This window comes from Rhea pennata, chromosome 7 (genome assembly GCF_028389875.1).
Source record: "Rhea pennata isolate bPtePen1 chromosome 7, bPtePen1.pri, whole genome shotgun sequence".
NCBI classification, from domain to species: Eukaryota; Metazoa; Chordata; class Aves; order Rheiformes; family Rheidae; genus Rhea; species Rhea pennata.
Window position 1 is genome coordinate 5809863 of NC_084669.1, and position 72089 is coordinate 5881951.

Sequence of the window (72089 nt, forward strand, 5' to 3'; positions counted from 1 at the left end):
ATGTTTTCCTTTCCTTCCAAAATTGCCATGTCTAAGTTAGAAAGTCATTTAAGCCCTAAATAAATAATAATAAAAACTCTGCAACAACAAATTAAGCACAAAGAAATTCTAAATATTCTAATTAGGATATACATGTTTTCTATCACAATTGTCAGAGCAAGTGGAATCAGATAAATGAAGTACCAGTTGTAATCCCTCACAAGGTGTACCTATGACCTACACTAATTTATCACATTTTGCCCTTTTCAGTATTTTACATTTTAAGTCTCTGGTCATTTAATTCTCCCAAGTCATTACAACTTAATTTGCTCATATAGATTGAGGAGATAGCAAAATAAAAGAGAACACTAAAAAGGTCAGTGTTTTCCATTACAGAATGTTGGAAGCATTCTGATATTTTATTCTTTAAAACAGACTGTATCTATACATCTCCAGTCTCTCTTAATTGTTTGCTTAGGTTAAAGTTTGCTAAGAAATTAGTGTCTTCTGTTTAAACTGTCAGGATGTACTTTTGTAGGATCTCTTTTATTCTATACATACCAAATATTTGTCAAAAGCATTTTTTTTTTTTTAAGAAAGCAGACTGTGTCTTTTGATCATTCTTTAAGGAAACAAAGACAAATTCAACTTATTCTGGTAAATTTTGCATTGTTCCTCCAACATGCAAAGGAAAACATCACAATAGGGAAGGACAGTATTTTGAAGATGAAGAACAAAATTTAACAGTATGTACTGGCAGTATCTGCCCATATATTAGGGGGTGTGGGTTTCAGATATGCAAAGCTAGCTTAGACATTAACTTCATGGAAAATAACTACATTGAAAAATGTGTGTCCAAATCTTCCAATTGGCTTTGAAAAATCTTAGTTTCAGATCTTATCATTCTGTGTGATAAGTGTGTATCACACTTATCATAGTGAAAAGAATTTTTCACTATAAATAATTAACTGGATATTGCATTTAAAACTATATGCCTTTTTGTCCTGTGTTAAAATGGTAGAGAGTAAACACCAGCAGATACTCTCTCATCATTCTTTTAAATAGTCCTGTTTTTATACATAATGCTCAAAAAGTTATTAAAAGAAAAATATTAAAAGAAAAGGGATTGAAGAGAACACCAACACAACTCAATGTGCTTCTGTTATGACTTTATCCAAAACAGATTTTCAAACAAAATGTTACTGCTTAAAACATATTTCAACCTTTCCTTAATACAAGTTTCTTGTTAGCGAATAGTAAGTCTTTAAAATAGGTCAATATCCCCTGCTCCTGTTTGTGTGACAAGCTAAGTAATCAATGCCTCTCCTTTCCCTTTGAACTGATGGCTGTTGACAAATACTTTGACTGTGGGCAACTATTTCTATGAGATCCCACCTACACAAAGTAATATACCTATCTATACAAGATTACGGTATGTTGTAGGTAGCTGGAAAGCAATCTGAATCACTTTTGTAGCTTCTTTTTGGAAAATGAACACAGAGTTTTGATATTTAAGTCCAATTTTTAGTACCACAATCTTCAGAGGGAAAAAACAAAGTTCTACTAAATCTCCTCATTAATAATCTTATATTAAAAATGTTAAATGAAAAGTGAAGTTGGTGCCTTGAGTATCTGCAAATACATCTTCAGCATCCACTTTTTTTTTTTTTTCCCATTCTCCTATTCCTATGCTTTAACACAAGGCTTTTAAATTTTTTTTCCCCAGACACTAAGAGGACTTTCCAAGACTCTTCCTCTCCAGTTCAATTTAAGAAGTGTTAAATTTTCCTCCTTTCCTGATTTCCTTTAGTATTTCTCACTCGTCTTGGAAATTTATGCTGGGCTTTGATATCTGTCCCTAGCATCTTTACTGAACAAGAAGGCAGAGGCTATTCTTTCCCTAGCATTGTCTCTGTTCAGTTGATTGCCTCTGAAATATCAATAAATCATCTTTGCCACTTTTCATAACCTTATAGTTTCTAACTTTCTTTCCTTACAAGAGTTTTGTCCAATAAAGTACATTGGCACTATTTCTCTCTTTAATGACTGCACAGTTAATTAAACACATTATTCAACTACTATTATTAACTTAAATTATTAAGTCACTTATATAATAAACTGAACAGCAAACAAATCCAGCTATGTATGCAAAAACTTTTGCAGGATAAGGCCTAAAATAGGCCTACTTCTTTTCTCATCTCTTTCTGATTCATCTGTGTCAGCTTTTAAAAATATTATACTTTATAATACAAAGACTACTTTAACTTACCTGATTAGTAAGTTGCTAAAATCATTAGTCAATAAAATCAATGTAGCATACTCAAGAAAAATAAAATAACCTACATAAAAGCTTGATGAACAGCAGGATGCTAAATGGTTTCCCATGTGAAGTTAAATACATCCCTTAGACATTATTATAGGCCACTTTTTTTTCTGTTCTGCTTGTATTAAATATAAAAGCTTTATCTTAGCTGTCATTAAAAAAAATGAATTTTACAGGTAAAATTCTACAGGAATTTTAAGTACCAATTTTTAATAATCCTCATAGGATGGAATCATGGAACCTAATTATAAAAAATGCTGTGTTAAGAAAACTATTAGATGCCAACTCTTTTTAATCTTAGCGCTTTGCTTTTTAATTCTGCTTGAAATTTCTGCTTTCTAGCAATACCAGCTGAGCTTAGAAAACAGCATAGTCATGACTTGTATTTTCATTGTTTAAGTATAAACTGTGAACAACTTACTCTTGAACTCAAGATACCAATGAGTCAGTATCAGCCTGACTAAATAAAATTATGCCATTCCTTAGATGCATAGAAAATTTTTACCCTGAATTCATTAATGAATTCTTTTATAGTGCTCTTGTTAATATCAATGTTGTGTTGAATTCTACCGCCAGAATTTTATTATTACCTATCATCAACTAAAATTTTAGTTGGGCTTTTAGAACACAATTTTGCTGCAGCTAGCAATCGCCCAACTAAATCCATTTGCTGTTCAAGAATCTGTGATTGTCCTTGTTTTTCTGTCTCCCAGGGTCAACTCCTGCAAAACAACATCTCTTAGACTGTTTACCCATATAACGATCACAACATTCTGGATTAAGTTTCCATTATGTATAATATATGCCTCTATCTGGTTACAAAGTCTCTACATTGGCAGACTGACAAAAATGTTTTGAATTTTAATGAAATTGAATTATAAATATTTTATATGCAATATAGTACTAATTATTTTTACACTGCAATAAAATAGTACAGTTCATCATTTTCCTTTGACTACTCCCCATGAATCAAATATAAATAAAGATACATATTTTACTTTTTTTGAGAAGTACTTCAGAAGCTCATCCAAGTTAGGCAATTTTAGACACTGTTAACGGATAAAACTAATTTACATAGACTGCCTGTATCATGTCACATATCACGTTCCAAATAAACTCTGATCAGGTCTTGCTATGCTGAAACACTGCTGCTAGACTATTTTCTAGACTTTTTGTTTTCTATTAGAAAAGAATATATCAATTCTCATGAAAGGAGGAATCAAAGAAAGTAAGTCCAAATTATTTAGGATTTACATCATGAATTAAAAAACAAAAAGATTTAAATTAAGTAATACCACAAAAATCCCATCATAATATCTACATAGACTTCTCTCATATTGGACACTAGTTGAGACATCTAGAAAGAAAAAGAAAATGCCTGCAGGACTGAATGAGCTTCACACAAAAGATGTGAAAATTTCAAAATACTTCACTGCGATAAAGTCAACTTACACATGCCCACAGAATGACGTGCATGTTACTTATTTAAAAAGTAAACAATCTTGGTCATACAAGTTTAAAATCATTCATGTAATATAATAAAAAGGGTAACCACCACGAGTCAGGCCACAAAATCTATTCTACAAGTTCTCCATCTAGATAATGATATTTAGTCAAAAAAAATACATATTTACAAAAATATACTGACCTTTTACAAATAGATCTTAAAATAGGTACCAAATAATCAGCTCAGATCATCAGACAACAAACTTATTTAACGTAAGACCCATGTTCAAAAAGAGATGAATGAAGACTCTCCATATATTGGATTGCAAACCCTCTACTGCTTCTTCATTACCAAGAATGGATAAACACAGATTCCATAATGGTGGCTGCATTACAGACATCAGTTTTGACAGAAGCTTCAAAACACAAAATCTGGAATACACAGATTATAAGCTTTAATTGACACTTGTATTATTCACAGTGCTTAGTGAAAGGAATTCTTACAGGGATTTAAAGGGGTTAAAATCTTATTTACCAGAAACTTTTTTTTTAATTGCTTTAGTTCACTTTCTTTACACATACAAAAACTCTCAGGCTTGTCAAATGCATTTCATATTTTGAAAAGTTGATTATCTACACTGATTTAAGAGATGTAGAAGTACTTGCTTCCTTTATTTAAATCAAGATGCGTAAAGCTCACTTGTATCAGCTGAAAAGGGAGGAAAAGTCTTGTATTAGCAGTCTATAGGGTAGCATGAAAATAAAAAGGATTTTTTTTTCTCATCACTTATATCCATGCTTTTAAAGACTGGAAATGGTGGACAATGCCCTACTCAAATTTAACTACCATTAATTTCATGTTTGTTAATTAAGGTTGGTAATTACAACCTTAACCAGCATTAGACCTTAGACCTTAAGCAACATTAGAATCAATATTTCATTAGTAATAATATGGAAAATCTATCCAATATTAACAAAGGATAACTACTTCCTCTACTAAAACTAGCCATGAGCATAGTTCTAGTCTGGAAGACAAAATGACAACAACAAATAACACAACAAACATTCAAAATGAGTAAAACTGATTGCATTTTTGTATTAAATCAAGACATGCAGGAGATTCTCAAAGTCTGGTTTATTATTGTAGTGTAACAGCACTACAATAATCTAAAGGAATTTTTCAATCACTTTTACACTATATTTTCTTCATATAGGTTTCAACATGGAGTATCACATAATCTTCACACTTAAAAGTATACAGAAACACTCAGTATTAAAAGGTCTTTGCAATGTTTTTTTTTAAAAAAACATAAGATCAGATTTGCAATTCCAATCATATATTAAATTAGATTTTTTCCCAAAGACCTAATAACAAACAACTCTAGCCGACTTGTTGAGGGCAAAATTCAAGTGTGCTTGTATCAACTGTGTAGTAACCATGTCTGAGTACTGCTTCTGATAACCAGAGTAGGAATTGAGAAGTGTTGTAGTAGTAGTCAATGTGAGCCACAAGTTAGCCCATTGCTAATGACAAGCAGTTTGGCATAACTTTGTTGTTTTCCAGTTAGTACTTAAGGCAAATTTCATTGTATACTTATTTTCCTGAACTAGAGTAACTGTATAAGCTTTGTTTGTAATACACTAAACAGAATGTACTTTATAGTGTATGCAATATGTGGCAATAAGAAACAAGACACATTATGGTTAAAACATTTAGTTTTCTGTTTAGAGCAACAAAACTCACATTTTCAATTTGTATAAAAACCACCATTACTGAAAATAATGATATCGAAAAACTTATCCTCTTTTATCAAAAATGCTATTCTAGACCTGAATGCAAGAAAACGTTCATGGAGTTAAAACATGTCCTTAAGCTGGTGCTCCTTAGGGAAGGAGTGCAGAATATGCATCTAGAAACATTCAGACATAAAGAGAATCCAATGCCCTTTAAGTAAACAATGCATGAATTACATTCAAAGCCATGAGAAATATTTTTCATGATATTCTTTCCACTACTGCAAAATAAACTTCAATAGCTCCAACAACTTTATTTAAAGAGGAATAAAGTCTTTTTAGCTAAGAATAATTTTCACATGCTTCAGTCTTTAGTTTGTAAGTATGATTTAACATTAACATCTACTCTTTCGTTGTAAAATCTCTCAGCGAATTCAGTAATAAATAAAAAAGATCCATCCAACATAAGAAACAGTAATGAAAACAAACACTTAAACATTAGGATACTGTGGAAAGCTATTTTGCTTCTGATGAAATACTGAAACGGAAATGAAAAAGAAATCAATGGCATCTTTAAATACCCAAAACATAACAAATGTCATCATTAAAAAGTACCTCATTAAAATGCCAACATTTTGACTTTGCACAATGCTCTTTCTGCGTACTGTTAATAACACAATCAAATAGGAAATAAATCGGTAACAGTGGAGACAGCAATAGCAGCTCAGGAGTATTATGCATGACCATAATGCTTGCTGCTTTTGAGGTAGGATCCTTTCTGGTTCTTTGATCCCAGTAACTAGCACAAAGCAGAATTTAGTCCCTTATGTGTGAAGGGAATGCACATGTAACAATAACAAGGAATATAAGAGTATCTTGACTAAATACAGGATATTTGACGGATTTTCAGAAACTGCAATTTCTATAATTAAATCTAGTAAGGATTCCATTCCAGGCAGTTATGAAAATGCCAATACAATGAACTGATTTGAAATACAATTTTAAACAGGAAAATGGGATTTGAGAAAATATGACTTTCCAAGACTGAACTGTGTGCCTTGTGATCTCTATTTATTCTTTAAATACATTTATACTTTTATAATACAGTCTGAGTCATTTACACATATAAATACAACAGTAGTGAAGATGTCTAAAGATTTGATTTTTAGAAGTAAATGTAGACTTCTATATATGTTTAGAATTCCTTCAGTAAATTTTTAGATTTTCATCTGCTTTAGTTGAAAAAGTTTGCAATATTCTTGTACAATTTTATCATATGCTTCCATCTCTTCTTTTGAAGATGAAGACAATTTATACATAAAAATGAGATAAGTGTATTATTAATCAGTTCTTAACCTTGCCTCCACAAATATTTAACATTTTTTGCTTAAATCACATATACTAGCTATCATAGTGATTCAGGAGAAAATTCATTTTTACACAATCAGACTCTCATCCTGACTGATCTTACTCTGTTTGACAGGAAATCTCCTTTTAACAATAAATTATTACCCTTGTGTCACTTCCTCTTTAGGCTGTTTGAGTTCAATTAATAAATCTTTACCAGTTTCTCCTGCTTTTGAGGCAAAGAAAATAGCTCCCTGCTTAAAGCCTAGGATCTTCAAGCTCCTGGCATAATCTGCAAATACAGCATGGATCAGTTTATGTAAATGAAGGATTAAGGAAAACACAAGTGGAAGGCAAAATTAAAAGCTCAGAACACATTTTTTCCTCACTCTTTAGTTCTCTTAAACTGAAAATGCCAAATATTGCTAATTGTGCTGGAACAAAATATTAAATTCCATCTAAAACTCTTCTCAGTACAAATAAAGATAAAAAAACCATTGCTTTAAATGTTGCTCTTTACTGTACATTAGCATTTACCAGGTGACATGTGAAGTATTAACTAAAATAATACATAAATTGAAATAAAATATAAATAGATAAAATGCAAATGAACATAAGCAGCTCCCCATTATACCACTTCCTAACTTGCAAAGAAATTAAGAAATTATATGAACATAACACAAGACTTGGTCACTGATCAGATGCATATGGAGTTATCTACATGACTTCTTAGTGGCTTTTTTACTTTAAAGGTGATATTGGTGATGACTTCATAGAACACAATCAAATATTACTTACATATGCATTATTGCTTACTACATATATCTTAATAGAAAAGTTAGAATGACGGTTCAGAGTTTCTGTAAAACTGGATTAGAAATGTAGACTGTACTGGGGAATACTTTAGATACCATTTGATATATTTGATACTTATTACACCTTCAGCTTAATCCTGAATTCTGATTTTTAACCTTCCTTATTCTCACTGTCTCAAAACTGACCCCTTCATAAAGAACTTCAGTCAGCAGAACCTTATGCTGGTGTGCACAGGGACTAAATGTATTGAAATTTCTTTTGAGATAGTGTTCAAAACACAACTGAACCACTGATCTCACTGTATGCTTTGAAGTAACAATTCCCAAGTTCTGCAAGAACATTTCATCATTTGTTCTTTATTCTTTTTATTCTTTTTTCTTTCACTTTTAATTTACTTTTCAGTACCACTAGAAAACAGTGGCAGACTATTAGAAGGATGTAGTGGTACGGATTTATGCAAAGTACTCCTTTTCACTCATTTCCTCATTATCCCTTCAAAATACACACCCTGGAAAACAAAAATAGGAATTTTTATTCTTGCGCACTGTAGTACATGTAAAATTGGTTCATATAAAACTCTATGTGAGTACATAAATGAAAAAGATTTCAAAAAAAGGATATTTGTATCATCATTAACTTCAAATGCCCCGTACTTCAGACAAGCTTCAACAAACAAAGCTGCTCTATCGAAGTACCTCATACTGTTGAACACGAAGGAAAAAAAAACAAAAGGAAAAGAATAACTTGTTAAGACAGGAAAATAGAAAAGTGTTCCAGGACACTGCATCAAGTCCTTTTGTACAGGCTTTCTAAAACTTTCTAGATAATTCTGGAGTGGCAAATCTCTTCCTCAAAAAGGGCTGAACAGGGCTTCTGAATACCATTACAGTTAAATAATGTCACTATTGGTGACCAGGCACGTATTCACACTACCATTCACGCATTGCTCTCGCAGTTTCCCCTATTGTTCCAACTTGCTCTTGGCACCTTCATGCTTCATAGGGTGCGCAGGGTTCACTAACATGGTGACACTGCTCACTGTTTCCCACACAGTAATGTGCTGATACCCTGAGGTACTGAGGCAATATGTAGGAACATACCACACTGTCTTCTCGTGCACCTGTTGGTGTGGCACTGCTCTCTCACCAAGCTTCATATATCACCCTGCATCTGACTCCTCCTTGCCACAAGGAAGTGACATTTGATACAAAATTTTTGAAAGATCAAAGATCAACTTACTTAGAACTAATTGTAGCTACTATAAATTGTTACTGCTTGGTCAAATTTTGTTAGCAGTCTTAAAGCCTGCAGTAAATTAGAATGACAGTATTTTTCCTGCAATTGCAACAAAAAGATCAATATAAGTACACAGAAATGATGCACTGTTGAGGTGAATGTCAATTAAAGAAAAAAGTAACACTAAATGCAAACAACTGTCAGAAATTAAACTGTGGAAACCCCTTTGGTTTCTGAATGACATATATTCAAATGAGAATTTTAGACAAGAAAAAAAATATAGCTTTACCTGTGCAACATCTCTACAACTTTTGTAAAGCATCCAAGTGACAAAAGGACAAGAATGGCTTTGGATTTCTGGTTGACTTGTGGAGAGCAAAGGTGATCTACCCAGCGCTTTAACACATCAGTACACTCTTCCGAGTTTAAACGAACCTTTAAAAGATGGAAAATCCAGTTATGAATTCTCAGATGCTAAATTAATAAAATATTTTCCTTCCATTTTTTCAGTCCTTAACGCAGAAATAACATCATCTCAAATTACCAATTTTATTATAAAAAATCCTTTGAATGGATGTAATAAGGAAAAAAAAATGTGAAAACATGGAAAAAAATTTCCATGCATTTATTTAATTTTATTTTTATGGTAAGGCTTAACTGAAACCTCAGATATCAAGAACTTAGAAATCTTTAGCATTTGCTGAAGACTGAAAGACAAAATGTCCTCCTTTTTCTTAAGAGTGGGACTCATCAATTTAGAAAACTCGAATGTTTCTTTCCATCCTCTCTGCAGGAGAAATATAATAGAAGCTTTAGAGACACTGAAAGACCATTCTAATTAACTCTTGTCTATTATGTAGCTTAATATGGAATATTAAAGGTATTTTGAGGTACTATCTATACACCAGAAGTTGGTGTAAATTTGTTTGGTTAGTGTTAACTTTAAATGAGCAAACATACCACATGAAACTTCACACAAGTTCACTGCCTACGTATTCATCCACTTCTAAGGCTCATTTTTTGCAGTTTATGGTAAACTCTGTGCTGCAGTTATATGCCAGTACAGCTTATATATGTTTTCAGGCACCAATGCTGTCATTTGGTTGAAAAGGATATATCGCTTCAGTCAAGAGGCTTAATGGCAGTTTTCTTACGCAAGAATCTGTCAATATTGACTGAACAGATTGGCTTACTATAAATTAATGCATGGAAAAAACTGATCATATTATTTTGAATCGATGTTTCCTTTTTTTAATTTGAGAATTTTAACACTGCCAGCAGCTTTCATATCTAGATACACTAAGCAAGTAGTTTATGCTAATAATCTAAAAATTGAGAAATTACAAACTTTTGCAAGCCATGCTGCACGATTCCATTCACCATAGGTTTGCAAGTAGCGACAGGCATCAGCAGCCTTATCTATCAGACACAACAACTGGACACCCTCTGGAAAATAAAAACAGATTGCATAATAAAAAAAAGAAAAAAAGAATTATGATAAAAAGTGTGAGCAGAACATTCATCCCCAGAAAAAGGATCCCTCTTGTATTCCTTCCCTGCATATGAAGATGTTGAAAAATCCTAGTTTCTACTAATTGACTCTCCATACAACCTGAGTGCTGAGGCTTTTCCCTAGGCTGAAGAGCTTCAAAGTACCTCACAAAGGTCCCACTGATCTTTGTCATAAATTGAAATGACAAGAAGTTCACTGAATTTCTCATCATAAATATATTATGACATCTATAAATCAGAAAAACTGATTTTAGAAAAAATCTTCTATGTTTAATGTTGTCCATACTGTAATTATTAACAGTGAGGCGGTAACATTATCCATACAGTGGAACGTATCTCTTTTAGTCAAGTACTATAAAAGCATTTGAAAAAGTACTTGAAAATTACTTTGAAAAGGGTGTATGTACTTTCTCTGCGTGCTGTTGAATACTTCAGCCAATCCCATATTATGTACACCTCAAGTATTAAAAAAAATTGATCTATACATATAATAATACATGTAAAAATGTATTTCAAAACAATACATATTTACCGAAATACAAATTTACTGTTTTAATTAGGAAAGCAGAAAATATGTAGCTTTATATGCTCAGACTCTTTTCGTGCATGCAAACAATTGCTAAGAGAATCACTCCAGAAATACGGTTTCAAATAAAAAGAAAAAAAAGAGTCAAAATAAGTTGAACTTTTTTTCTGCTTGTTTCTGAGTTAACCGCTATATATAGCACACACTACAAAATATACAACATACAAGATCTATAATAACAGCACATTTTCCTCTTCCAGCTGCATCAGTAGCTTTAATAATAATAATCAGAATTACTAGTTCATAGGTAAACAAAAAATCCAAATTGCATTTTACCTGCAAGCTTTCCATTGGCTATCATGTTCGTTGCTACCAGTTTAATGGTGCTCTGAGATGGACCTGAGGAGGTGACAGTTGTGACCAAGCAAGCTTTGAGTGAATCACAGTAGTAATGTGCATTCTCTGAGCTTGTTTCTAACAGCAGTTGTACTGCTCTGTCAGTCTGGAAAGGAAAAAAAAAAAAAAAAAAAAAAAAGGAAAAAAAAGACATATTCACTTAAACAAAAAAAGTCTTGAAATTGTATTTTAGACATTTTAAGACAGGAAAGAAGTAACACTGAAAGTTATTCTAAAACAGATTAGAGAAATATCCCCCAGTGCACTAATGACTGGGACTGTATTTCAGAAAAGCATCCCTAGGGAGGATAGCATTTAAAGACTCATCGTGAATGTAACATGCTTAATCAGCCTAAGAGTCCTAGAAGAGCCACAAGGACTTCAGAACATTTACTTTCTTGTTTAAATCATATTTTGCAGAGATATAAAAGGATAATAAGTATTTAAAATAAGCAAAGAAGAAATAAAAGACAGAGAACCTGGTCAGGATCTCAAGAACTGATTTTTTGTCTGTTACTCTAAAATAAATGGATGAATTCCACCTTGCAGTTTTGACTAACACTTAAAGAAAAATTGTGCAAGAAAAACTGTGCAAGAAAAACTGAAAACTCCTGATAGTTAGTAAAGACTAAGCACCTCTGCCAACCTTTTAGATTTAATTGCTGACATGCTCAAATGCACAGTAGCATAGAAACACTTAAGTTCAAGCTAGTAGCACTAAAGCTCTTCTTGGAAATGGATGTAATATAACTACATCAGTAGAAAACAGCTAATTAAACATACTGTACAAATGCAACAATACTCTTGTTAGGGTCTCAGTGAGCAGCTCTGTATAGTTTTTCACCGGTCAGTACAGACCTGCTGGATCAGAGGCAATATGAAAAGCTTAAGCATTTCCTTTGATACCTAGAATGGCAGTACTATGTGCAGACTGACCTATCCAAGTGATATTATTATTCAGTTATTTCTTGGCAGCTCAGAATTAATCTTTCTTTTCTAGTCACAAGATACAAGGGAAGATTTTTATAGTAGAACAGTATCATCTGCCATATCATTACACTCAGCCTACAATGTAATAATATACTAGCAAAAATTATGCACTAAGGGAGTACTGCTATGAAGTGACTCAGTTGAAAAAAAAAACATAACCTTAGTTGAATAGGATAAGCACACAGAAAGACAGGGAAGAACAAAAAATCCAAATATTACCCACAAACCTGGCCTAGGAGGAGAAGTTGGTCAGCACATTTCTTAGTGTGATCATATGTGGATCTCTTTACCTCCTGGAGATTTACCCTTTCGAGTTGGAATTTCTGTACAAATAATAATAATAATAAAAAATTAGAAGTATAAGAGTAATAGAACAGATAAAAATAAGCATTTCAAAAACATGGAAACATTTTAGGAGTTACAAAAATTCCCTGTTCTTAAATAATATTGAGTGATTTAATCCATAGCCATATGTTATTAATAAGCGAAATACGTATAGAGAAAAGCTCAAAGTTACTAAAAAAGTTACAATGATGATTTTTCATTGTTCTGACCACATTCTTATTAAATATATTTTTAAACTGCTTGAAATACCTGGAAGTAATAATTTTCACACAGTATGTCATAGCATATATCCAATGGATTGACCAATTTTTCTTGAAGTACATCTGTATCGATTGGTTTTGTGAGTTTATCCTGGAATAAGCTGTGCAAATAGTGGGCAGCAACAGTCCAGAAATGCAGTTCAGATTCATCTCCATACAGTCTGAGAACATAAAATCAAGATAAGAAACACAATGATATTGTTCATATGCCACGAGTGTGTTATAAATTTAGAATATATTTATATAAAGAAGATACAAAGTACTTTTGGTACGCACAACTATGTGGCAAATTACAAAAACAGATTACAGAATGACATCTAGCAAACTAGATAAATAGGAGACTATTACAAGAGAAAACAAATTCAATGATCTGTTCATAAAGCCAGCAGGGAATTTTTCAGTAATTATTCATAATTGCTTTTTTATTATGATTTTACATATAATCATTAATATCCCCTTTCAATAATATGAAAGTTATTAGGAATAATTTGAAAAAAAACGTGTGACTAGACAACTATAAAGAACTAGCCCTCCCAGTGTTTGTATATAGTATATCGTATGATGCGAAGTTTTGAGCTACGCTTTTGGGCACTGAACAAGTAAGTTTAATTTGGTTAGTAGAATTGCGTTTACAAAAGTAACAAGACTGAAGAAAGTACTCTACACTCAGCAAAGGAAACTAAGTGTCTCGGTAAGGTTACTTTTCCATTCCCTGTCCTGAAAACACTCAAACGTATGCATAACTTCAAGTACTTCAGCAAGTGCCCTGAGTTAGATGAGAATTAGCTTATTGCTAAAATTTAAACACATTTAGAAGTATAATAGCATCAAGATTTTATTACGAAACACTTTATACAATTATATGAATCTCTGCTACCTTGCAACAAGAAGACATCTTTGCAAAAGAGTAAACTCTGGATCAAGCAAAAGTTTCTTTATGTCACTGCAAAAGGAGAAAATTGTAAGTAATCTGTAAAAATGCTGTGCACTATTTTTTTCTAAACACAAATATCATTTATTATCTAATAAATGAAAAACCAGAAAATAAAATGCACATCTTTTTTCAGAACTGGAAAAAAATTGTAGCAAATAAACGTTGCAACAGAAAGTATATGTAATTTGAAATATAATTAAATCTCAAGGAGTAAGCCACTCTAACAGTTTAAATAGCAAGTTACTTTATTCCTGTAATAAAGGGAACCACCACATGGGTGTATAAGAAGCTGTAATTTAGTTTGCAGTGATTTTACAGGCTACAAGATTAAAATAACTACAAATAAGTATATAATTACGCAGTGCCATAGTTTAAGAGGTCCAGATGTATGCCTCTAGCCTTTCTACATATTTTCAAATTGGTAAAAAAATGAAAAAATAACCTATTAAGTGAAAGTAGGAAAGGAAAATGGAAAAACTTCTGTTTCCTAGTTTTGAATAATATTTTCAAAATTTAAATGGAATGCTGAAGTCTGTTTCCTATGTAAGCACAGTAATTTAAGTAAGAATCATCTGGAGCAGGATAGAGGTATATCTTCAACAGAAGATTTTCAAAAGCTTCTTTTCTGCCTCAGAGCTTAAATGTCTTAACAAACCTTGGAAAATTTAAGTAGCACTGTACTTCAAGTCCAACACAGTCTGGACCAACATCAGATGACCGTGTATCATGGAGAAGCACTGCCTAACAAATTACAAATGCTCACCAGTAAATTAGAAATTGTATACTGATTTCAATCACTGACTTCCAACCCACTTTACATAGCCAGAATGCCACATTTTGATTTTTGAGTCATTATTTAACAAATACTTCAAGACAGTTTGTTTATTAAAAATATATTTTTATTTACTTTCGTATAAAAATAAACCATAACACATGCTTAAAATATATTTTTTTTTTCCTAAAGAATGAATACAGGGTCATCTTTAGGAATCATGTAAGTTATTAAATGTGTTTAAACTAAAAGCTGCCATTACTCAAAGCTTATCTTTAATGAGGTAAAAAGCATTCTTTTTTCATTAAGCTGTCAATCATCATAAATTTTGGTTTTGTGCCTTATATGAATGCAGTACCTTAGTAATTTTAATAAGAAGATTCTTACTTGGACAATGAATTCAATTGCTCTTGAATCAGGTTTTTAATATTTTCAGTTTCTGGATAATCACTGCATTAAAAAAGAAAAAATTACCAAATTGACAATATTATCTGAAATGGAAGAGAATTATTGGTAGTAGAAAACACAAGAGCTTATGTGGAAACCATTTATCATATTCTTATGGAAGCAACTCCTACAAGATTTTTTTCTCTAGTTACTCATTCCTAGTTTTTCTCTAGTTACTAGTTCAAAAAAAAAAAAAACAATTAAAGACTATCTTTGTTTTCTCTCAATCTCACTGAATCAGTGCCACCAATGTTTCTTTTCCTCCTTTTCTCTTTATTCATTGACCTTGAAGTTTATGTAGAACCCTGAAAGTATCAGCACCTTCTTCACTCTTAAATCACCTTCCTTTTTTACACTCCTTCCAATGCTGAAACCCTAGCAGTTACATTTTTGTCTTAAAATCCTTTTTCTTACACCTTATACTTCTTCTTCCTGCTTTTTAATTCCTTGTTTGCAGTAGCATCATCAACCCTAGCCCTTTGCACAAAATATGTTTCACAAAATATATAAATGCCACTCAGGCACCTGCAACTGGTTAGTTCTAGCACTGATCTCTCCCTCGCTTCCACAGATCTGCAGCCATTATGAATTCCTACATCCATGACAATTCACAACCTCTTCACCTTTTCTGTTTCTTATCTGTGCTCACAGATTCCCATGTATCCCTTTACAAGAGATTATCTGTTCACAAGGATTTTGAAAGAATTTGATTTTCTCCTTTCTTGCTTGTTTCTTTTGTTTCTCTGTCTTATACACACCTATGACCTGTCATCCCCTCACTGTCAACCCCTTGATGAATATATATGCTTTATTTATTTATTTATTTCTCCTTACACATTGTTAATATCTAGACAGTATTTTTCATTCCATGGCTGATGCAGTAAGAATGCTTTTAAAGCTAATGAAGCCCTTGGAACAAGGAGATAAGGACACCATGCAGGTTCTGAAAGAAAAAGAAAAGATTCATTATATACATAATTTAAGAACAGCATTCTCTAGCTCAGAATTTCCTGTGTTTATCATTTATCTGCATAGTCTGCTTGTCCCCAAGACTATAATTGTAGAAGTAACAAATAGCAAAAAGTAGTCTAAGTATTTAAATTCCTTATTTAAGTGTATTGTAAAAAAAAAAAAAAAAAAAAAATCAAACAGCATTAACAATTAACAGTTTAGAGTTTTGTGGGAAAATGTACTTTGTAAAGCAAAGAATTACAAAACAAGAAGTCTACAAGCAGACTTCAGTATCTGGAAATTTCACAAAAAAAACCCTTCCACATATTAACAGACATTGCAAAATTATACAGTGAATTTCAATGATTTATGTAGTGAAATGAAGGTGATGTACTGATAGTTTTGACATTAATTCTCTAGACAGTTGTTAAAAAAAGCTCATATTTAGTTAGTTTATATTTCAATTAAAATGTTAAAAAGTATAGCTTATTTGGGAGATTAAATTTTTACTGTAAAAATATCCATATTTCCTAAGCCTACAAAATTTGTCTGTATCTATGAAAAATTTATAAGGATAGCTAATCCTGCACATATGACCTTCCTCTACTAGAAGTATTGAATATTTTTATAGTCCACTTTCAAAATGAAATATCCAGCAATCAACAGTAAAAAGAAAATCAACATACCTATTAAGTCTTGTTCATCCATTCTAAAACATGATGATTTCATGGACATCTCTAGGACTCTAATGCATCCATCATCTGATGCCAAAATGACTTTGTCTGAAGTACACCAATCTACATCCAGGATCCGGAAATTGACATTTCTTCCGCTTCTTAAACTGCTTACCATTTGTACCTTGAAAAGTTGAAATATTTTTCATTTTTAGTAGGCTCTCTATCATACAGTGTAATACTCTGGCACACTCCCATGTGGCATACCACAAAATTTGCAGTAGAAGTTAGTCATAAATCACCTTAATAATGGTCTTCTCTGGAAAGTAGAAAATTAAGAAACCTTGGAGTAGGGCATGTGATTGTCCTGAGCAAAGACTTTTTCCCAACCAAGACCTGGGAGAGGATCCTTTTTAGCACAGCTTTTGTAGTATCTTTTCTGAAATAAAGTTTCTAGGGCAAAACTGGCAGGAATTTACATAACCTGTAACTGCAGTCCCTTAACCTAGCATATGTGCATCTGAGCAGAAGTGAGGTTCTCATCACTTAATTCTGTCTCTTCATAAACATATGCTTTCTTGTTAAATACTGAACTTCTCTAGAAATATATTTAAGCCTAACTTTAATGAGGCATTATGGAAATAGGATGATTCATTATCCATAAAACAAAGAACTCCCTGAGATAAGCCAAATCTTCAAAACTGTACTTTTAACCATATGTCAGTAGTTATAGATTTTGTTACCCTTCTGTAGTATCACAAACATTAAAAATGTTAATATATGTAAATGTTATCAGAGCTTGTGCTATAACTAATATTCTAAGCATGGAGTTAGAGAGATAATATACAACAGCTTGATCAGTCTTAGCACTGAAGACATTATTTGACTTATTGGTGAACTATTTGAGGGCAAAGGTGAAGTTCTAAGGAGAGAATTACAGGGATTATAGGAGTGAGACTATAAAAATATTTCTACAGATTTTCAGCTGAAGTTCTGAATGCATTTTAAGACTTTCATATGGGAATCACTTATGGGTTTCTACTCTGCCTACATAATTCACAGTTGTTGGTCACATCTGCTCCTACTCTAATTATCAAAGGAGGTTTTCATACTACGCAAATTAAATGTCCATGTTAGGAAGTGGAACTGACTACAAAGTGAACAGAAAAAGAATGAAAATACCAATTTTATACTCTGAACTTACTCCAGGAGGCTAAGTTAAAATAGTATATTTATTCCTCCTTTCTCATAGTAAATATAATTCCCTGAAAAATGTATGAAGTAAACCCCAGGAAATTTGTGAACATTTCTCTTTACTACAGAATTTTCAAGTAAGAGAAGCTAGACAATGCTAATTATCAAGTGTCTAGCTTCCTGGTCTTCCCTAATAACTTAAATCCATGCACGGAAGAATATATACGTTTTAATATGCACAGAAGTTAGGAACTATTTCAAAAAAATATGCTCCTATTCAAAGACCCAAATTCCAAGACTGAGGTTCTCCCTCTTAAATCCTCAGCGTGCACCTCAAAAACTTCACTAGAAAATGACAAAGGGCATATCAGAGACATATTGGCTTTATAAGTGAAAGGTACTTTCAACCTGATGACAGTTAGAAAATGCTTTATAGGAACTAGAAGTCCTTTGAGAAAAATCAGACAACTTTATAATATAGCTATCAACAAGGCATCATGGCTAAGTAAAACTCAAACTCTGAGTACTCTTCCTGAGTTTTAGAAGGTTTGTTTGTATTTTGCAAAGAAATATATATTGAAACGCAACAGATATGTACCTCTTTTGCATCCCAAACTTCAGCTCCATCATTGTACATTGCAATAAGCTTCTGATTTCCTTTCCCTGGGGCAAAACGTATTTTTTTCACCCAGCTTCGGTGTGTAGGGATCCCCCTAAGAAAAGAAGGGTGCAAGGTTAACACTCATCATTCCACAATTAATACTAAGCATCATTAAGTCCTCTCCATAAACATTATAGATCCTGATATTGTATATGTACATACATATATATGCACACGTGTGCGTGTATATAAACATACATATATGTATATACGTACATATGTATAAATGTATGTAAACACGCACACACACAAATGGCCATGCTATCATGAAAAATAAAGAGATTAGATACCTGAAACATATATTGCAACATTTAATATTTTATCAGTAGTCATTACAGATTTACCATAATGAGAACGCTCTTTGGATGATATTGAAATTTTGATAAAATATTTTATTTCACAACAGCTGAAAACACAAACTGGGAAATGTAAAGAATTGTCAGGCAGAAGGTATTTTTGAAATTTTATTTCAAAATACTTGTATTTTTTCATCTAACACCAAAACAGAAGACCATTTACAGCAAAGAACAAAAATGAAAAAAAAATCCCCATACTCTAACACTCATGTGTCATAAGTGTTATGTCATGTTGTTATGACATGTCATGTTTGTCAAACTTAATTTGCATTCATACCTGGATACTCTAGCTTTCAAATCCCAGAAGTTTAAGTTTCCATCAACATCTCCAAGAACCAAGGTATCCCCTTTCCAGGCAATACATGTAATGCTACCCATACTTCCCTAGAAATATTTAGGGAACAGAATAAAATCTTGTCGTTAATAGAGCCAAACATATGAAGAAACATTTCAATATTAGTATGTCATTTTTTCAAATATTATATGAAATGAATAGATCAAATTCTGCTCCATTAAAACAGCAACAATTCAATTGAGTATAAACATCTATCAGCCAGCCAAATTTGTTTTAGTATGTTTCAAAAGATTTTTTTCCTCTTAAGATATTTTGGGTATAAAGGAATGGAAAACAGTTCTCTGTCTCTTACTGCAAAAAAAGAGAAAGGTGATAGATTTATTAAACACAATATTAGTGTATGCTAGAGAAGGACACAAAAATAAAAAGTTTTCAGTTTGGCAAATCAACTTATCAATGCCTCCAAAATTGAATAGAAAAAAAATAGTAAAAAATAAAAAAATAAACTCATAAAAGAGGACTCTGGTCCACTTAAGTTTTCCTTATGACATAAGACAAAATCCATTAACAGTACCTAATCATGTTTTAGTACCACGCTTTGGAAATCTACATAAACAGATATACAGGCACCTTGGGTTTTTCACAATTATACAAAAATAACCATCAAACATTATCATGACTACAGAAAAGCAGCAATATTTACACTACCACAATGTAAAAAGTGTTTGCAAACACTGTACCCTGTCTGACAGGTTCTTATCTGTAAAGCTATCTCTGAAAACAGCTGCCTATAAAAGCTATGCCCTTGTCTAACTCAATTGTTTGGCACTGTGAGGACCCTGATTTAAGATTGTTTTAATCTTTCAAGAAAGCAGGCATAAGCAGGAGACAGTAGCTATGTGTAATATATCACACACACACAATCTCTGCAGAATTGAGAGAGTCAAAGAACCTTCCGAGACTTTACCTTCTTCAGTGGTGATGCATGTGAACAGCTAAGTTTCATCTGCAAGTGACGTAAACATTTGATTTCTCAGGAAAGATAAGCTGTCCCAAAAACTCTCGAAGGACATTATTGGTAACAAATTAAAATAAATTAAGTTTCTCCAACTAATAATTTGATATTACTATTATGTACTATCACTATGTAAAACGAAACCAAGTGCTACTAACTCTAAGAACTTGTTCTTAACTTTTTTGTAATTTTGGAAACATATCCTAACAATGTTTCCTATAGAAAAAAATTATTCAGGACATCTCCATTTCACTGGCAAACAAACAATATTGTTTAAAATTTATATAGAAATCTACAATCACAAAATATTTTAAAATCACAGAAGACTTAAAGCATCTGCAGATGCTTTAAAAAGTTCAAGAAACAAACAAAATCCAGAAAGACAGAAACAAAAATGGAAGACTAGAAATTCTTTAAATAACTGGCAATGAATAAAATGTATTTGAAAATCTTAATCAAAAAACACTGATGTCCAAAATCATGTTTTTGAAATTGTCACATTTCAGATCATAATGATAACCAAACTTAATCGCTTCTGTCTACCTCATAGAAACACTAAACAATTCTTCTTTTATGATTCAAGCTTTTTGTATATGCTTTCCTAAAATTAAGAAAAATATATATTGTGTCATTTATACAAAATTAAGTCAGGGACTAAAAAAATATTCTAGCTAACATAAAAACTATTTATTCCAATGTATTTTTTTTTAAATAGAAAACCATAAGAACATGAAAAACACAGAAAATTGTTACAAATGTCAAAGTTAGAACTTTTATTTCATATTTCAAGCAATGAATTTAGTAACCACTTGCCATTAGAAAGCATTTTCCTTAAAGTTTTTTCTCTGAAAACCAAAAAAATTAAGCACCAAACATATAGAAAACTAGAACTCACATCAGGAGGAATTCTTGCACTGTCTTTTACTGAGTTTCCTTCTACTGTGAGATGATAAACCTGTCCATCAGTATCTGTAAACACAAAGTGCTCTCTGGCAGAAATGTTCTGGCTCAGCTCAGATTTACTTTCAGCTTCCTGTAACAAACTTTAAAGAGAATATAATGAGACGTAGGTGCTTCCCAAAATCAGAATTGCAAGTCAAGATCTCCTTAAATAATGACAGAAGTAGTGTAAAAATGCTCATTTCCCTTAAAGTAATTTACCAGAAAAAAACAGTTAACTCATTATATACTTTTGGCAATGTTCAAAGGGCAAATAAAGAGTTTTACTTCAAGAACTGGATAACTAACGAACTAACAGACAGAAGTCCTGCTTGTTACACTGCTTCTCTCATTCAGCAGCAGATCAAAGTTCACATTTAAAAGCTTTCCTGTGTTGTTTAGATACTAAAAGGAGCACAGAAAGTTGTTTTACCTGATATACATCCAAGAATCAGTTCCAAAATATTCCATTCAATAAAACAACAGTATACAGTGCAAAACAGTAAGTGATGTGTCATAGCATTAAATGAAATAGTAACCAGAAATACCTGATAACAGAAGATTCTACACTGCTGACTTCAGTATCTGAGGCAACCGTCTGTCGGGCCATGGCCTCACGGGCTGCTAGCTGCTTCTTCCTCAAGCTTTTTAAGTTATGAGAAGGTGACCATTCCTGTGAAAAATCATTCAACCAAAATGGAAAACATGAATTTTTACTCCCTAAATTTATTGAGAATTTTTTTTGCTAATTATATAAAAAATTCTTTGAGAATTGCCTTCTTTGATTCCTCACCTCCCGCCTCCCAAGAAGCAGACCAATTTTTCACCAAGTATTTCCTTTTTTCTTGCCTCTATTTGATAACAGATGAAGAAAAGAAAAAGGAAGGGTGAAAGCACTTATCTGTATACTACAAATAAAAATCTTTGAACAATCTTGTGGCAAAATGTTATTATGCTATCTGAATATATTAGATTTAATAAATAGTGAGCAATAGAGATCTTACTCCTTACCAAAGCAGTCACTGTAGGGAAGTTTTTTGACATTTCTCTGAGCAGAGTGCATGTTCTGACATCCCAGATTTCCAGGGGTTTGTCTTTAAATACGACAGCTAGATATTGCCTAAAATAAACAAGACTTTACTACATCAACAGTAATCATTCCATTCCAACACCAGTTTTAGCATTTTACTTCATACATGAAGTTCATAATAGCACTTTGGTAACCCTCAAAAACTGGGAGAAAGAGGAGTGAATTGATTTGGCTCAAATCCCACACACAAGCTTATGATTTCCTTGAGTTACTCAGGTACAAAAGAGTCTGCCTGAAGAGAGTCCTTCTTCAAGGTAAAAAAAAAAAAATAAAAATAAAGAAAACCCCAAACCTAGAAATTTCTGTCAGCTTGGTGGTGCAGGTCAATTACTGCAAAAGGAGATAAGGGAAGGAATTCAGAAAAAGGAGCAGTACCTCCAATATGGCCACAGTCAGCCTGCGCTGATGAATACAGATGGTATCAGAACAGGACAAGACTGTAATCTGGATAGATTTATTTCTCTACTCCATATACGTGGCACTTCCCTAATCCAGTGATAAGTGAGTAGAAGATCCTTTTATACTAAACCACTTGTCAGTCATGTCTTCAGACCTTTCACCTTCAGTCTAGGACTTTTTACACGTAACATGAAAATACAGAAAGGCTCCCTGGTTTTATTTACTCTCCTCAACTGCATTAATTTTTATTCAAATAAGCTATCCTTTCTTGTTCTCACTTAATACCATTGCTGCTCTTAACTTTTAACATATTACCAAGACCATTATATGGTTGAACTCACCTAAATTCCCTGGAACACTTACATAATTCCCAAGACATTTCCTATTCAAGGTAAAAGACATTACTACTGAATTTAGTAGAATATTGTCTTTAAATTTTCAGTCTTTATTGTAGAGAGATATTTTAATCACATTTACAACAATAAAGAAAATTTACAGAACACAATTGTTGTTATTTTTGTTATTATAAAGACTAGGGACTCCCATCAAGGCCAGATATCAAAATAAGCAGGATTTGATGGGAAGCAATTTGGCCATTCATCAGCTGGCTTCTTAAATATCATTACCTCACATCGGATATCCAGGTAGACAGTTATTTACAAAGGTGTGAAATATATATTTAATGAATTTAATAAACTAATGAAAAAAAAACCCCATCCCTAATCCCAATCCTCTAGTTTTAAGTAGGGTTAAGTCATAGAAAAGGAGATTTATAACAAAAAATCAAACATCTGAAATTTAATTGGATTCTTAAAGTTTTTGACAAGGTCAACCAGAGATACGTTAGAATATTAGATCAGAGTACAAAAGGTGTGAATGCTTAAGTATAAATTTCAGAGTAGAGGAGGTATGAATGTGAAAGTATATTTTCTCTTGATGCAGTTTGCATATTTTTCTCTACTCTCTGAAGTGACTGTTCTTGGTAGAGATTATTTCTAGTAAGCAATGAGGATCCTCATGAAATACAGTACAATTTATAAACTTCACAAGGCTAATCTACTTACTTCAGATGAGACACCTTTATCATTTCAATAGCTGGCTCATCATTACCTCGCTCCCCACGAAATGCTATGCTCCTGCCTGGAACATAAAAGTGACATGGGAGAAAACAGAAATAGTTAACCAAACTAAACTAGAATATTTCTAACGGGCCTGCCATATCTTATGTTACTCTGGTCACTGCTAAGGTTTTACTGCATATTTCTAGGGATTAAACCATAATGTAAAGTCCACTGTCTAACACTTCATAAACAACTCACTTCCAGAGCACAACTCCTGAAATTAATGCATAACCAGCATTATGTAAATGTATAGAAATAATTCAAGGAGTTATTAGTTTCCACTCAAAGACAATAAAATATGAAATATATTCTTGATTCCTCATGTTAGAAATCCCTGAGTAGATTTTAAATTTTGTAAGAGAAGTAAATTTTGCCATAATCTAGTACTAAATTGAGAAGAATTCAGAAAGTATTTCTATCGTGAAGTATTAACTCATTCTATTCTTAGCAGAATTATTGTTTTTTTCAATTAAAACAACAAACATTGATGAAAAAACATACAAACTCATGATCTTAACTCCGTATCTTTCTGACCCATCTATACAAAGCATTGCAGAATTAAAGGTGTTAAAATAAAGGAAGCTCTACAAACATTAAATATATCATAGTAACTGTAATACGAGTTTCTTCTCTTTCCTTAACAGGTTTTCAAAATACTTCTCTCGTGATTACTCACAGCTAAATTACTCACGTAAACCAGTAATGTGAATAAAGCTAGCTATCAACAATACTAGTTAATAGCACTCATGTCAGAGGCCAGCCAACAGGAAACCTTAAAGCTCTATTTGCTTCATCAAATGTCTTAGGGTTTTTTCCCTAATTGTTGTTTATAGCTCAGAAACATAAATAAAAATTTGTCAATGCATTTATGAAGAGAATGCAAACAAGTATGCTTAGCCCTAAAAAAGCAAGTTGGGCTAATACTGATAGCAGAATTATTCTCATCATCATGCTCATTCAGTTCAGTACATATGTCTTTCTAGCAGGCTTTAAAAGGGGAAATGTATTTTTTTTTTTTAAATAAACCATACGCTAAAGTATCAGGTATTCATATTTATCTGAAATTTGTTTGCCTGTGGAAATATTGAGTCTTCCATCACTCATGAGTATAAATGTTTCTATACTGATTTGAAAGCTAAGTGAAAAATCCAAATCACGTTTTACATGACATGCATTTTACAAAGTTCATTTCCTTGCTCCCTGCTTTGTTTTGAACAAATGAACAATAGATTATCAGGAAAAAAAACCTGTAGCATTGTCATGTTAAAAGAATAGTCACCTTGTGCAGCACCTTGGAAATACAAAATACAAAAACTGAATCTTTTCCACAAGTGTAAAAAAGGCTACATAAAGCCTACATGAATTTTGTGAATAAAATATGCCTCTAATAGCCACACTCTGTGAATGCTGCTAAGCCTCCTGCTGACACATGGTCATTCTATTATTGAGTCCAAGCCAGATATCTGTACAAACTTATTGAAGGAAATTGGTTTGTAGAGCACCAGTTGGAACACATTATATGCTTTTACAAGGAAGGAAGAGCAAAATCAGTTAAATTCTTCTTCTTTTTTCTTTTTTTTTTTTTTTGCCATGACAATGAGAAAAAAAAAAGTAGTAAAAACTTGTATTTGTCACTCACCAACAAATCTGTCAGCCTCTTAAACAGATTTCTCAGGAAATACTAACCTGTTGGTAAGTCCACCAGCTGCAGCTCATTCCTTACTAACCCCAAATTGTTAGGTGTTGATGTGGCAAAGGAAAGAAAACCTGTCAAGCTTATCCACTCAATTCCCCTGTCATCAGAAGAGAGTACATGGACTGTATTAGCAAAAATATTTGAATAAATGCATAATTTACACTTACATAAAAATAAGAAAAGTTCACTATCACTTGTATTGCAGAACTGGCAGGTATTTTTCATGTATCATTCTCTAAGTGAGAAAGCTTTTTTTTTTTTTTTAAGGGAGGTGATGAATGTTTGCAAAATAGTTTCCCAGAGAGGAGTCAGGCTAAATTTGACTGCTAAAACATAGATGTTGTGTAGTAATTCTCAAGTAAGATGTCTAGTTTTGCCTGCAGACCGCACACATTCTAGTTATAGTCAGTGAAATTTTTAAGTTTTAATTTTTAAACTGCTGCTACTTTGAACTTGCTGGGCATCAGCAAAAAACTAAGTACTGTTTTAGTCACAGTTACCTATATGGGAATGAGCCAAAGTAGCAGTAAAGGCATTCAGAATGAACCACTCTGACTGAGCAAGAAGCTAAATTATAGACATTTTAATTATATGCCTTGAACGTGTTCTCTTCCACACTGAAGATACACTATCATCACCTATCTTGCCACACTGGCTTATGAAAAAATTCAGATTGCTCCAGTTAGAAAACATGAAAAGTAACAGAATTAGTTATTTCATATTTGTTCTAATTCCTCTTAGTAATAAAAAATTAACTACACTTTTAGTAATAAAAATTAACTACATTTCTCTGTATCCTAAGGGAACAACAAAAAAAGACTTATCTTCCACTCACAGCTTCTCTCAGCCAGCACATATTCTAAAATCTCCTTCTAGTTTTTCTCCCCTCACTCATGCTCCTAATAGCAGCCTGCCCTTTTCTTCAGTGTGCTCTGAAGCACTTCTGTTCTTTCTGTGTTTCCCAATCAAAAAACAAACTAAACTCAAAACTAAACAAACCAAACTAAAAAAATTTATCTGTATAGTTTGTACTCACGTACAAACCGTAACCGTAAATTTACATTTTGTCACTGATTGATAATTAGCTGTTCCACTATTTCTTTAGCACTATCTTAAATGCAGGACAGAGAATCACTTCTTCCTTCCTACTCATGGTATAGCTCTACAAAGTTTTTTTTTTGTTTTTAAGTCACAATTAGTAACACCTAGACAACTCAGTGTGTATTATGTTAGCACAGGTAACATGCAAAAGAACTGAAGCTTTTAAAGCTTCAGTATGTAGAAGTATGTAAAACTGCCTGAGTCGTAAAGTTCAAAGACCCGAGTTTTATTCTTTTCTGTTCTTAAACTACAGGATACTGAAAACTCTGCTAGCATTTAGCTATAGTTCCAGGGTATTATTAATTATATATTAAAATAATGGTGTTCCCTGCAGATATACTATAAATTAAAACTGAATCCAACATTCTGGAGGTAAAGTTAAGAATTCCCACTGCAAGAAAAACTGTTGTACTCCATAAATATTAATTAAAAAAATTATTATGCATTATTCCACATTGCTTAAAGCATTCCCTTGAACTTGTCAGAATTATGTAGAAAGTCACTCAGACCATTAAAAGCCAGATTGAGAAACTAAATAAATCTTTAGAAGATTTGCTCAGATGACTGCTTTTGACTACAAGCATTTAACACAATTCATACTCATTTTAATTCTGTTCTGAAAATACCATCTATGCAAGGACAGTTCCTGCAAAGTCCATGTATTGTTAAAAAGTTGTTCAAATATTGCAAAACCTTTGCAAAATTAAAAGCCCACACTAACTATACTTCCAACAATACATAAAATCTAAATCAAATAAAATATAAATAAATATTTTTCAAAGTGCATTTCAGATGTGTTTGAATCCTAAGAAAACATTTTTAACCCTACCTGCAAAATGTTAGTAGTGGTTTTAAAAAATATTTTTAATTATATCTGTGCAGTGTTAGGAGTGGCGTTAATTTTGAATGCTATAGTCACATGAACGAAAAATAAAGCAGGATTCAGTAGCTGCTTGGGCTGTATGTGAGAACATAAGAGAAAACATCTTTTAAGTAGATAATTGTATGAAACAAGGGTATGAAACAAGGGTAAAACTCAAATGCATTAGAACAGAAAGTGAAATTCTGTTCTTACAATATCTATCAATCACACCACAAATGCAACTACACTTACATGATTTAGGTGGTAGATTCAAAGCATATTTAGATAATGAACTCTCTTAGAGCTATTTATGCTGAGATATCCATATTTTTCACATGTTTTTGAGAATGAAGCGGATCTAAACCTCAATTAGGCTTTGTGCCACAACTCTTAATATAAATCTATACTACTACTACTAGAAATATTTTATTTCCTATGCACAAATCAGTCCAGAAATATGTATCCAGCAAGCATCATCTTTGGTATCTTTGCCATATAGTTATGCCATTGTATAAACACTAAAAAACACACAGTATGAGAGTTTTAAAACTTGCTGGGCTCTATATTTAGGACGGCTAAATGTTGAGTCATGTATTGGGTCTTTAAAATCTTTAAAAGAGAAAATTACGTTGAATTCAGCTAGGGCTAGAACTGTCTCAAATTTCAGCCTCATGTGAGGACAGGAATCATACTGGTGTACAAGACAGAATTATGTGAAAGAGTGAAATGTGCAAGTAATGACTGCTATATAAACAAGATTTGGTAATAAAGTTTCTTCTGTTAAAAAAGATTTCTTTGTACTATAATGTTCTACAGAAACTGAAAAACAGTTGATACACATCTTAGATCAGCCTGCATAGAAACAATTCAAATATTTACATTTCAATGTAATTTTCATTCTAGTTTTGATAGTGAGTTACTCCTTATATACGGTCAATATATTACTCATTATGGCAGACTACTGAAAAGGAAATTTTCTTCAGTGTCATTACCCATGAAACAAGACACTCACACTGCTTGTTGCTTGTACATGAAATGTTTAAATTTTCATTTCCCCAAAGGATTATAGTATGAATTAAAATCTTACTTGACTTCACAGGAATGGATGCTTATCTCTTTGTGTAAGAGTCCACTTGTAAGATGAAAAACCAAGACAGAGCCATTACTTGTACCTACAAAAAGCAAATTTTAAAGATATACAGACCAGCTTTATCTTTCTCTTTCATACTTGAGTGAAAATGCAAGATTTATAGATACTTCTCTTTTTTCATCTTTAACTATTATATATTATGTAATTTTAGAAAGGTATTTTGATTTGTAATGTTTAATTATAAATTAAACCTTCGAAGGTTCTCTGCAGCCAGCTAAATTAATTTACATCAAGACATTTTCCTGAAATTATTTGTGAGATGTGTAGAAAATCTATTAATTCTTCTTGCATTTTCACCATATATCCAATCATAGGAGAAAGGACTGGTTTTTATTTTGATTACTCAAGGAAGAGTATTAACCATTTTCATTAGTAATCCTACAACAGAATCAAGAGTAAATTTTACCAGATCATTAAAGCAATTCTGTTTTCTCATCCCTGAGATAATGACCTCTTTCAAATTAAGAATCAATAAACTAGTAGCTGTTAGCTACAAGTAGTCAAAAACTTTTGGGAATGCTGAAATTATAATTTTCTAATAGACACTGGGAAGACTTTCGTCTTTCTTTACACTCATATCAACTTTATTGAATACGACAAAGGAACTGCAAAGAGCCATTCAGGTACCTCAAGTGTAGAATGCTGCAGACTGCTGTAAATGCTCTCTGTACCTACTATTAGCTTCTTAATCTTGTATTTCACCTGTTCTAACAGCAACAGCTAAAACTTCTACAGGATTGAAAGTTATGTTTTAGCAGCATTGTATCAAGTAATGGCAGCTTGCCTACATTTCAGAGCACAATTACTGATGGTAGACTGTGTTGAGTGATAACAGAAGTTTTATGAGAACTGCACATGTACATACATGCATTAGTATGACACAGTCATTACTAGTATGATATGCTCATGAGGAGCTTATGAGCTCCTGTGTAACATTTACCTTTACCTCCTTCCCTCCAAAAACCTATGCCACATTCCAGAAGACTCTGTAGCACAGGCAACCTTAAGACTAACAAACAACCTGTAAGTCTGACTTCTGATAGGCACAGTCTCTGGAGATATGGTTAGAAGTGCAGTAGTGGGAACAGAACTGCAGCAAGCAGTGCTGTAACCTAGAGGACAGCCTAGGATCAACTGATACTTTAGATACGCTCGATCATGTTTGAAAACCAGCATCAGGAGATATAATTCTACAACCTGCTACAAATTTTAATTTACAGTGTCTGTGTGTCTACTGTTCCAGTCTTCTAACTGACTGCACAGATAAACACCAGTCAGCGTGGATAGTGAAATCCCTGATGTTGTTTCAAAGAACTTGCCAGCAAGATAACATTATTCAAATATTTAAACAGGGACAACTTAGCCTTTAAAAAAATCAGGTGTTCACTGATAACTACTGCAGTATCTGGATGAGTTTTACTACATTTGTAATAAGATTCAGTAACTGTGGTTTTATTTAACTTGGAACACATAACGTTTAGAGAAATCAATAAAAGACTCAAGATACTTACCAACAGCAAGGAGTGGCTCATATTGTTTAATGTTTTTTGTTGTAAGAGGTGGGCACATACGGATAGCAAATGGAGGCAAAGGTAGTCCTGAAAGAAGTCCAGTCAGCAGAAATTTGAGGTGCACTTCTTGCAGAAAAGAACTTTTTGACTGATCTTCTCCAGCAGCTGTACCTTGCCCTGCTTTAAAAATTAAAGCTCTTGTTAGTATTACATTTTAATCTCAGAGTTCATAGAAAGTTATCAAAGGAGGTTAAAAGACTTACAAATAACCTAACCTATAAAGTAACAATGTTTAATTAAAGAGGCATTCCTTCCCATTGAACTAGGTATGATGAAACTCTTTGAAACACTGCACTTAAGCAAGCAATTTCTCCAGTATTAACTTTCATTTCTAAAGCTAGAAAGGTAAAAAAGCAAGTACAAAACAATAAACTAGAGTTGTTTCAGTATTCTTCCAGCATCCAAGGGTAGCTTCTATTTGTTTCCTCTCCTCCTTTTTTTTTTAATAAGTTACAAACATTTTGAAATTATTAGAACAATTCAAAGACTTATGTAGCTATAACTCCAACCAGTAAAACTTAGCAGCCCACTGCTAGAAATTAAAGACTGAAATTTGCTCAGCTGACACCCTAAAGATGTGTAAAAATAAAGAAATAATCTCATTGCTGTATGCCTTCTGCAGTCATTTGTACCAATTCAAGTGATATATGGTACAAATTAACAGTATCTATGATGTAAATGACTACAGAAACTGCAGATAAGAGAAAAATCATTTCATCTTTAAACAGTGGAGATAAGTGCAAGATAACATCCCATGATGGTAAGAGATGTCTGCAACAGCAATACAGACACCTTTTACCAACAGTAAATCCAAATCAGTACATTAGCACCTCTGAGGAACTCTAGACACTTTTCCAATAAAAATCAATTTCAGAACATAAAGTTGATTATCTGCATGGAACTTCTTTATGGAACATTTCTCAGTACTGAAGTGTTAGTTGCTATCTGGCTTTCACAAAGGCCCGGGATACATGAGTCAAATTGTCTTCAGCCATTTAAGATTACTTTGAACAAATGAAGGAATGGGATTTTTGGCCAAATTCCAATTTAAATTACATTTTTCTCTTACGGTACGTGAACTCTGAGCAAAAGCCCTCAATAAAAAAAGTCTTAAAGTGTAATCAATAATGTTTTTAGCAAGTGGGAATTTTTTTTCTTTTATTTGGTAATTGCTATTAAAATTACATAGAAAATAAATCTAACATCTGTAGTTCTCAAGTAACTTAAGAGGTGCAATTATTCAGAAATCCTAGAAATTAGTAACCATAATATTAATGCAAGAAATTCTTACCTATCATGTTGTCTAATGAAAGGTCTGGAAGTTTATTTTGGAATGTTCCTATAGGAATCCCGCAGAATGAAACTGGAGAATACAATGGTGATGCACTTGAACTGCTGTAAAAGAAAAAAAACAAGTTTGTAATGCAAATTGACTCACATCCTCAATTTTGGGATTTCTCCAATTTGTTCTTTCAGCATTCTCACTACTTATTACTTGCAAAATCATTTTGAAATGATTACTTCTTACATCAGCTCCCATGAGATGTTTCTACTATGAGAAAATATACACAATTCAGAACCAGTTTCTTCTGACTTGCACAGATTTTTGCCAGTAACTTTTATTATACATGGAAAAACAAATATGTGTCTCTTGTTCAGAAGTGCACCCAAGCACTGAAAGAAGTCTTTTAAATACAGCGTTTATTAATATTTACAACTACATTAATGAATACACCTAGCAAGCAATCAGAAATATTTAGACATTTAAGAACACAGATTCCAAAAGTTCTGCTCAGAAGAGCACTTCCTATATAGGATCCAGATGATGAAGCCCAACACTGAAATAACACCTTTCTCTCAAACAGATGAAATACGATTGCCTTTGCATACACAAAGGTACAACAGAAACTTCTCATATTACCTGTGTTTATACTCTTGTTGGGTATCTATGCATCAGTTTGGGGGGTATTTTTTCCTAGTGACTGTAACTGGGGTTCCAATGCAATCTCCTGTTGAACGGGACTCAAATGGCCCCTGCAAACTTGACTATAAACTTACTAGCCTGAGGACAGGCCTATGTGATCACCAGAGACTGCAGATTGCACCCACACAAAAATTCAGTTTAAGGCACAGCAAATACCCTTCTCCTTAAATTCCCACTTTAACAGTCTTTGTGTTCAAATTTTAAGCAAGATCAGATCCAATCCAGTAAAGCAAGAGCCAAAGGAGGAAGACTCCTAAAAAATTCTTTACAATTCTGTGCCAACTAGAAATATTCTTTACTTTTCAGTACAAACCAATCATATTTGGGAATCTTCTAGGCCCAGTAGTTCTCATATTATACCATTATTCCTAGTTATATAATCATGATGAAAATCAGTGTTTTAGAAATGCACTTAAAGAATCCAAGGAATAAAACCCAGCAACATATGGATCATAAACAACACTCTTCTATCACAAAGAATCCAGCTAATAGTACTTTGGGGAATACCAACAATAAAAATTTTAAATCTCTGATAAGCAACAAAAAGAGCTACATTGAAAATCTGGTATTTTTGGCATTTAAAAGTATATCAAGAATTTTATTTTTCTTTTATGCCAGTAAGTAATCTATTTTATTCCATAGTCAAAGGCTTATTGCAGTCAAATGACCTTAATAGATTGAATGTTCAAAGAACTATACTATTTCACATAGCATTTTTAGAAACTGCTCAATCTAAAACACTAAATGCTTTGGATATAAGATATGTTAACTGTTTACACTACCATATTCCAGCCACCTGCTGTGCAGCCTCATATTGCTCTGTGTCAACTCATAGGAAGCTAGCAGAGTATTTTTTCCCTACTAAAAATCTAGTAATTTCCAGACTAATTTTGCAGACTGCTTTTTGTGCCATTGAAACTGATGGCTCCAATCCCATAGAAAATTATATAGTCTGAAGAAAGACAAATAAGAAGAAAATATTCCCTGTGAATATTCCTTCTATCTTTTGTTTCCTTATGCCATCCACTTGGGTAGAAATTATTTTTAAAGGGGGAAGACTACATACTAATCCCTTTGGATGATATATTTCTTCTTTCTTTCACACATATGCATAGCACATGCCATACTATCATACACACAAGCAAAACAAACATTGTTACTTTCAGAATATAATTTAATATAACTCTGGTAAATGTAGCTGATGAAAGATTTGATGAGAAAAATAAATCCCATTACCTGTTCTGCAAATTTCTGCCAGAAATATTGGATTTTAATTCCCAGATCATTACCCTGCCATCGCTGACTATGAGAGCTGCAGAATTCTCATTCACTGGGCAACACACCATACTGAATGGACGAACCGTTTTTGTTACTCTAATTGCATCACATTGACTTCTTAAATCATAAATCAGCTCCTGAACTGGGTCGGGATCTGCAACATCAATGTGCCAAATGACACAAACAATTAGAATAGAAAGCATACAAGGGGATGGATCCTCAGAAGTAAATGGTTACAGTGACCGAGTTCTTTGGTTGAAATCCACATGCTTCCTTTGAACTATTCAGGGAAGAAAAATGTGTTTTATATACACACACATATTTTTGTGTGTGTGTGTGTGTGTGTGTGTGTACGTATATCAGAGACTAGATATAGCTGATTTTGCTGTATTTAGTGTATGGCTCTGAAGAGTTCTCCAAAGTACAACTGGGTCTTTAAAGTGGCTTATTCCACTTGAATCTAAAAAGTTACTGTTTTACATCTGGAAAGAAACTGAATCTTCTCTCCACAATCCAAATTTCATTTGACTTGCTAGTAAAAACTAGAAACAAGTAATGCTGTAGCTCATGAAAAATTGCCAAATTACCAACCACATTAAAAAAAAGGTAATTAAAAAAAAAGTCATTTATTCTCGCAATGAATTTGACATTTACAGAATTATTTTTAGTCAACTTTTATTGTCCCCCTAGCTATATATTTACAGAACTATTTTTATACGTCTTTTACTATTCCCTAAACTATATATATTCAGTAGTCACTCTTAGTAAGATTCTATAAAGAAGATAAAAACTTAGTCGTTTAGAACTTAATGTAGATTTAAGTCAACGGAAAACAGTTCCAAAATCAATTCTTCAGACGAAATTACTTCCAAAAATCGTTGTGGTTGTCAGTAAAATACCTTCTTCCCCGAAAGATAAAAAGAACAAATTAATCATCTTTTATCTAAACATTTCTTATATATTGAATTGTTAAACCATTTCACAACTAAAATAGTATTTTCATTAATGAAAACATTTTCAGGACATTCATGTCTTATTTGCATTACATATCAAGGACGTCAAAAATAATTTTGGGAAAATACAGTATACATTCAATGGATTTAATAGGAAAAAAAAAACACTAGGAGCGCTGTAATTCACCATAGTGAACAAGGCATGATGGTGATGCCTTCAAATCTGGAAGAACAGGACTGAATACTGGTGCTAAATAATTGAAATGCCTCAAAATCCATTTCTGGCCATTTGCTGACACCAAACTTACCTGGTTCTTCATTTGGAGTTCCAGTTACACAGCAGTTAGATCTGCGAACTCTTAAAGTTATACAGCCATTTTCATGTAGGCAAAATAACCCATCACGCTGAAAGCAAGGAACTACCTGTGTAAACAGATATCACATTATATTTGATTAACAAAATTATATCTTTTGTAAAGTACACCTGTAAATGAACATGCTGCATGCACAACAGTCATTAAGAACTTTACCATTAAGGCACTATTTTGATGAATTTGCTTAGCTGCATTACTGGTGACTAAGGCAAACTCAATAAAAACTGATATACAAAGCATCAGTGCCAGAAAAAGTAAAAAAAACAAAACAACAACAACAACAAAAAAAAAAAAACAGGCAACAGCTCCACATCATCTATTCTTAATAACAAGAAATTCAGTTAGATTTTTTAATCTCATGTTTTTAAATCTTATTTCTTAAATCTTATTCCTAAACTCATCAAGTAGTAAGATGCAGAATGGTATACTGTGGAAAAAAGTACAGCTCTTCATAACTTCGGAGACGTTATTGCTCAAAATATACCCAAACATTCATGAAAAATCCAAGAACTTAGTGAATTTGGCACAACAGCATTTTAAACCTAACCTGAAGACTTCTATAATCAAGTAACCGAAAATAAACTAGCCTATCAGCTCATAAAGTCACTAGCACATATGGGAATTATGAACCTTATTATGTAAACAAGATTTGAGCATCTTTTCTTCAAAAGATAACCAGTATATTTGAAATCTATTTGAAGAATCAACAGATGATGCTAATGATACTAGTACAGATAGATGGTTTTGAGCAATTCAGTGAGGTTTTTTCTAACATCCACTTTCTCATATACTTCAGTTAAGATCTTTTAAACTTTCCTTTTTGATGGGATAATTCATGATTCCAAGACAACCAACATGCTTCAGTAACCCCTCAGACTAGACTTAGCTATTTGATCAATGCTCAGATAACTTGTATACAAAAGACTTAACTGCTGGAAAATAAAATGTCTTTTTTCCACAGCACTGTTTCCAGACTGGTAACTTTTTTAACACTACAAAATGCGACGCATTTGCTGCAGACAACAGAAAACTGCATTAAACAGTGACAATAGAGGCAATTCCATTCCCCCCCCAACCGCCTCGGAGTTTACTACTTTTCTTACTCTAGTAATAATCAAAACACAACTATCAGTGGGACATGAACTTGCAGGTGATTTTGACAGTCTACTACAATGACAGAAACAAGTCAAATTTTTATTACCTGTAGGAAAGGCACACCTGTTCTTTCGATTGCAATCACACCCACTGTCTGATTCACTTCCAAGTCAAGAATCAAAATTTCTCTGGGATAGAGTAACAACATGTAATTTCTTTTGGAAGGTAAGTATGACAATTGAAGACAATCGTTCAGTGTAACAGATTCAGCACTGCAATATATCAAAAATAAATTTTAAGTAACCCCCAAATAAAGAACACCTTTAATAATTTCCTGTACTAACAAATATTTTGAGTTCAAAATAAAATTAACAGGATTAATTTGCCTGTAATATTGCTTATTTTGATTGCTAGTGAACTGCAGAAATCCATTTAATTGCTGCAGTACTGCAAAGTAACACTGATCTTCAAAATACGTTCAACTTCTGTTTAAAAAAAAGATTTTAGAGTAATTTAAAAATAATTTAAAAATTTGAATTTAAAATAATTTTAAAGTAATTCAAATGAAGCAAGTATAATTCTTAAACACCTCAAATACTGAGCAATTCAGTTATGAATTTTCATATTTCTATACATATTACTTTATTCTGAAATGAAATGAACTAGCCTTAAATACTAGACTTCCAAATCAGAGGAAGTAATAAAGAACAAGAATGTTATTGAGGAATATTGACTGAAACACTATTAAGTTAGATGCTATGCAATTTTAACAGGCAAGAGGCTGCAAGGTAAAGAGGTTCATCAAGTACATGTAATCCAATGAACTATATGTAAGTCACACTGAAGGAAATCATCCTTATCCTGTGCTCAGTTTTGAAGCATCCCTTTCGAATGGTTTTGTTTGTTTTTAATCTCCTCCTTCCAGCATACTCTAAACCTTTCCATTATAAGCTTGTTTCATGAGTTCGAGTCAACTTATGTTTGTAATCACTTTCCCAATAATATCTTGCTCCTCTTTCCTCACAGCTTCCTTAAAATAATGTAAAGCCAGACAAATCACCACTGCTACAATTTTTCCTCCCTTTTCCCCATTATAGCTTTTGTGGTGTTCTGGAGGGAAAAGGAGGGAAAAGGAGATTACTGTCATACCCTTAGCAACATTCATATACAATTCAAAATGTAATCAGAAGAATGCAGAAAAATGCATTGTTGATTTGGTTGCACTTGTTGGTTTGCTGTGATTACTGAATATACATAACATTGCAGCAGCATATGTACTATCTCAGTATTTGGAAATCAGATTCTGCTCAATACAGTACAAGTCAGGCATAATAAAATACAACAAGATAAGATCATGCCCTTTAACTTAATATAAAAAATCATAATTTCTTAAACGATTACAGAATGACATGTCAACAAGTCTTCTGCTCTGTTTGCAATTTAAAGAACTTATTAAAATGGAGCATAAATTTCAAATACTTAATAAAGTTTGTTGTTAAGTGCTAACTGACAATACAGTCTGAATAGTTTATTCTCAGTCACTGATTTGAGAAATACATAAATGGAAAGTGAAAAAAGAAATAAAAGAATTACACCACAAAAAAGAGGTCTAGATAATTTCCAGAAACCCCTCAAACTTGTAAAAATATAGTTTTAAAAAGTCATAAAATACACAAAAACAGCAGTACATATGTTTAAATTCTAATTTTATTTATATTATATTAAATTTTAAAAGCTTATTATTGCAGTATCAAACACAACATCAGGGTGACAGAACTCTTCTCAGGTACCGCTACTAATTTTCAGTTCTCTTACTACAGCCCTTCTCATTCCACAATTGAAACAAACTCTTTTAACCTCTTTTCACTCCTCTCCCCACCTGCCCTGGCCAAAAAAGGTGTTTCTGAATTTACACCTGCAAGAAACTGTTAGCTACAGCAGAACATTACACCATCCACTTATACAAAACATTCTGGGACAATACAGTCATTTTTATGAACTGAATTGGAAGAACGACTGTCAATATTATACCCTTATATAAAGGCTTTGTTCATCCTAAAGTTTAACACTTGAGTTTGAAACCAAGCATGCAGAAAGAACATCATCTCCATCTTTTTCTTCTTTTTCTCCTATCACTGGACTAACCTGGACTAGATTGCAACAATGATCTGAAGGCAACATGAACACTATTCAGCATGGTTAGAACCTAAGAGAAGAACAGGCAGTCTTCTACTCCACAAGTTGAAAACATGTTTTATGAACAATACCTTTCTTCTAAATATATTACTTCACTTTAAATGAATCTTACTCCAATTACTATCTGAAACAAGGATGACGCCCAATTTGGTAAGTTTTCTCATCCAAACCAGACAAAGCTTCAGTTTTAAAGGTATACTCCATTTCAAAGCTTTCCAACAATAAAATGAAACTAAAAGCTATTCAAAATAGGGAAAGTAATCATGTACAACAGGTACCTTCTGACCAAGTTTTGTAAGAAACACTGGATAAAAACAAGCATTTGTGTTTCTTTAGTTCAGCTGTAACACAACTGTTCAACAGTAATATAGATCTGTGCAAAGTACTATTTCTAGACAACATTGTTCATTTGCCTATTTTAAAAAATAAATATCAAATAAAATAAAATAAATATCAAACAACTTGAAATACGAAAGACAAACCGGTTTATTCACTGCATTCAATGTCAGTACAAATAGAGATTTTGTTAGCTGTGTTGTACCTCTCCTTTTCAATTTCACTTCTTGAGAATTCAGCTTCTTATTGCACTTACATAGTGCCCTTAAGCACGAAAGGTGTCCATAAACCTTAGATCCACAACCTCCCAAACTCTATCTTTGTAAGAATCTCTAAGTTTTCCATTTCATTCTCACTCATGGAAGATCTTACTATGCTTCACCAGAGTTCCCATCTATGAGCATATATCCAGCTTCTCCCTACACTAAGCTTTCAGAATCCCTACACACACTTGTTTTTATTCCAATTGTTCATATTGTAACTGCCTCTCTTAATTAAGTCAATAGTCACTTAACTTTTAAGATTTGCTATTTATAAACCATTGGTACATGCTTTTGCCGTTTTTCTCACTTCTGATTTTCACTAAAAGACAACAGAAATCTGCCCATGGACACCAACAGCATTCCCAGAAACTCCAAAATTAACTGGATGCAGTTTTTGAAAATTATCAAAATTAAAGACAAACAGCCAACTATCAGCAGCACCATTAGCAATCTGCAGTTTCAACCAAAGAGAATAAAACCTGGCTTTTCAGTCAGAAGGTATGCAGTAACTCAGTGATGTCAAACGAGAATAAAATCCAATTCCTTCATTAAAGGCTATATTGGCTTTACAAGGTCATGAGAGATTTTGCAAAGAAAAGTTTATTTGTCTATATTGTTAACAGATATGATTTAAAAAAAAAATCATATACAGGGCACATCCGTTGAATGCACAAAGAGCATGTTAAAATTCAAGGTGCATTTAAAAATAGATCCTCTCTTGCCTGGCAACTAAAATGAGGAACCATTTTTTGAAATGGAAATCAACTGAACCTTAATTAAGAAACCAAAGTTAATGGAAGACAATGCACCATGAACTTACCAAAAAATAAAAATTGTCATTCTTCACATATCCTCAGACGGTCTTGAGCTTCAATGCCATAAAGATGAAAAATATCCACTATGTGGATCAAACACCTATAATAACACCTTCTTTATTGTCTATCTACTACTGCATTGTAGTATTTTATAAATTATCTCACAATATTTAATCCAATAATCTCTAGAGAATACATAGGTATAAAAAATATCTGAGAAGAAATATTTGTAACCTACCTTGGTTTTTCATTACTAATTAAAATTTTTACTTTATCAAGGGCTTTTTTGGCCCCTGTAGCAGCAGCTAGCTTGTTGTGAGAAGGACTGGAATGGGGACTGGAGATGTAGACCTTCTTCCCTGAGCTGGCAGGAGCTTTGGAAGGAGAGAAGTCGGAGATGAACACTATTCCCTCACTGGTGAGCACTGTACCAAGAAAAACAGTTTTTATTACAGTAAAATGTAATCTGCAATTTTATCATGGTGTTTTATTTTAATGCAACTTTGGTGGGGAGAAATGATAATGGCTTTAATAATCGCCTACTAGATGGAAAACTCGTAATTCTAGCTAACATGCACCTTCTACTGAAAGGGTAGCAGATGGTCTACTGCAATTCATTAAAATCCACAGAATTCCATTTTTCCAAATTAAGTCTATACTAAAAAAAATACTGTGAAATTATTGGCAGAAACCTTTCGTTTGTCCTCTCATATTTGTTCCATACAGTGAATCTCTGTCATCAACTATTCTTCATTAAGCTTCACAGTACAAACACAAAGCAGGGTTACTGACACTGGCTATATCGCCATTTCTGTTCTCACACAGAGCACTGCTCAAAGAATCATTAAAATCATTATTACTTATGTTGCAGCATAAAAATTGAATCAAGCTGTAAAGAGACAGCTAACATTTTTCTACATGTTTATGAACAAAAAGACTTTTCCAGTTTGAATGGTATAGCAGATAAAAAACACAAATATAAAGCCTCGGTTCTGCACCTTATCTCATTACAGACCAGGTGAGATTAAGCTAAATTAAAGAATAAAATGGTCATTTTCACTATTTCTCCTTATTTTTTTTTCTGCTAAAACATAAATAAATATGCAATGCATCTCCCTGGCACCTGAATTGCTTTTGAAACTGAGAATAACACTGCATTCCTTTTTTACATAAAACAAACAAACAAACAAACAAAACCCTTTACATTCAAGATGCTATGCATTCTTGGTCTACTTTTATCAAACTGGATTTTCTTTCTCAGCATCCAATGCTTCTCTAACTTGTTATGGCTGCTTAACAGGACTTTCTCTACTTGGCTTCCTCCAGCTTGCTCTTCACAAGCTTTCCACCTTTATAAAAATCTCAAACATTTCTTTTCAGACCTCTGACTTCTCTTCCCTACCAATGTCCTCTTTTCCCCTCTCACAACAACATCTTTGAATTTAATATGAATGAAAGACTCCTCTGTCTTTGCCATAAGAATTTTTCCCAGCATTATCATCTCTAATCAATTTCTTTAATCTCAATACCTTTCATTTAACTAACACATTTTTCCTGGTCACATATATTCAGGTCACACCAAACTCTTGCAATATCTCTGGCTGTATTTCTTAGTGTGTGTCTACTTTTCCTCCCCTTAATGTTCATCTCCAGCTTGATCTAATGGTAGTAATATAAGTATTCACGATTCTGGATAACATCAAACAGATATTTTTCTAATTTCTGCCAGTGCAAATTAGCCTGCTGTATTAAAACTGTCCTTTATTACTATTTTATAAACTTACAAGCTAAGTGTGATGGATCAAAGGGGTCAAACGAAAAAGACAGAATATTTTCCGCATAACTTTTCTTCCAAAGTTTGGTGCCTGTATCTGCATTCCACAGTACAATATAGTTAGGTGGATGAACTGCAAGCAGTAGATCTCTAGAAGCATCTTGATTCCACAACCACTGCATGTCTGTCAAGACAAAGAATGAAAAACAGTCAGCTTTGACACTGATTTTCTAAAGTTGATCTATTTCAAAAATATTCTTCTTCTGAGAACACCTTGTCTTTAAAGAAATGAACATTGACTTATGAACATCATGTTTCTACTTCTTGCTCCAAAAGATAAATTCATTTTGCTCCCTGAATTTACATTTGTAATAAGTAACAATGCAGTGGATTATCCATGTCCACACACATGCAAATCCACATCTCAGCTGAAGGATTCAAGTCTTTTCAGTCAGGAAATTTCTATATGATACAACACACTGTAGTATGCAGAACTATCACAGAGTCACAATGAACAGAACAATACAACACCCCAAAATAGTATTTAAAAACTGAAATAGTGTCAGCGTTAGATATGGAAGAAAATGCATTTTCTACTTAAAATAATTTTAACAGAGAGTCCTGAGTTCAAAAGTAGAATGAAAGCGACCGTACCACACCTGTACACAAGTACATCGCCTAAGTGATATGGTTAGTCTGAAGAGGTAAGCTTGCCGACTATCACTGCTTGATATCACCAAACAAATACTTAAGATAAACAGCTATATTACGCTACATCAGTCAGAAGAACCAAAGGTAGCTACACTAGTAAAACTGTAATGAAACAAGTAAATTCTTTTTCAATTGGAGATCAGGTATTCTGCCCCATACTACAAAGTATTGCTTCACCTTAGCACCTCTATACCTATATCAGAGGCATTCTGGTTTTAGTCTATACGTATAATGCTTCAATATTTCAAAATATTATTCAGGTATATAGCCTGACAGTACATATAGTTACCAAAAGAAACGTATAATCAAAGAGGGGTGCTCAGATGCCCTCTGAAAATTTCTGCTTCTCTCTTCCCATACCCTTTTGGTAATCTTCATTTAGATTTACTTGCCAGATGAGAATAAATCTCCACTGCTTGAACACCTGGACAATGTGCTCTAATCAGGACAAGTAAAAATAAAGCAGAGAGAAAAGAAGGAAGGCAGGCAGAAATGACTTTCAAACTAAAATAAAAGCTGCAAACAAATCTGAAATTTTGCAGAATATATAATACCACACAAATTGAGAACAAATTTAGTAAGATAAAATTTTCACATGCTATGTATAATAAAATAACATCAGGACGTCATAAAAATGCATATAAATCATTTGCATGAAATATCAATTACTTCTGAGATATTTCTAAGTTGATGAGAAGAAGAAACAGTTATTCAAATCTTCATAGACAATGGTTTTCAATATGCAATTTTCTCTTTAAAAAACGAACACAAAAGACACTCAATGGAATGTATAATGTATTTTCAAAACTGTGTACACAAAAACTGTGTAGCAATGCACACTACATGGGACAATATACCAGATAATGGAAAGGGATGAGCAGGCAATGAACAAAGCCTCACCCTCAGTCCAGCTCCCACCACTGCACAGCCTCACCAAGTCATAATTTAAAGCAACATGCTGTAAAGAAGCTAAGGATGTGGAAAAAAAAACCTTTTCTCCTCAGACATTTTTCTGTTTGTCAACTCAGCTTTCTTTTTTCAGATCTGGTAAGTGTTTCTCATTGGGTTTCAGAAAGGCAGCAAAAAAAACCCTTCAGCCTTTTGTTCATACTGTGTGTACCCACACTGTTAACTCCTTCTCCACCAAATGAAGGCTTTGGATCAAATATAGAATGACTTACAATGAAGCACTACTTTTCTTGTCACTGAAGCAGCAAAGCTCCAGCTTTTATCCTATGAAACCTTTGCAGACAACATACAAAGAGCTGACAGATCACTCCAGTGCTGAATCTCTGCATTTCCACTATTTTCTACAGGCTTGCAGAAAACAGTCAGAGGCTCAGAAGAAGATGGAAAGTAGCTGACAAGCTGCTTTTGTCATAGGCTATTGGTAAATAAAACTAGGGACTGAGGAAAAAATACAATTTTAATTCTGTTGCTTATTGATTTTTTCCCCACCCAATAGAATTACACACTGAAAGGCTTCCACTAGGTCTGCAAAAGTTGGGGGGGCAGGGAAACCTTCATAGGGCATGGGTAAAACCACATTAAACATTCAATGACTCAGTGTCAGGGATAAGAAACAACTTATAACACAAGAAAATGTTAATAACATTAATTGCACTTAAAGAAGAATAAATATTCAGCATCCTACTATATGACTTACAGGTAGTGTTACTATACTGTACCTACTTTCCCAGAGTTTATAAAAATAGAAGCATAATGTATAAAACTGATTTTGTAAGGGGTTTTTCAGATGACAGAATTCAAAATAAAACAGGAAAAATGCAAAGGTCATGGTAAGTTTTTTAAAAATAGTCCACATAAACTATAAATTAATTTTAGAAAAATCACTATCGTAGGGTTTTTTCTAAAGGAAAGGTAATCTAAGTTTTACTTCAGAAATAATTTGCAGATATGTTGCTAATAGACAACAGCAGCAATAAACAAAAAATTCACCATACACCCAGAGCATGTAAATGCTGCTGCACCTGTAGAGTTATCCTTCCCAATTGACTTCAAAATAGCTGGTCTAACGTTGACTGCAGTCTAGTCCCAGCAGCAGCTCAGGTATTGGAAACAGTCCAGCCACAGTAGCATGTCCTTTACAAAGCTAACCGGTACTCTAGCCAGCTCTTGGAGAGATCCGTTGTAAGTGTTTCCAATACGCAGAAAAACGTTTATCACAAGTCTGTCCCTCCCAAATCAAGTGTTGCGATAGTAGAAGAGTAGTACTATCAACTACAAACTGCACCAATTAAAGTGATAATAAAGATGATAATGGATATCTGATGTTACTAGGAAGAAAGTCTAGATCTTTTGACTCCCTGTTCTAACCACTACTACAATTTCTGTACTGATGAAGTACAAGATGCTAACTAATGAAAGCGAGCATTCACCCCACTAACGGAAGAACACAAACAGAAGCCAGGAGAAATATTGCTCTTTTCCCACCTTCTCTTAGTTGTGTTATATCAGGTTAATGGCTAAATTTTCTGTTCTCTCCCCTTTAAGCCCAATTAAAATACCACTACCTTCTATGCCAGGCCAAACTTCTAGAGATTTCTACCCTAGCATAAGTGAGCATAAATTCTCTATAGCTTCCAACATCAAAAATGATTAGGCTGTTTTTCCCCCACTTCTTTCCTACTTCCTCTCAAAATTTGTGAAATGTGTACATTTTTAAAAGCTAGAGATATGTTGAGAATAAGCATATGCTGAAACAGTCTTTTTTTATGCAAACAAGATAAAGCATCTTCAAATACCCAGCTGCCCCAAACTGTTCAGGCAGAATTTCTTGGGTACTTTCCAAACCATCCCAGTTGCACTGGGCAACCATATATAAAGCAGAATCATAAGAAGCAAATGCCACTAGTAAGCTATCTTCCTAAATGAAAGCAGAAAACATTTGTATCCATCCAAAACTTACTTTTTCTCTTGACTGTTCAGTTGCTAATTCTTCACATTTATCTCTATTATTGCTACCTATGCATAGAAAAGCATCACTGCTCCCATTAACTGCCAATTGCACAGATGCTCAGAAAAAAAACAACTTCTCTTTATGGTTACATTGCAAATTTATGTTATAAGGCTATTATTTCTAGCTAGCAGTAGCTATGTAACGAATCATCTAAATAATTATCAAAGTAGTCATTATCAAAGTGCACAATCAAAACTCTAACTTACAGTAATGCAATGCTGTAAAAATACTACACCTCTACAAATGGCACTAATATTCAGATGGAGTGCAGGCTGCTCTAGATCTCCAATTCAAAAACAGGAAGATGTACTTGACAGTTACTTTTATGATTTCAGTCAGTAACATTAACAAAAATAGTTTGCAACTTTTTGTCAAAATAACCTAGAAGATACTACCATAATGAATTAACACAGCTTCACTCTGGGAGACATTATGTCTTACACAGAAGATGAGTAAATAAACGTACAGAAGGTGAATAACCCCAACAGTAAAACTCAATGGCAGAACTAGGCATAATTTATAAATCCTAGCTGACAGACTTTTACCTAAGGCTTCCTAAAGTAACTTCCATACAAACATCACCGATTATCATTACCTTGAATTGGTTTTGCATGTTCTTGTATTTCACAACGAGCTGTTCCTGTTGCCACATCCCAAACAATTATTTTTCCAGTAGCATCAGCAGAAGCTAAACGTAAAGAATATGGAGAGCCAATATTGTGATGGTAGTTTTCTTTAGCCCATTTAACCTGAAGATACAGATGAAAACTGGTCAAAGGCTAAATAACTCATCAGTTAATGATGTCTGTGTAAGCATATATTTAAGAATTATCATTATGCAGCACTACCTTGAAAAATCAATTAGATTTACAACTGAATTCAGAAAACTAGCCACCGTTTTGCTACATCTACCCTGGTATGACGAGGATGCACCTCAAAAAGCATAGCTGAATAAATTAAACAAAACATTACATAGGTATAGTAAGCAATCTTAAAAAAGTTCTAACTACAAAGCTAAAGCATATTTCTACCAGAATCGCTAAAAGAATTCCTGGGAGAGTCTCCTCTACCTGCAAATTTTAATTTTGTAATTCCTGCTCCCTAATGTTCAAAAAACAAACAAACAAAAAAATTTCCTGTGAGAGCATCTACATGTGAAATGTAAATATATAATACTAAGAAAAGCAATACGAGAAATCTACAAAGCTATTTCTTCCTCAGTTAAATAGATATTACTTCCAAGCAAATACCAAGCATGGAAAATATCAATTCCCAAGGGTGGAGCTGTCAGCAGTTATGAACACTAAAAAGCGAGAAGTCTTAAACAGAACACGTGCAGCTCTAACACTCTTAAGCTCTCCTTCCTCATTGCAGTCACACTGTGCTCCACCAGAGTCCCTGGTCCTCTCCTAGAAGGAATTATTGTCTTACTGTGTTGACCATTGCCTCTCCATCCTGACTCAAAAATACAGCAGCATTAGCCAGAAACAGGGGTGACAACTGCTTATTTTTCAACAATCTGTGCCCTGCATCTCACCAAATTCAAAGAGCAAGATTACCCCTGTTTCTTAATATATCAGAATAAATGTACATTTCATTCCTCTCATTTTTGGAGATGAATCAAAAAATTATTCCTATAATCACATTTTTTTGTAAAAGTACTCTCCTAAGAGGAAGTACTTTCCTAGAGTCTACTTCTCTTAATAAAGCACCAGATGGTGGGTTCGTAAAATTCTCTTATAAATTACATAAAGACTGTTTGGACTTTAATGTTTGGTTTTCTACTAAAATGAAGTTACTTCTCAAAACTTGAAAATGTAGCTGAAGCACATCAAATTGATGGAACAAACTGATTTTGATACAACCTACTGTTTAACCTAAGTGAAAATTTTAAAACAAAGTTGTCACTACAGCACCTACCTCCTTACTGCAAATATTTGGTATTTTTTATAAAATTTTAGACACTGGAATTTATTTTTTTATTCACTGTAAAGGCTACCCTGAGGATAATTAAGGCCAAGGATAAGGCTTACCCGAAAAAGGTGCCAAAGGCAAGCAAGTTCCATATAATATCAAACATTCATAGTGATTTAGAATAATAATATACACATCATAATCAAGTAATATACCTTAAAACACATATATCTCACCTTGACAACATTAGCTTTGTGTCTTTCCAAAACTTGTAAAGTCTGAGCAGTACTGGCATCAACTATGAGCACAAGAGAATGACATCCATATGCAATCAAACCTTGCCAACCCCTAGAATAGCATACAATATCATCAAACAGGCAAAAATAACAAAAATCAGTTCACATCCATAACAATGCTTGTTTTGGTAAGATGAATTCGTACTACTAGACACAAGTATCAAACAGTAAAAGCCACTTAGTAACATAACACCCCAAAGCACTATGAACTGCAATTCCAGCACCACCTACTGAACCATTTGCTGATGTAATCCTAAAAAGCCACAAAGTATCTCTTTGTGTTTACCTATAAACATTCCCTTTTGTAAATTCTTAGATTTAATAAATGAACAAGCTGATAAGTTTTTTTTTTTTTTTTTTTTTTTTTTGAAACAGTGCATGAGTGGTTACAGAAATCACGAAAAATCTGTTGAGGCCTATTCGACCTCACAAGTTGACGACAATCATACAGCTGTGGTGAAGACTAAGCAAGGGAGAACATCAAGGAAGAAAATCAAAGAGTAAAAATAGAAGAGAGAATTTCAGGCAATGTTCTTTGAGAGGTGACAAACTTAAAGGTCATAGTTTTTAAAAAGTTTTAATTTCTCTGCCTCAGATTCAGCAGCCTTAGGTTAATGTTTCCCAGAACAGTTGGGTGAACTTGTCGATAAATATGAAAACCAATGTATTTATGGTTTGTATACTACTCAAAATGTAACTGAAAAAAAGACCAATATTGGAAACCAGAAGAAGCCACTCAAATCTCAATGGTTTGTTACATCAGCAAGTCCTTTACAAGTCCAGAAACAAATATTACCAGAATAAAAATAAAATAAACCCTTCTAAAGACCTGGCTTTGTCCTTGCTTGGGAACCGGGCAGCTCAAACTCCACTGCTCCCTGCCTATGCTTTGCTGGCCTCTGCAGGAACAGAGAGGGCAGAAGAGGAGAGGGGGCTCTCGTAAGTTTGCCCAGTGCCTAACAGTACTTGTACGTAAGCCTCAGCTTAAAGCTTTTAACTACGGGGCCCTCTGGCTAGCAGGAAGCTTTGCAGAGACGCCGGGCCGTCCCCGGGCCCAGGCCGACCGCCCCGCCCCGGCCCGGCCCGGCCCGGCCCCTCACCAGTCCGCCGCCCCCCTGTTGGGCGCGCTCAGAGCGCCCGTCAGGGTCCGCGCCGACAGCTTGATGTTCACCGTGAAGGGCTGCATGGCCGGCGGGCGGGGAGCGGCAGTGCCGAGCGCGCTCCGGCTTTGCCCAGCGCCGCCGCCGCCGCCGCGCAGGAAGCGCCGCCGCGGCGGTGCGTCGCCGGTCCGTGCCGCCGGGCTCCGGGTGGGCCCCGCGGCGCCAGAGCGCGAGTTCCGCGCGGCCGCCGGGCGCGCCGCCGCGGTGAGGGCCCGCGCTGGGCCTCCTGCGCTGGCCGGGCCAATTTCTGCCGATGCTGTAGCCCGGCTGGCACCGCCGGGCCTGGGGCACGGAATTCAGATCCTCCCTAAGTTCCGATCCTACAGCCTGGGCACGGAAAGCACCCGCAGGGATCTCCTGGCCTCAGCCTGCCTCTGCTGAACGCCTCTGGGAAACGATGTGCCTCCTCCTAGTCCGCAAACACAACACCAAAAGTTACGTAAACACAAAAATGTCCAGCTGTTCCCTCAAAGGTTCCCATCTAAAGAGTATCTGTCAAAGTATCTGTCACATCAAAACCCCTTCGTGCTGGATCTCTGGGTGCCTCCATGCTGCAGCACCAATTACTGGATCCAGCTAACTTTTTTCATCACACTCATTTCTTCTCCAAAGTTACCTGCTAAATAGAGAAAGGCAAGAGCAACAGCTCTGTTGCAGTAATCACAGTGTTGCTGCTCCTTCGCCCAAAACGGACAAAACCCTTTCACCATGAGGTGCTGAGTCCTACCTTGTGTTACCCACGCTCCAATCTGCTCATTTTCCAAACTGTCCTTCCTGCTTGGCAAAGACATCCAGACAGACATACCCTAATGCAAGAACAATACACAAGCACACGTTGTGTGTTTGCGCAGGAACGCACCAAGCTGCAAAGAACTGAAGCATCTGGAATTTTTCAGGCAAACTGGAACAACAAAATTTGCCATTTCTTTGAAGTTATATTTCGTGATCCCTGCCAAAACCTAGGAACAGTCAGCAGACACCATGTGCTCAGTTTGTTTTATATGGTTGTATTGAACATAAAAAAAGGTTGGAATTCCAGTATTTTTAATGAACTGGAGGAAGCTATATACATTCTCTGTGCCACAATGTTAGTAAGATGGCCAGATTCAGATAGTTTCAGGCAAGCTTTCTTGGTTTTAGTTGACATGTGTTGTTTGCAGGTTTTGCTTCTCTTCAAAATAGGGATGACTATTAACTGTTTGACTGATATTTTTTGTAGTGAAAAAGATGCCACTAGATGGCCAGAGTTGGCAAGATCCTAATGTCGGCTATATGTTTTTGAAATGCAGTGGTGCCAGTTTGTTACAAAAAGTGCAGTAAGGCTTGTTCTTCTTTTTTCTTATCAGTCACAATTGAATTTGTAAAAGGAGGAACTCAAGAAACTACCTGCAGCTGATGTCTTTTCCTACTCTCTTCTAAAGAAATTTGCCCTTGAGACACAGTACATGACTCAATGCAGTTTTAAGGCAACCGTTTAATGCTGGAATGCCTTCCCTCAAAATCTGATCCCAAAACACATCTCAGTGTTCGCAGAAATATAAGATTGGCTTTGTTCCTTCCTCTTTGCCACCAGTTGAAGGCAACACCTCAAGAGATCAATTCTGCAAGACCTTGAGCAACCACTAATCTCATTAATTTTAAGGGTTTTTGTCTATTCTGTATTTTTATTCAGTATTCTTGGGCATCATGTTGCTATTCATGTTTTAGTTTTTTTTTTTTTTTTGGTAGTTTGCTTGGTTTGTTGGCTTGCTTTTTGGCAGTATTTTGAGGGGTGGTTAAGGGGAGGGGTGGTTAAGGGGGGGGGTGGGTTGGGATTTTTTCACACAACAGAAGCTCCTTTTCCTTGTAAGTTTTCCATCCATTTTCTTGACCTTGGAAAACCAAGAGTAAATGAAATGCCTAAGAGTACATTAAGGTATCTGAAGATAAGAAGAAAGGTACCAGGAGAAGGGAGAGACAAAAGGAAGTGATGACAGTGTCAGAAAAATAATGGGTTGAAGAACTAAGAATGTAAGAATGGATTAGTTTTCTGGGCCAGATAGTGGAATGAAAAACATTTCAGAGTGCATCAATTCTCTCTCTGAATACATTATCAAGATTCTTCAAAGAGAGGAAGAGGAGATAAGGAAGAGATTTGTGACAATGATAAGGGTCACTGGAAGAGCTGAAATAAATAGGAATATTGTGAGATGTCTGATACGGAAAAACTGTCAAAGGGCAAGATGTGCATTGGATGGACTCTGTGTGATCTCTTTGTTCCCTGTAGCTCCTCCCTAACACAATGAGACTGAGACACAGTGATGGATGTGAACCAAAACTAGAGACACCAACTATTTCTAAGCTGGTCAACCATATACACTCTAAAATCAAGGCTGGAGAAAAAGGGAGTGATGCTGTTATTCCAAATGAGAGGAGGTTGAAGGACTCTGGAAAATATTGTAAGAGAAGGGTAGTGACTACAGGGATAGTTACTTGATAATAATATTTCTTAAGAAATATCTTTGAGCTCTGTTCTAGTAAAATCAACTCAACATCCACTCATCATATCAATAAATAACCAGAACTGTGATTTTACATAGCTTTAGGCTCATGATTCTACATAATGCTGATGTGAGTTTGAGCAATAAAAAATGGCACCAAAATATAGATATACACACAGTCTTCGTCTTTTTATCTTTTATATATAGTAATTACTGCAGGAGTAATCCTTGTGAAAGCTTCTGAGACTTCCTTAATTTCCACGGCCTTCAGCTAGAGTTCATGGGATCTACCAACATACCACAACAACTGGGGAATGTGTTATGTTACATTCCATTATACAAAGCTGTATTTGAAATCAGGATATGTAACTGGTAAGGATAGGTCATTTAGGCTATTGGGCAGAGTTATGTTTGCATTACAAATCATATTGCTGTTACCCTACCATTATCATTTCTGTTCCAAGTATTTAAGATTTAAGTGTTCTCTGAATTAAGTATCCATTGTTAAACTGAGGGAGCAGGAGTAATCCCATTCTCAGATCTATCAGGACTTGGAGAATTAGATTCTCTTTCAGCAAAGTACTCCTAAGCAACAAAGAAGTGTGAGCAATCACATACTTATTCAGCAAAGCATGCCTGTATACCAAAACACTTCAGATATTTCTAAAGCTGCACTAAAGAAAGGGGATGCAAACATCTCAAAGCATCCCTGAATTCAAGTGGAATTCAATAGTGAGCATTAGTGTTGATAACGTTTTTATTTAAAATCAAGCAAGTAGGGAGTTTTTTGCAAAGAAAGTGCATCTGAAGTCAAGACTAATCTGATCACAGCCTAACTTTGTAACCCTGAGATCTTTGCATTTCATTTCATAATTTCAGAAAACGATGATAGAAAAGGTGTTTATGAAAAGATTCTATTGCTGAGACTAAACCGTTCTGCTGAAATTAACACAAAATCACAAAATGAATATACAAATTTCAGAATCTGAAATGTTTCACTCCTAGAACCCTGTCAGTTTTATGAGAAATCAGATGCTTTTGACCAGAGCCTCAATTACTTGCCTCCTTATGGCAAATGCTATAACTCAAAAGTTCAAGAATTACCCAGGAACTCTTTTTTCAAGTGAACACACATAGCCTAATCCAGTTCTTCTAAAACTGCTGGGCATATATATGTGAACTTCTAAGGCAGTAGATTCAGACTGGAGCAAAATAAGAAGAGAGAGCCTGTCTGCAGTACAAAATATTTGAGTACTCAGAAAACAGTGAAGTCTACTGTGCTTAACTAACTCTCTGCCATATTTATCTGTCAACTGTTAGCTATTTCATTAAGCTATTCAGAAAAGGCAAAAATAGCAGGTATTTCCAACAGGCCAAAGAAGAAATATATTTACACTGATTTCTTACTCAAAAATAGAATCTTGCCTCCAACTTCTTAGTTCTCTGATACAACCGCAGTGCAGACACTTTATGGCAAAGCTTTTACTGCTTGGTGGAACGTAGGCCAGAGAACAGAGCTCCAAATCTCTGCATCTCCCAGCCTAGGCTGCTGGCACAGCTGCTAAGCTGCTACATGGCCCATTTTGTTTCGCTGCGTGTGAAGTTGATCCTCTAGAAAACACTCTGGGACAAACCGCTTACTACAAGGCACTGTGCTGCCTTCAAGATAAGCAGGGCATTATCATGTGCTGACATCCACATTGCAGATATAGCTGTAGTCCTTTAGAAATTGCCTGGACCCTTACCTTAGGTTTCTGTCCAGCTAGTTTGGAGGCGAGATACTTTTGCTAGCATTCAGATATGGGTAGGCCTGCGAGTCTGGAAAGCATGGCTTTTCTGAAACTGAAATATTCACAGGACCAGCTGTCACTCAACTTTTTGGCAATGAGAGTTTCATGGAAAATAAAAGGCAAAGAGAAGTACAGTGAAAAGAAAGATTAAAGAAAATATCAGTTTTTCTATTCAGATAGCTGATAATTGGAGTAAATTATTGCTCATTTTCCAGTAAAGGATGGTGAGCCACAAGCATGAAAAAAAATTCTTCAGCACTTACCAGAGTTTGTTTAGGATGGTACACAAACTCACAACTTGTCCATCTTAAGTGGAACGTCCACCTTTACTAACAGATAACAGTGTCACCAGCTACAGATCTCTATGAACAGATATTCATTCTACTATAGGCAAGAACAAAACCATTTTCAAAATATTAATACCTTGTTACATTCAGACCAAGGACAAAAGACTGTAACTAAATAGCAAAATGAAATAGGAAACAAAAAGCATGATCCTAAAAACAGGACTAACGGTCTTTTATTCTCTATTTAAAAAGACAGAAAAAACAAGTGCAATTTATTTACCATAAAACATCTTTCACCGAAGTACAGAATATTTTTCTGCATTTTTTTGCATTTTGTCTCTAGTGATTATGCAATACCCTAGAATGAAGCAAAAGTATGGTGTACATATATGTTGAAGATTCGCAGATGATTATCAGTACCTATTTGAAATTTATTTCATGTGAAAGCCTTTATTCAGTGAAATTACTACATCACTCAAACTCTATGATCCTTAGCACTGCAGATACGCATTTTGCATTGTTTTTCTGTACCTTTTGCTGTTATTTTTTGGTAATAAAATCTACTTTTTTAGCAAATAGAGAAATAAACTACTGAGTCAACTTTGGTAAGATTGCTCACCTGCACAATAAAGCAATATTGCTTATTACAAAGGAGGGGTGTTGTGATACAAAACCAACAGTTCCTCTCACATACTTCCTGGTATCCAGCTGGAGCAAAGATAAGAAATCAGACTTTAGCCCTGTTGAGACACGTATTTTAAAATACACTCAGCAGTCACTTATTCTCTCCTTGCTTGCCATGATTATACTGTGTTTTGCTTGTGGATGGGAAGGGAGGAAGTGCAGAAAGTCTCCCACTTAAAGCAAACTCTGATGGAAGGGTGAGAACTGAGTTAATGTAGCAGCAACCTCCTCAGAATGATCCCAGTGGAACAAGTTGTTTTAAACATTAATCAGGTTGAAATACATGCTCTCAGATTGCCAAAGGGATCACTAAACCTTGGTATCTCACAGCACTGAACAGGTAAACATGGTTCAAGAGTGGCTTAGTCCTGTATCAGCTGTTTTTCAGTTTGTAATCCTGCTGGCTTAGTCAGCTTCCTTTCATTCAGCAGATGTTCCCTGACTGTCCCATCCCATCACCTGGTGCTGTGCAATAGCATCAGTTTCAAGAAAACTTGAAAAAGTTTGCTGTTCCAGTTTGCCTGAAAAATTCCAGATGCTTCAGTGCTTTGCAGGCTTTTCCCTAGCCTTCAGCATTTCTCTTTTTTAAGGGTCCCAAAAGATGATGAAATGCAGAATAAATTATGATTTTATTCATAAATTAAACAATTTCTATATCATCAGTTTTGTTACCTTCTTTTCTGATTTCAGCCTATCCCCAAGTATCCATGACATCTCTAACACAGTCATTGAGAGGCACTGGCCTTTATGTGTTCTTTCATGATCTTTCTTTGAATACTCTTGCTGATGAGCATTCACCCATTTCTATGAAAGGTATTACTACAGCAGAGTTCATAGCTGAGGCGATATCCTCTCTGCTGTTGTTAAAGAAAATTTTCATTAAATGTAACTGTTTGGATTTCAGATGCAAGTTCAGGAAATCTCATTTTGGGAGATTCAGAGAATAATCAAACTATGATTCTTCTCTTGTGTCTGGCAATAGTGACACTGGAAGCTTTCTGACAGGGCTTCTTTCAGCCCTTTTCAGGGCAAACATCTCATCCCACTGGTATACATTGCTGATGTGCAGCTCAGTATATGTCTGAGCAGACCTGGAACAAGATATGAGAACAACATGAGAGAGAATGAGCTTTGTACTGCTGTATTGCTGTTGGTTTTGTGTGACTCACACTATCCATAATTACTGGAGATTTTGTGCGTATGAACAGTGCATTGTGTCCGCTATCTCTTTAAAAGGTGGACACACATATTTCCCTCTTCTGTCCGGCTTGCATAGGTTCTTGTGACAAGAAAGTCAAAAACTACTTCGGAGCTGGAACAATACAGTGTAATGATACTGGACCGCAATATTGAGGTGGCTTAATTCTTTGAATGAGGGATGAAATGAATAAAAGATTTAAAGCTTTTGTAAAAAGAACAGAGGATTATTCTGTTACCCAGGCAACATCTTCTCATCTGAGTATCAGTGCCATAAAATAATTGACTAGAATATGATTGAACAGGTAAATTACTGCTGCATCCACTTTGACTGTAATAAAAGTTTGTTAAATGCTTGGAAACATAGCATCAGAAAAGTCATAAATAAAATAGAGGACTAACGAATAAGACAGTGAACTGAGATAAAAAGATTAATATTTATTTCTACAACAAACTTGCGAATCACTTTAAATCATGCCACCTTTTCTAATGCTGACTAATGTAGTCACATTCATTAAAAAGCACTCAGTGAGAGTGAGTTTATCAGAATCTATGTCTGTTTACTCCTGTTCTCACCTAAAACAATGAATACATACTTTCTCCCACCTTTCTGTTGTCTGTTCAGTTTATGAGGTCTTGAGACAGGGATTGTCTGTTTCTCTGTATTTGTAGAGCCTCTCATGCTGGCAGTTCTGAGCTAAATTGCAACCTAGAGGCCCTACATGAAAAAGCATAAGATTAACAGGGTAACCATGAATCCTGTAATATCCTACGCGTGGACAGCATGAAAAACCTCCTGAGAAATACCTCAGATACAGACATAAATCTGAAATATCAGTGCAATCGTTCACAGACACAGAGAGGGAATGAGGATGCCGGTCCCAGATATCCATATTCAGTGCGCCTTTGATTTGGACTTCAAAATTATTTTTTTCCTGAGAAGTAAAATTAAAGTTTGTAATCATTAAAGTTTGTAATCACACTAACATAATTGTGAGCTTTTTTCGTTGGTGACTATTGCTGAAATTCAGGCACTGGCCTTTTATACACCTTGAGAGCATATTGTTACAGATAAGCATGGAATTTTTGTGTCTGGGATGCTAGAGACTGTGCAATAGATATCCATGCTACTAAATGATCCAGAAGATGGATAAAAGGTGAGAAGCAAGCTTGTCTGACTGTTTCAGAGCTTTGGAAATGACCTAGCAATCTGAGAAAGCACTATTTACTATTTAGTTAGGGATATACAGAAACTATTTTTTTTCCTGTGGCTAATAAGCAATTTATTTGCATTGGTGCATTTTACTCTAACACACATTTATATAGGGTAAGAGTAACAGTGCCTACTAATATGAACCTGAAATTTGAAATCTATGTGCAGCAATGTAGTATACTCAAGACTTTTAAATCAATTAATGTTTCTGACAGCCCATTTGCTCTCTGAAATAAATGTTTAAGGAAGAAGACATGCTTCATGAAAAAAAATCTTCAAAAATAAGACTGATTTTAAGAGCTATTTACTTGATAAAGTGAATACTGAGAAATAAAAGTGTCCACATGTATACTGCATATTAAATGGAGGGAAAAGTTTAATCCACATTATTATTAATGTTTATTTTCACTAAATACAGGCATTCAAATACCTACCAACCATGGTAACAGTATCTGCACTCCTTTGTACGTCCATTAAAGTATTTTTATTTACTGAATTTAATATATCCTTATATATTTATATTCTAATATACGCCTTAATATTTAGGCTGGATACAAATTATTCTTGTCAGAGTATTAACCTTCAGTTACTATGTTTGTGTCTTATTATGTTTGTAGAACATTTTCATTAAATGTTCTCACATTCTTAGAAAAAATACATATGACTTGTCTTAGTCCAATGTCCACTGAACTTTGGTGGTTGATGTCTATCAGCTAGGGTCCTGCTTCAAGGATTTAGATGGAAGACATCAATGGAAAATCTCAATATGGCAGGATAATTCAATAGGTAGAAGTCCAGTCTACATGAGGCTAGGAAACAAATATCCTAGCGTATCAGCTGCTCGAACCATAATGAGTGCTTCACCAATGTCTCCCCTCTGCAAAATGGAATGTGAATTCTGTGGTCTGGACTGATTTATGAACAAGGTGATACGGTAGAGATTTGAGTTTCTGGAGGTCTTATAAGCTAAAGAGAGATTGAAGATGCTTAAGTGAGAACGCTTGGTAGGATAATGCTATATAAATAATCAAATAAAAGGCTAAGAAGGCCTGTGAAGGATCAAGTCCCCGTTTAAACAGAAACAGCTTTAGCAAACAAACAGTAACATTAATTAAAATAAGTGTTTGTTCACTAGATTTGATGGAGCTTCAGTCCTCATGGCAGTTACTATGCTATCAGCTGGTACTGCTACAAGTCATAAGTATGTTCTCACTAGTTCCTCTGAGTGGTATTAATGACTCTAGATCATGGTTTCTGATAAGGTGCAACATATTAAATCTCATTAGCAGCTTGGTAATTGCTTATGTTTTTTCTAATAAAATATTTTTAAGAGTGCTGCACAGCAATTTACCATGGGGTCTGGGTTCTTTGGTGAAACTTACTGCTCTTTTCAAAGCCTCCCAGGAAAGTATTCTGACCCCTTTGATACACTGAGATGTATAAAGTGGCAGCCTTGGCAGGTAAATAGAAGCAAGAAGTTGTTTCAATAGAATTTGGGAAATAGGATGCGCAGGGCATCCTTTCTCATTCAGTACAGTGATGAACAGTGACTTATCTCTAGATGTGCCATGATTTCATTTTCCTCTGGAGAAATTACAAATTGAACACAAGCAGGAAGATAAGATACGGGTTTTAGAACAAAGGTATAAGAGCATTAAGGCAGCTGAGGATTTTCTCATCAACTAGATTTGGGGCTTATATTCACCAGTTTAAATAAGGCCAAAAATGGTCACCTAGAAACAAGAGAAGAGGATGGCAGTTCATAAGAATCAGAAGATACTGTGGCAATCCACATAGCTGGCAGAATAAAATTATAATCTATATAATCTACATATTGATATCAGAACAAACTATCCAGATTTGTGACAGAGAGAGAGAGTAATTCTACACAGCTGCTGGTGTTCAAATATTTTTTAAAATGTAGAAAAATCAGCTGGTCCACTGAAGATGGTCCTCACCTGTAAAGCAATATTGCTTTATAGACTACTTCACGGGTTACCGCTTTTGGGTGCACAGAGAAAGGATGCTGAAGCATCCTGAAGGAAGGAATATCAATTGACCTTTAAGGTTTAGTTAAAGGTGAAAGAAGCCCCTGAAAAAGGCCCTGAAAGCAAACCACTGTGGTAAATAGCACAAAATCTTAGGTCAGTGGAAAGCATCTCTCTGGCTATGTGTAACTCTGTGGTTCGGATGGCCTCTCAGCAGAGGGCAACAGGTCTGTCTGTGGGGCAGACTGGCCAGATCAGTTAGAGGGCATCTCTACAGAAAAATTGCATGCATAAGAAGTGGAAAAAGGTGGAAGCTGAGAGCAACAAGTTTAAAGCAGAGTCCAGGAACTGTGGAAAAAGGAAAAAATACATGGTCAATGGCGTAAAGGCAAGTCACAGATTTTTCTTCAATAAGGCTGGCTCCTGCAATGACCAATTTTCATACTTTTCTCATATGACATTAGGTGACTGGGAGAAATCAAGTCATTCTTTGTACTTTTTCTATGGTTTGTTATTGTTTGTATTTCAGATTTCAAAGAGTTTATGTGAATATTTCCTATAAGTACAGTTGTTACTTGATCTGGTTTTGAAATAGTGCTGAAAAAGCAAGTGTTATGATCACTGATAAATGTAATATAGAAGTAAATTCCTCACAAGAGCCATCATATTTGACATATAAAATGTCCTGTTCCTATAAATGCCTGCAGGGCAGAAAATGACTGCTGAAATACTATCTATTAATAGACAAATACTATGTATACATACATATACATATATGTATACATACATGTGAAAATTATCCTCTGAAGAGTCCGTTAAAAAAAAAAAAAAAAAAAAGAAAGAAAAGAAAACTGACATTGTGATAGAGATCAGACCCCTCCCTCACCAGCTATGAATTTCTTAAGATTTATTTCTTCGAAGTCCTGATCGAGCTGTGTATCTTGTTTTACATTCTGTGGCATCAGCAGTGTTCATCTATTTTTTCCCTTCAGTTTAAATAGTGGAGAGAGATCTGGCTCTTTGCTTATTAGTGCTTTTTAAAATGTTCACATCCTGTTGGTTAAAGGCAGTTCTTTAAAATGTGATTGTATTCACCCAAGATGCAATGGATGACACAAAAATAATAATAATAGCTGTTGTTTTAGTACATTCTCACACATGCATGAGATAGTTTGACTTGACTGGCTTTGGTTGTGTGATAAGTTGGCTTTAAGGCCTTCCAAATTGTGGCAATATTCCTATACTTGATTTTATTTACCTTTCCATTTCTGATTGTTCAGATTGTGAAGCACAGGGGGAAAATAAAGACAGATCATAAGAAATAAAAGGCCTTCAGGGGTTGACATGAAATTCTTTCCAGGAGTTTTATCTGTTAGAGACATCTGACTTTAGAAGTGTGAGCTCTGTTCAAGTGGGAATTACAGTGAAATGTAGGTCTTAGAAATCTCTGAAATCTAACACTTCTATGAGGAAACACAGTGCTCTTTCACTCTTCAGTAAGCAGCCCTGAAATGACCTAGTCAGTGCTGAAATGGTTCAGCAAAGATAAACTACTCTAGAAAATACATTTTTTAAAACTTCATTCGTTGTAGGGGCACAGGGCAGAGCTATCATAAATGTATGTGGAAACTTACATTTAGAGGGGAAATTATGGGAATGCACAAAGCTGTAATAATTTTTCACACAAGTAATATGTGGAAGCATCTAAAAACTGGTTTTACACTGGGTAAGGTAATTTAAGGAGTCAGATTTTTCTGGAGTGGAAAGTGACTATAGAGTTCAACATCTATTGATTTTAACTGGGATTTTGTTGCTTTAAAAAATGTACCTCTATCTCTTTCTCGCAAAACGTTTTCAGAATGCTATCTTGAAACTTTGCCATAAAAGAATCTCTGTATTCCTGTACTGCAAACACAGGGAGTGATTTCAGTTTTTCTTTGTCTCTCCTTTCCAAAGCAGGACAGCTTACTTATTACATTTACTCACATGAGTTCGAGAAGAAAGGAATGTGTTCACTTTTAAGCCAGCTCCCTCGGGCCGTATTTAAAATAATATAGTTGATGATTGGCATTCTTACTGGAAAAGAAATCGTAAGAGTAAGAAACCTTTACCTTGAAGTATTGTTATAGGCAAACATTTATTTTTCTTTTTTTTCCACAACTATCAAAGAAATTTCACTGTAAGCCAAATCTTCAATTCTGTTAGTGTTCAGTAATAAATAAATTACTTCTTGCCTTTAGAAGTAGTACTAAAGTTTTGTTTGAATATTGACAATTTCTATATCTACATCCTGGGGAAAGTAGGCTGCTGCATGCTTGGACTGGACTGGCACAAAAGCAGCATCCCACTCCTGAAGTCCCTACCACTGGAGCCAGCCCATCCAGCTTCTCATTGATTTTCCTAAGTTATGGAAGTGCCAACAGTAGCTGGAAGAAAAAGCAAAATAATTTCTCTTCATATATGGAGTAAGGAGATATTTTCCTTAATCTAATAAACAAAGAGTCCATATATGTCTGTTTTCATCTCATTTCTTCCTGATGCATTTAGTCTGCAAACTGGTAAGTTCTTATTGTGCTAAAACACGCCAGATCCATTACAGTAGTATTTTCTCAGTACTTCCAGCATGGAAATCAGGAACTTTTTTTTTTTTTTTTTTTTTTTTTTGGTAGGGACATGACAAATATTCATCTTCCCTTGAGAAGGAAGACATTAAAAAAAACTTCTGCCAAAAATTAGTATAGTTTAAGGACTATCCAATTCTTAATTGTTAATAGGTATCATTTAGTAAGTGTACACATTGATGGCCATGTGGACACACTGAGATTTCAGTACAAGAGAAGTGACTTCTCTAAGATTGCTAGTTTTCTTCATGACTGACAGAGGGAGAATATTTCTTAAACTCACTTTGGGAAAAGGCAATGAGTTTTAAGGCTTACATGTCTGTACTAAAAGCACAGTATCTGATGTCTCCAAAGTTCTCACCTTCTAAACTTTAATGGGCAGCAGATGTAAACCACAGGTGGCTTCTTGCAGTAGCACTGTAGAGAATTATGTTTCAGTATGCTCCCTGTGGTGCAAGACTTAACACAGTAAAGCATTTCTCACATACTTTTAAGATGTAATTCTCCTTGGAGGTGAGAATGAAAGCATGAAAGAAAGGAAGTTTGATGGATTTGAGAAGTACCAATCTGTAAGGATATGAATGAAAACATCTGATCATAGTATATCACACATTCTGTTAACTATCATCAATTATCTAAGTAATATTTGGCAAATTAAAATAAATGACATACATATCAGAATACTAGTGCTTCCTATATACTCTGGGAAGATAAATACTTTTCTTCTGTCTTGGGATAGCGATTTTTCATATCATGTCTTTTTGGTTTCACGGAGTGCCCAAACTATTCAAAGTCAACAGCCTGTATTCCTCTCCAAATGGATTCCTGGTCACACAAATGGTATCAACACTATCAGCAAAAATCAGTCAAATAAAGTTATTGACAAAGTAAAAAGCAGATTATTGCTCTAAGCTAAGATACGATTCTGTGGTCTGGAAAAGTGTTAATTCTCTGTTGACTAAAGAAGCTACAATTTTCATTTCAATATGGACGTGGTTCCCCACAGCCTAACATTTCTCTTCAATCATTTCACTACCAAATAAGACCATGTTCTAGTCCATAGTTAGAATTTCTTGCATCTAGAGCTCAACAGACTCAGCTGAGAGCTAGATCTAACTCCTAAGAAGTTACTGAAGTGAAGACAAGAGATGACAGGAAAACATAAAAGGTGAAGGATCACAAGAAGACAATGAAGTAATGCTGATCAACATGGCCAACAAAATCAGCTGCCAAATCATGGTAAATATAAGTTTGTGGTAAACATAATGTTAACAGGCTAGGATTTCAACTATTTTTGAAGGGACTTCCTTCATTTTATTTCTTATTCTCCTACAAACTACTTCTTCCTGCTGTAGCAATTTGGCAAACATGTCTCTAGTTTTTTTCTGTAGAAATTTTAAGTAAAACCTTCTTATTCTGAGCTAGTGTAGCCCCTGAACATATTGCTGTAGCTCCTATGAGAAGAGAAGGACTGATATCCAATTTAATATGAATTAAACAGCCAGTTTTGCACTGACAAGATCAACAGATCTAAAGCTCTGAGCCCAGAGCACAAAGCTCTTTCCTGATTATCAATTCTGTTCCATCATTGGTCTTGCAGCCTCATGTTACTTTTCTTTCAATAGCACACTACTTTTTGTATGCACTGGAAAACACAGATGTTTTACAGAGTGGACTATCGTAGATGATTTTTCCATGATAAAGGTTCTCTAGCTCCCCAGTCCCTGCAGAAGTTAAATAAAATATCCATAATTTGAAAACAGAATGATCAGTCTGAATCGTATCGAAGACATGCATGCTTTGGAGCAGAAAATATTTAAATTATTTAAATATTTAACATGAGTCATATAATATTAAGGCCAAAGCAGATTTGAAGTCAGATTTGTGGTATTACAAGGCATTCTTGATTTTGATAATAAATAATAATTATTAACAAATAATTCCTCAAAAGAAAGCACGAATTCCTATGTCTAACTCTTGATTCAGTATTGCTCTGACGTTTTCATGCAGACAGCTCAAAACTTCTGACTTTCTTTTGGGCAAGTAAAAAGCATATATTTCTTTTGCTTTATATACATGAGCTCTGACTAAAGGCTTTCTACAATACCGATCCTGATTTGTTATATCACCTGTTATGCCTGCTAGTCCTCACAGACTCAAGTTCAGCCACGACTGAGCATGAACGCGTTCGAAGAAGCTCTCCTCCTGAGAGAGTTTCTTCGAATGCGTTCATGCTCAGTCATGGCTCACGTATATGAAATCTTTCAATTGCAAACATAAGATTACTCTATATTCCTTTAAAAGATAATGCAGTCATTTAAGTATGTTAGTAATCATATATTACTGCCAGAAATAGGAACCTTTCACACACATTTTAATTGCAATGTCAGTGTGCAAAATGTATCATAAAAAAGTAGACATATATCCGTAAGGTTTTGTATTTGTCAAAGTTGCATTAAGCATGAAGTTTTAAATTCCAGAGGATTTTAAGTCCTTTGACATTTCAAGGTGTAGAACTTCTTTTGCATACGTATTTGCATGTAAAATCCTACAAGTTGGATAGGTGCAATGATTTGCATTGCTGACAGCCACAATTTCTTATACGATTTTAAAGAAGAAAGCCAGTTTCAAAGTATAATCTTTTCTTTTGTAACCTTCTGTAAAGTAGTTAAACACAAGTAATCTCAAGGGCTTGATTTTTGCCTGGTATAAAGAAGCATGTCTAATCTGTTGTGCTACAATTTACCGAGGAATAATTGCGCCCTTAAAAGGAGAAAAGAAAACCCTTAATCATCCTTTTCCCCTTCTGAAATGGTATCGGGGGGCTTTAATTTTTACCTTGCTTTTTCTGCTATGTTTCTAAAATTTTGGAGGACTAGTTAAGTAGCTCACAAGAAATAATTTTTGCAACAGATGAGACTAATTATATTGGCATTGTAAATGTTTATGTTGTTCTATCGTTACTCATATTCTTATTAAAATTTATAGTATTAGACATTAATTTAATGATTACTTTAACAATATTAGAAGTTACACAGGGATGGTAGCAGGGAAAAATAGAAGAGAGCAAAATAGAAACTTGATTATTTCAGATATTACCATTGGGATAATATAATTAAGCACATTCCTCATTCTATTACAAAATCAGTGAAAAGTATGATTGCAACAACATTTTTTTCCCAATTTCCACATTTCATATAGATTTTCTCAGCCCTTATCCATGACAGATGGGCTGTTGGACAAATTGAGTTCCTGTGTCTTTTATTAACCTGAAAACAATCTGATTTGCAGTTTTTAAATACTTGCTCTATTCACTTCAGTGAGTCACTGTTAGAGGAACCTTTCTGTGCAGCAGGATGTACTAATAGGCAATACTTTCAGACTGCAGATAGATCAAAAATACTAGCAGATATGTGGAGGATGGGAGAACGATGTTTCTTTGTAAGAAGCTCTGAAGATTGAATTAAAAAAACCAGGCTACCCATGCACTATGGTATATGTGCACAGTCACATAAAGCAAGTCATTAATGGTCAACATTGAGTGGTACCCTAATTTCCCTTTGGTTAACCATGGTATTTTATATGATGTAATGTGATAAGCACAATAGCAATTAGTCCTGAAAGTGTTTACTGCTAAAGTCGATCAGTGTCAGTGACCTGACAAAGACATTCACAGATTAGTACAAAAGACTGTGGAAACGATCAACAGAGGACATTTTCCTTAGAAAATTGCTCATGTTCCTATAATTGAAATAAATAAGAATACTTAAATACCCCACTTAACTTTCTTTACCACTCACTCTTTAAAGAAAGCAAGTAACATGATGTCTATCTTTCTGTGAAATGATTTTTTCTACAGGAAAATAAAGCTCATCAAGGTCATCCAAAAAACTGCTGGCGCAGCCAGGAAGAAAATGAGAATCTCTCATATCCTAATTTGATGCCCTATCCAGCTTTTCTCAAATAAAAGGATTGACAAACAGCAGGAGGCTGCTTAGCAAAAATTCACCATTAACAGATGCATTGTGGTTTTCATATCAACTCTTCTATGAAAATTAATGTTTAACTAAATATAAGTAAACCAGGCATTTCCCATAAAAGTATTTGTAATATTGAAACCACTTGTAGCAACTGGAACAAAGCATGTCTGTGAAAGAGAATCCTCGTTAACAAACAGTAAGCATCCTGGCTCTTTTACAAACTCTTCGTGTGACACAAAACCCCTTGTCACTGTTTGTGATAATGTTGCCTCTGAAAAGAAGGAAATTTTCTAATGCAAGCCTGCAACATCAGTGGATTTACAGCAAGAATGAATTTGATCCATTCCTTTCTCTCTTAACAACAAGTTCTACCTCTTTTGTTTTTTTTAATTCTTACCATGGAAGTGAAGCCAATGCTTTGCATAGGCTGTGATGTGAACAGTCTTGCCATGCACACCTGGCCAGTTGTTCCCTTGGCAAAAGGGGATGCTGCCTAGAAACAGGCATCATCTGGGCATGACTCACCTGTAAATATGTATCATGCTAAGTAACCTCAGCATTGCTGCTCTGCTGAGAAAGTACTATTGCAGCAAATTAATTCTTGCAGTGAAAATTTTTTGTCTTGTCAACAAAGCTTCCAAATGTCCACAACAGCAATGGATATTAAATTTCAGACATTTACATTTTTAATTTTACCTTACCGTGACTGGTTTTAATTCACAGAAATTGCAGTGGCAGTGACTGGCACAGACAGGTGCTACAACAAATTACTAAAATGCCATGAGTTAAGATTTAAAATGTAAATTTAATTTTGGAAAAGAACAATATAAAAATCAACCCTACAACCCTTATAAAAATCAGTGATTGCATCAATGAGATGACCTGTCTCTTCAACTGACTTATAGGAAAGTGGATTTTGTTAGAGTACTTGCATGTATTACTCTGTCACATTTACTGTCATCTTTCCCAAAGGCAACTGCTCGTACTTTGTTGATGATGATTTTCAATTCCTATCTTGCTCCTTGATTAAACAATGGGATATCATTTCAACTTTCAAGCTTTTACATATCTTGACCTATTTGTTAACAATATTTTCAAAGCAGTCTAGAAGTACACAAATACTTTTGGAATTTTGATCATACCACCTGGAGTTCTCAAAGGCATCAACATCTTCTAATTAACAATTGACTCAGTATATTAAAAATGTATCCCCACAAGTTCATGGTTGTAAAATAGATTTAGAAATTAACTTGACTTGTTTTTCATTTTGCTTTGTTGCTGTCTTGTTTCTTGCAGTAGTTTTATTTTTTTCCAAAAGCAAAGGAAGAATAGAAAAAAAAAAGACTAGAAATGGGAAACAAAGTAGAATAGAAGAAAAAAGAAAGAAAAAGGAGTAGAGGATGTGATTTCAGTTAAACATAGTAGTGATAAATCAAAGATTTCTAAAAAGCTAGATCAAACATCTGCCGTCCTCCCACTGCTGTGTTACCCACACAATCAGCAAATGATTGACTATTTTTCTGTGTAATCAATATAAATCATTTCAGTAAAGCCAATATTTTATGGAAGGAACAGTTTGATGCCAATGATCACAATACTATCAGTGCTGCTGAATTCCAAAGATAAAGAAGAGAAAGTGGCACAAACATTTAATACTGTATAATCTATTTTTAAAAAGAAAAAATTACTTCATTTAGGAGTGACAAAAAGATGACAAAAAATTCAATTACTTGAAGTTACTCTCTTCTCAGGAAAGATATATCGAAAGAGGGGGAAATTTCATTACTTCATATTACTCTCTACTTAGGAAAGGATGAAAATGGAGATGATACATAAAGTCAGAGCTGGACACAATAGAATCATCTTCTAGGCCTCTTTCTTTCATTTTACCTTAATAAATACAAAGGCCATATATACAACAACTAAAATATTTTGTGGAATGATCTCAGGTTTGTAAACCTGTATGAATGATTTGTTTCTTAGCACCTATGCTGAAATAATGCACTAATGTACAAATGAAATAGTGTATAATGAAGATTTTTCTGGGAAATTCACATACTTGAACCATGTTCCAATACTGGAACTTTACAACTGCAAAATTTGTATTTGCACTAGTGTCATAATATTTACAGTTTCCCCTGAAGCCCCAGTTCCTTAATCCTGGGGCTAGCTAGAGTTCCTACTTTCACTGAAAACAAACAAACAAAAAGTTTATCGTCGTCAAATAAAAGCTGATCTGAGTGTATCCTAAAGATTTTAAATGCTAGAAACAATCACACTCACCTCTACTGTCCCCTTTGACATGCATTTTCAATAATGAATTTTCCTCTCATGCTCTAGGAGGGACCTTTGAGCACTCACATTTGAAAAAAAAAAAAGGATAGCTTCTCCCAAGAAAAGTGTAATTTACCCAAAACAGCTGTTAGAAAGGCCGTTCAGGCCTACTATTTTTAACCAACACAACATAATCTGATGATACTGGTTGAGACTGAATTGGATTTCAAGGAAATCATTGGTTTTGACAGTTCTTATCTTTCCTCCTGTACAATACATCAGAGATGTCATACTCCAGTCTGGGACACTTGCAGGAATCCTCTTGCCTTTGCTCCATGATGTCTAGATAGACTTTTTTGCCTACTAAGGAAACATCTCACTCCTCTGTTGTGCATATATTATTAGAAAACAGAACTGTCTCCAATGCATAGATCCTAGACCTGTAACCTGTCTCAGCTTTGATCCTTTCAGAGGTGTTACCATTCATCTTTTTATCAAGACAGCCATAGTATTGCAATGGCACTTCTCACTAACCTGGATTTTCAGGCATCTGAGATGTCCATAAAAGATGCAAAGTGTTTGGGAGATCATCAAGTCACAATAGCTGCATTGATTGACAAAACTTTGAATATTTCTGGTAAAGCCAAAAACTGAAACTAGAGATCCTGTAATCTTAAATAAGAAGTATAAAGCCTCATTTCCTCCTCTGAAGAGAGGGCTCCTTTTTCTCAAGCCTCCTCTGGCTTCCACCCCAGGAGTTAATATGGCTTGGATTGGAAGATAAAGACCATTGCTACTGTGACATATTCTTTTGAACTAGAAATCATTTTTCTACTCAAAATATCTTTAAATGTACTAGGCCTGGTGAAACTCAAAGCAAACCTATTTTGTTTAACTGTATTTAGGCAACCTACTGAAACTATATCTTTATTAAAATGAGCTTACAGCTATTAATTCACTTGTAAAAATGGAAGTGCACACCTCATTCTCTTCCAAGATGACTGGGGAGCACGCTCACTCTACTTTAGCTTTCTTTTCGCACAAACTGCCCCTTGTCTGATTTGGAGCCTCATAGACCTGAGAGGGTTTCTGTAGTGAATTCATTTTGCAAAACTGGAAACTTGTTCTATCCTTATGACAAAGGTTGCTTTTAGGACCACAATAGTCATTAATCCCAACCAGGAGTTATTTCTCTATGCTCCAACTAACCTGCCTTTGACAACTTTATTAACTGATGAATTAGTATAGTTTCTGCTGCTAAAATCTACCAGGCAGCCGACACACCAAAGAAGGTACATCCCTGCAGCAGAGATGATACAGACATGAAGACAGTGTTGTTGAATTTAAATGGGAGTTCTATGGTAAGGGACTGACAAGAAGGCACGGCACTGGGACCTTCTCCTTCCCTGTTTGCAGTTTCATTATTGCCATAGGCAGTACAAAATACAAGCGTGGAAAGATGTTGTTTACAGCCTTTCAGAATTCTGAGTTTACAGCTCTATCTGCTATTTAGCACAACTGCCGTCAGCATTCATATCATAAGACATACAACACATGCACTATATTCCTCTATCAGTAGCACCTTAACAAAAGATTTAAAGTGGGAGTCTGGAATGCTTATTTGCCCAAGACACACAAGAAATCCTGTGCCGTTAGAAAAACTTCTTACTCTGTCTTCTGATCTCAGTCTTGCTCCACAGTTGGCCCTGCTTCAGTCCTGATGGCCCCAGTTCCTTCTGGCATCAGCTAAAGGAGGCTTAGATTTTTAAACTCTGTTTTTAAGAAAATGAAGCCTCGATAGATGAAAGAGCTCTGGTACAGCTTTACTAAATAGATAATATCATGAGCTGCTGAAACACTTCTAAGACCTTACAGCAAACTAGAAATTAGCCCATTCTCTAGAAGTAAGCAAGTTTAAACAGCTGGCCTGGTAGGGATGTTGTACACACTCCACAGCACGTTCTTTCTCGTGGACAATGGCTGCACAAGACACAGCTACCTGAGGCCGATGAACATGCATTGCATCTGTTACTGCCCACCATCCTTCAGCTCCTTTACCTGAATGCCTGAACACCGTTGGCATGCATGACTTATTTAATCATCAGTTTTTAACAATTCACTCTGTAAGGACAAATCACAACATATTTTGTGAGAGGGAAGAAAGCACTCATCTCTACAGTGCTACTTGCTCTGGGTTATTACCAGAGGGAAAGGAATATATCTGAATCATTGTCTGAATCACTACATACCTTGCATATTCCAGATTTGTCCTTTTTCAATTGGAAGTGCTCACTTCTGGAACATCATGGAAGTAGCTTGGGACACCCAGTGGAAACTGCAGAGATTTAATTCAAGTCATAGCCCAGAATCAAATGCACAAAGAGTCCACATACAGCACGTCGCTGCAATGAAATATGCACAAGAATCTTCTGAAATAGACCTTCTTGGTGCCAATAAATTTCTCCAGGATTCACAGTTCATAATATAGTAGAAAATAGTTTTGTTTAAATAAAGGGTCTAGAAAGGGAATTATATACTGAAAATTCAGGACACTCAAGAGTCCCTGGTAGTGATTAATTTGCATGCTAGAAACTTTATGTACAGTTTTCCATAGCAGTTCTTCAGACTCTATTCACTTGCTAACTCCAACTTAATACTCTGAAACTGCTACAGAAAGCTGAGTTAATTGGATTCACCCACCCTCATGACTCAGCTGCTGAATCTCAATGCCCTGGTTTCAGTACCTGAGGCCAGCATGAGTCAAAAGAGTCCTGGTTTGTAATATAGAGTCTGAAAATCTGCTAACTTGCTTTATACCTTCAAGACAAAAAAGAACTTAGACCACATTTAATATTAGAGGTACAATACAATCTTCTCAGGTTTTAATGGTCCTCCTTTTCAGACTTCCAGGGAATCTATTACTAGAAAATATGTTCATAATAATGGGACCAGTCCTGCATGTCTTACTCAGTGATAAATGAATTGAAATTCTGCCCAAAAAAAGAACACCAAAATTTAGCCCAGTAGGATCTAATTCAAGACTGTCTGTTTGATACAGCTATATAGCACTATTAAGCAGAGTGCTAATAGCACCTCGTTTTACAGATGGATGATGGCTGGCCTCAGAGTGAAGACAGGAATCCGTCTATATAGGTTTGCCTTACACAGAAAATTGTTAAGCCTTGCAACTAAAGCCTCAGTAGTCTTCTGTCACAAAGGCCATACGCCATGTTTTTCAGTCATGACTCTCAACGTGATAGAAACTGTCTACTAAGAAACAGATGCTTCCTGCAGTTCAAAGTGAGGCACTCAGGACCGCTTGGCCTATGGAAATTCAGATAAAAAAACAAAACAGATTCAGTGATGAGGAAAAGAAAAGAAGGGGAAAGTGAGAATGAACGAAGTTTGCTACCTTTTATTCAGAAGGTACGTGCCAAGTTTATGTGGAAGAGCAATTTGTACTACAGTAGTTTCATGTTAGCAGGGTGGCTTGCTGCAAGACTGTAAGTAGTTAACATCTTCCTATATTCACTCTCAGCCACAGAAATGCCTGAAAACTCTTGAGGTTTGAGGGGAACGGGGCCCCAATAGATGAAGAAGAATATATAGAAACAGTTCTCTTATATACCTAATCAAATCCATACCAACCATATGAGTATAATTATACAAAAGCAACATTTGTTATTTTAATATGTTCTAAGTTAATGTTAATAAGCTTGACTGAATGCAGACTTTTGAGTCTTGTGAAATGCTTCCACTCAGCTTGTTGTATAAAGACAAGTGCCTGAAGACGTGTATCTGGCCATGCCTTCATAAAAGAAAGTGCCTTAAACTACAGAGAGCAAGAAATGAAATTTTAGATGGCAATGACTATCTTTTCACCAAAAAGATTGGCCAAAGTAGACACCTTGCAGCTCACTCTGAAGTACCCTACACTTTGCTTATTGATATTATTATCATAACAATAACATATGTAATAAATCTTCTCAACCAGACAGAACTTTTCCTTACATAATGTAAAATGATGCTCCTCTACTGAAATGAATGCAGCTGCACTGAGTCACGTGAAGCACAAATCAGCTGATTATTGTAAAAGTAGGGAAAGAATGTGAAGCAGCAGATGTCTTTTTAGGGAGACAGAAAGAAATTGCTCAGATAAGAGGGGTATTAAATTTACAATTCTTGCACGTGTAACACGTGACAACCAATCTTTATTAACCACAGTCCCCATATGAAGTTGACTGATGTCTCATACAAATTAAAACATTTGGTAAATCACCATAATCCCTGATTGTGTTAAATCATTCTCACAGAGTAGAAAGGAGAATGAACATTGCTGTCCCAGACCTGATGCCAATATTGACTACAATATTTTTCCCCTAAGGTCTGCCATCTCATTTTAACTTAAGAAAATGGTTCCAAATGCCTCACTCTGCCAGACAAATAGCACTTTGGGGTTTGGGACTGTCTTTTTTTTAGAAAAGAAGTGTTTATAACATTTTTGGTTGGGGGCCACTAGGCAATACAAGGTAACTATTAAAAAGTACAAGCTCAGGATGCTCAGGATATCTTTTAATATCTATTTTTCATCTTGAAAGCAAATCCTTTTCAAAGATATTTTCTCAGAGAGGCATCCTCCCCTCCTGTATCTGACCCCTAAGCAGGTGCCTCTGCAGGCAGCACTGATGGTGCTAATGAGGCACCTCTCCCCTTTTAGGTAGAAACCTGAACCTGAAACAGTTCTGGGATATAGCAGAAACTTTTACCATTCACCCCTTGACTGAAACAGAATGGAAGTTATCTGTTTTCCTTTGTTTTCCTCAAAGGACACCCAGTGAAGTAGCAGTCTTTACACTCACGTTTCTATGTGCCATTTCTTAAACAGCTATAATGATAATATACATAAGTTGTATTGTTTTTTAGATAAGCCTGATTTAAATCCTGATGTTTACTCTAATAAATTAGTTCATTAAAATACCCTTCTTAACAGTCTCTCTTAATGTATAAAAGTATGCTTAACATTGTAAACACTTATTTTTATTTTTGTTGTGCAAAATATTCTGACTTTCGTCATAGTCTTGAAAAACAGCTCACAATGTTCATTGGTAGATTCAGTTGAAGTGCCTCAGTTTCCTTTCAAGCATCCAGTTCTTTCCTCAGTTCTTTAAACTGCTGAAGTTGGATTACATTGAGCAATAAGCCATAGAGATCACTGATAAATGCCAACAGCCATCAACAAAATCTTCCAAGCCCCTTCTCTCCTCATCTGTGAGGAGATTCCTCCAGGACAGTAAATGAAAACAGGATT

At 34.7% G+C, this 72089-nt stretch overlaps 1 protein-coding gene across 2 annotated transcripts; it reads right to left on the bottom strand.

Annotated features, from left to right (window-relative positions):
• Positions 1–6385: 6385 nt before the first annotated feature.
• Positions 6386–48368, bottom strand: WDR11 (WD repeat domain 11). Of its 2 annotated transcripts, none has more exons than XM_062580326.1 (29): positions 48208–48368; positions 47048–47159; positions 45493–45646; positions 41217–41390; positions 39671–39857; positions 35929–36094; positions 34662–34776; positions 33359–33554; positions 31430–31533; positions 30079–30255; positions 28505–28589; positions 25445–25551; positions 23702–23777; positions 22160–22268; positions 21697–21821; positions 21105–21252; positions 19177–19283; positions 18481–18595; positions 16701–16872; positions 15898–16006; positions 15004–15066; positions 13788–13853; positions 12900–13071; positions 12533–12628; positions 11256–11421; positions 10230–10327; positions 9171–9316; positions 8264–8346; positions 6386–7145 (listed from the first exon to the last, which is right to left on the bottom strand). In XM_062580326.1, exons 1-29 carry the CDS (start codon positions 48291–48293, stop codon positions 6991–6993), a joined length of 3669 nt encoding a protein of 1222 aa, XP_062436310.1. In that variant the 5' UTR covers positions 48294–48368; the 3' UTR covers positions 6386–6990. The 2 variants fall into 2 exon arrangements, with proteins under 2 accessions (XP_062436310.1, XP_062436309.1); XM_062580325.1 differs by having other exon boundaries at positions 30079–30258.
• Between the last annotated feature and the right edge of the window lie 23721 nt (positions 48369–72089).

Excerpts from the sequence above, each read along its gene's own strand:
- WDR11 (XM_062580325.1), bottom strand. The coding sequence starts at position 48,293 with ATGCAGCCCTTCACGGTGAACATCAAGCTGTCGGCGCGGACCCTGACG. Across the intron at positions 47,160-48,207 it reads AACAGGGGGGCGGCGGACTG|GGGTTGGCAAGGTTTGATTG; the intron begins GTGAGGGGCCGG and ends ATGCTATTCTAG. Across the intron at positions 12,629-12,899 it reads GTGAAAATTATTACTTCCAG|AAATTCCAACTCGAAAGGGT; the intron begins GTATTTCAAGCA and ends TTATTTGTACAG.